Source organism: Lagopus leucura, unplaced genomic scaffold (genome assembly GCF_019238085.1).
Source record: "Lagopus leucura isolate 7727_CA_CO unplaced genomic scaffold, USGS_WTPT01 Super-Scaffold_100021, whole genome shotgun sequence".
Lineage (NCBI taxonomy): Eukaryota > Metazoa > Chordata > Aves > Galliformes > Phasianidae > Lagopus > Lagopus leucura.
In genome coordinates this window covers 5,179,120-5,250,275 of record NW_024962274.1, presented here as the reverse complement: position 1 = coordinate 5,250,275, position 71,156 = coordinate 5,179,120, and the positions used below count along the sequence as shown (strand labels likewise).

The 71,156-nt window shown below is 40.3% G+C and overlaps 3 protein-coding genes across 4 annotated transcripts in view; 1 reads left to right on the top strand and 2 right to left on the bottom strand.

The window, feature by feature from the left end:
* Positions 1-11,332, bottom strand: part of PCOLCE2 (procollagen C-endopeptidase enhancer 2) — a 49,241-nt gene extending 37,909 nt beyond the window's left edge. Inside the window, exon 1 of the mRNA XM_042878076.1 lies at positions 11,256-11,332. Within this exon, the coding sequence (XP_042734010.1) occupies positions 11,256-11,320 (65 nt within the window). The 5' untranslated portion in view covers positions 11,321-11,332. The remainder of the gene's footprint in view (positions 1-11,255) is intronic.
* Positions 5,162-12,791, bottom strand: PAQR9 (progestin and adipoQ receptor family member 9). Its single transcript, XM_042878077.1, is given in 2 exon segments — positions 5,162-12,538; positions 12,540-12,791. Coding segments are annotated over 2 exon segments (1,248 nt in total). The 5' UTR covers positions 12,729-12,791; the 3' UTR covers positions 5,162-11,479.
* Positions 12,792-22,615: 9,824 nt separating this feature from the next.
* On the top strand, positions 22,616-64,514 carry LOC122183777 (U2 snRNP associated SURP domain containing). 2 transcript variants are annotated; one of them, XM_042878073.1, is made up of 27 exons: positions 22,616-22,710; positions 29,083-29,130; positions 31,527-31,625; positions 32,695-32,809; positions 33,114-33,247; positions 35,327-35,394; positions 36,716-36,810; positions 36,894-36,929; positions 37,021-37,103; positions 37,550-37,715; positions 38,529-38,740; positions 39,695-39,738; positions 43,019-43,123; positions 44,111-44,177; positions 44,271-44,434; positions 45,515-45,677; positions 46,167-46,246; positions 47,302-47,389; positions 48,399-48,521; positions 50,160-50,316; positions 50,673-50,768; positions 51,354-51,420; positions 52,564-52,726; positions 59,265-59,375; positions 61,727-61,845; positions 62,500-62,676; positions 63,944-64,514. In XM_042878073.1, the coding sequence occupies exons 1-27, from the start codon at positions 22,666-22,668 to the stop codon at positions 64,080-64,082; spliced, it is 2,964 nt and encodes a 987-aa protein (XP_042734007.1). In that variant the 5' UTR covers positions 22,616-22,665; the 3' UTR covers positions 64,083-64,514. The 2 variants fall into 2 exon arrangements, with proteins under 2 accessions (XP_042734007.1, XP_042734008.1); XM_042878074.1 differs by lacking the exons at positions 22,616-22,710; positions 29,083-29,130; positions 31,527-31,625; ... (6 more) ...; positions 37,550-37,715; positions 39,695-39,738 and having other exon boundaries at positions 38,597-38,740.
* Positions 64,515-71,156: the final 6,642 nt, after the last annotated feature.

Sequence of the window (71,156 nt, the reverse complement as noted above, 5' to 3'; positions counted from 1 at the left end):
TCCCATGGAAAAAATGCGTCCTTGCTGGAGCCCTAGAGTTTCCCTCCTGCTGGCCTGGCTGGAGGGCATCCCTGCACCCAGGGAGCGGTCTGCGCGCTCCTCCTGGCGGCTCTGCTGCCGAGCCTCTGTCCTGCTACACCCACCACCGTGCCGGCCAGCTTCCAAAAGTCTGCAGCCTGTTCTGTTTAAAATAGACGCTGTGCTACGCTGCACTTCACTTCATTTTTACACACACCACCGTGCTCTTGTTTGGGTCTGTGCGTTGACTGGAGCAGATAAAGGAAGTCTGGATTAGCTGACCTTTTGCACTGTATGTGTATAATATCTTTCATCTCTTTTAAATTTCAGGATTGTGAAATACGAAGATTCAATCAAACACTGAGATTTCATAGTGCCAGCGGCTGACTTTGAAAATTTAGGTTTGTTTTCTTAAAACTGGATAATATTAACCCAGGTTAGGAAACTCCTGCTGGTTGACCTCAGTGCGCCCCAAAGGTTTACTGCGCACACAGACTGATGTTGCAAAACTCTGTTCTGAACAGCAGGTGTGGATCTTGCTGTTTGGAGTTCACTTGTCTCTGAAAGCAGACAAGCCCTGAAAGCAGGGCTGTAATTGCCTGGCTCTCAGGCTGCTTTGCACTGTGCTGGGGTGCAACCCCTGTGGGATCACTGGGGGTAGTGCCACATGTGGACCAGCGCAGCGTAGAGGAGATGTGCTGTTCCACTCTGTATTCCTTTTGCATCCTCTGTGCCAGTGCTGGAACAATGTAATTAGGGAATAAGTATGCTTTTTACCAGTCAGAATTATTTTCCTGCCTGTTCATTCCTTCCAGGCAGTGTGCAAAAGGGAAGATAATTGAATTTGGCAGTTGTGTGTGAATTTAGTTCACGAAACTTTCAAGAAGGGAACTGCTCTACTGCTAATCTATACACAGAAGAAGTCCCCCTGGAGACTTCTTTTGCTGCCCTATTTCGTGTGGATTGTTTCATTCATGAGATACTGAGTTTCCAGAATGGCTTTTAAAACAAAGACTGCTTAATGTTGCATAATAAGCTGGAATTCACTCATGCCTAGAGCATAGCTGGAAGTTCTTCACTGACATTGAAGCCAGAAATCATGACACTTCTAGTACCTGAAAATCATAAAGATTTCCTAGCCATATATGTGCATTTGGCTAATTAGTAACATTCCTTTGGATTATTTAAAAGCATTGAACTGTGTTTGATAGCTGAGCATCCAGTACTTTCCAAAGAGGCCTTGCACCCTGTGCCACCGGTGTAAAGGGCAGATGGACAGATTCACTGAGCGTCTTCAATCGGTCTGCTTGCAAAAAGTCACTGTGGCTTTCTGAAGTGTAAGCAATGATTACATGCTAATATTTGTAAGTCCACTAGTTCACTTGTCTTGTGTAAATTTGTGTGCCAACAAAGTCAAAGTCAGCAAGTCTTGTCAACTCTATGAGATTATTTTTCACCTTTTTTCCTTTAGTAAGGGAGTCTTTTAAAATGTATTGTTGGTAACAGCTGGAGATAGAGTTAGTTATAAACAGTTAGTGTTCAAACTCATTTACATGTAAATTGTTCAGCCTAATGTCTACGTATGGGAATATTCATCACAGCTTAATGGAGGTCTATACTATTTCACATTCACAATGTATATTCGCTATATCCTCTTATTACTGATCATGTTAGGAGAAGATAATCCTCACACGTGCTGGCTGTATACTCCTTCTGAGGTGTTATGCTGAACGGTGAAATTGGCCATGATTTGATGTGATCTTAATCACATCAAACTTCCATATTCCATTTCCATATTCCATTCTCAGATACCCTGAATTCCTTGTGCTTCATTGCAATCAGTTATGCCCAATTATTTTTTGTTATCCAAAGTACAACTCATTTTTAAAACAAAGGATACGGCACATTTATGTTGGAGTGGAATACTTTGTTTGAAGAAATGAGCTGTATTGCTGAGAACGAAAGTATTCTACACAGTGCATTTGACTTCTGTCAAATCTTTGAGTCTGTCTAATGCAGAAAAAAAAAACCCAAAAACCAACACATTCTTTTAAACTAAGTTAGCTAGTGAATGTATTTTGTAGTGTTCAGTAAATGGGATTACTGTTCCAATCTCCAAGCTATGTTTTTTCTACCAGACTACAAGAGGCAGTGTTTTGTTCCTGTATTTGCTGTTCTATTTAATGACTAAATTGGTGCATTTCTAGCTATTACATATGTATTTTGCCCTTTTTTCCTATTAAAATCTTCCAGACAATGGTCTGAAACAAAAATATTGTGAAGAACTAAAGCAGAGGAGGGAACGTGAACCTTGTGTGAGGTGCTTGGCCAGCCCTCAGTGTCAGAGGACGGATATTGCCTTGGGCTAAATGGCACAATGTGCTGTGCCAGACTCTTGCTGGCAGCATTTCCCTGGCACTGTCTGCTTGTTAGGGCTCTGCTTCTATAGCATGCTTAAATATCAGGAAAGATTTGCCCCTATGAATGAACAAAGATAAACATATGTGTATAGTAAAGCTTAGCTTAATGCGCTTAGGAGCTTTGCTGAATTTGGGGCAGTAAGAAAGAGAATGCACGTGTGTACAAAGGTATCAAAGAAGCTATTCCAGGAGCTTTTCTCTAATTATTTATCTTATTGCTGAGTGCTTCAGATATTGCTGCTTGCTATCCACCCTGATGACAACTCAGAGTTGTTTTTTCCAAGTGTTGCTGAAAAGGAAAGCTAAGATCTTGGGACACTGCTGTGTGCCAGTGTCTGAATTCCGTAGCCCGGGGGACTGGGGATGCAGGGAGCCCTGCTTATCAGCATTTTCCTTCCTGTACGAGTGGCATAGATCACTTCCTCTCAGAGGAGAGAGGCAAAGAGTAGATCATTCCTAGCAAAGAAAGAATAATACACAAGAAGTGCTTTAAATGCTAAAAATGAAGGATGACTGTATTTTCAGTTTAGTCCAGTTGAGAGGAACATGAAATGACTACATGTGGGGAGCTAGAGAGACAGAAATTAGAGAATTAACTCTATAAAAACGTTTCATCAGAAGGACTCTGCAATATTCTTGTTGCTATTCTTCTACAAAACATATATAAAATACCCAAAGGCTGTGCTCCCTGGCAAGATAAATATTTTCAGCTCCCCACTAATGTCAGTGTACTGACCCTCTTGATAATAAACCTGCCTTGTAATAGAGATTTCTGATGCAAAGGAGTACATCTGTAGTGTCTGCCCCAGAGGCTCTCATCACTGAAACCAAGTGTTAGCCTGTGTAGTAGTACTGGTTTGCTTTTCATTTTCTTCAGCTTTTTCATTTTCTAATGAATCATAGGAACATATAATGATTTCAGTTGGAAAAGACCTTAAAGATCATTTAGTTATGATGCCCATGCCATAGGCAGGGACAACTTCACTAAACCAAGTTGCCCAATGCCCCATCCAACCTGCTCTTGAATGCCTCCAGGGATGGGGCATTCTCAGCTTCTCTAGGCAGCCTGTTCCAGTGTCCTGCCTTGTTCATAGTAAACAATATCATCCTAATATCTAATGGAAATCTACCTTCTATAAGTTTAAAGCCACCATCCCCCTTTTCTGTCACAACAGTCCCTGTTAAACTGTTCTTCCCCATCTCTCCTGCAGGTCCACTTTAAATATTGGAAGGCCACTGTACATTCTCCTTGGAGCCTTCCCTTTTTCTAGGCTAACTAACCCCATCTCTCTCAGCCTTTCTTCATCGGAGAGGTGCTCCAGTCACTTTGTGGCCCCCACCTGAATCTGCTTTACCAAGTCTATGTCTTTGAGCCTTGTCTCCATTTACAGATTCTATTAACAATACACTATCCTGCAGCTGTTCTGAGAAGTTTAAGGCTGTCTATCAGATTTCTTTTTGTTTCTGTACAAATACCCCAGACTTTTAGGGCCATTTGTCAGAGAAGTGATTTTATGGTAATAATATATATATATCTTCAGATTTCCATTTTGGAATCAGAACAGCTACGGAGCAATCTCAGCTGAAGAATGAGGTCCTAACCTACATGAGTTCCTTGTCCTATCAGTGACTTTGGTGCTTTCTGTTCTGCTCATTATTTTGAGATTCTCATTGGCTCCACACATTTTGTGAAGTTTTCCTCCAGCATATCCATGTCCAGCAGTCAGATTCAGAGCCTACTGTTAACATTATGAAGGGTCTTAAATGATAACAGCAGTAGGATGCAGTCTTTTGAAGCATTTGCTTATTTGTAAGCTGGAAATGGATATTTTTGCTGGGCTCATCAAATACTTGAAGTCATTACCTTTTCATAAGAAGAACTCTCAACAATTACACATCTTTTGAAGGAATTCATAAGCCTCCACTCTAAGATCCTACAGTTTGCCTCTGTATGTATACCCTATATAAGTCGTACTCAGAATGATCTGTACTTGGATGACCAGTGTCCATATCCCAAACTCTCTGAACTTCAGTTTGCGAAGGATTTTGCATCAGTTATTCAGTGTTTTAACAGTATCAGCAGGTGCCTGCGATTATGTTGGGCTGCCTCACATCCTGCTAAATACTGAGACAGAAGGCTTACAGCAGATCCGCTATGTAATTGCAGTTCACTGAGTGCTTTTTGGTGCCTGACTGCGACTGGAAAAGATACTCTGCCACTTGGATCATTCCTAGTCTGCCAAATGGGAGACTTTTATTTGATGCCAAATAGAACTCTTTGTTTCACAGTCAATATTTCATTGTGATTCTTCACATAGTTGTTGCTACCGACCTCACGATGCTTCAGTGAGCACAGTTTGGCAGAACTCCTTACACATTTAATATGTTTATGTTTTGATATATACTTTAATAGTAATGAATTTTAACATAACAGAGATTCTTATTATGGATTGGTTAGCATAGATTTTGGAATACAAAAAAACCCCAAAACATTGTGCCATTTTGTTACTTGATAATGTGAAAGGCAATAAAATGGGAGTGATACTCATGCCGTGATACAGTTTTCAATAGTACCAAAATCACCATACAGGAGCTGGAAGTTCCTGTAGTTAAGCTAGCAACATCTATGTTTGAAGATAACTATATTCAGTACATTTCTGGATCCTACAGATGTCACACTAACATATATTAAGAAATGAAAAAAGCTTTATTTCTACAAAAAATGTACTCAGAATCAACTTTATTTATAGCTCACACCTTTTTTTTTTTTTTTGCTAAAAATGCATAGTCATTACATATACGGTTGTCAGCATCCAAAAGTGTACAAAGAGTAAATTTTTAACCCCTCCCAGCAGAATCAAATAAAACTCACACTTTTTGTTCATTGCATGCACAGACCCTTAAATGTGATACCTCTTTCTAAAGCGTGCTTGAATCTCTAGCAGACAGAAAAAATTGACTTGCTATAAACTGTTTCTTCACACTATTACCCCTCCAGCTACAAACACAAATCCTTAGGCATTCACACAAAACAGTGAAGCACTACTTCAGAATCCTCCATCTTGCGAGTACGGTCAGCCAGGAAGCAATTGCCCTGAAAGCAGCAGTCTGCTGGTGTTTCCTTACAGGCAACTTTGAGCAAAAGCTTACTTCCTTTGCCTCAGTCATTAATTCGTTACTGAATTCAGTGGAATGAAACAGCATCTGTCTAATCAGGTTGTGAAAATAACTGATTCCACATCCAGCTCCAGAACATTAAACATCTTGAATAGAGATCTGTATCTTTCAGCGCAGGTGATGCTTTCTCAGCACCTTGCATCCCACCTGAGGAGAACAGGGTACAGTCTCAGGTGTTACTTGGGTGTTGGTTGTGTAGCCCTGACTTACAGGCATGTAACAGATGCAAGGAATTTATTTGGATAGAGTGAATTCCTTATGATTAGAGGCTTTGACGTGATGAATCACTCGAATCTGTTGATATTTTTGTTGTAGTTGGTTTTTTGTTGTTTTTTGTTGTTTTTTTTTGTTGTTGTTGTTCACTACCACTGCCAGTTAGAGAAGCTCTTAAAAACATTGCCCTCTACTCAATGGTGCTCCAAGAGAAGGGCAGTGTGGGTTAGTGGGATGAGTAGTCAGGGCTCCATGGTAGAGTACTCATAAGTAATAAGAAGGCCTAAATTCAGTTCTGCTAAAGAATAGGATTGGTTCCATGTTGTTAAGTTTGGGAGATGAGAGGGGAAAAAAAGTTGTCTGTATGATCAAGGTAAGTTTGCATTCCCAAACGATTATACAATTCTTTACAAGCTTTATTTACTAAAGGTCTTTTTGCTCTGATAAGGGGTAGCTTAAAGTTGATTGAAATTGCCAGTGGTAGTTGAGCCATAAGCCTGCTTTTACAGACACTGATAGGAAATCTTGCTCTGTTGTTTCACAGTAACTGCAATACAACCCATGGCTAAATGAACAAGGCTTTCATACAAACAAGTCACCAATGAGAATTTCGGAAAACTACTTAGCTCACATATATTTTCTCTTTACTCCAGACAATTATGTATTTAATCAGCCTGTTTACTACTGCTTTAGACTGCAACTGCCCCCCTGCCTGAAGCCAGAGGAAATTTTGCCATTGACTCCAAAGGATGTGGGATATGAACTTCCTAGGAGTATGATGACAATGAGGGTTTGTCCCAAGAGTTCATGGTCTAGTAACGCTCATGTTCCTCGCTGAGTGAGATGAGGAACAATTGAATATATGACATTCTTTCTGCTGGAGTTCAGCAATATTTCTTCTTAGCACCTAGGAGGGTCTTTGCATTTTTAAGTGCTTTACAAACATTAGCTAGTCTTCAGAGCAACCCTGTGAGGTAGGTAAGGTATATTCTCCCCATCTTACAGAAGAGGAAACTGAGACACAGAGGGTCACATTCAACCCTGGTACAATTCCAGTGATTTACATGAATTAAATTCATTTAAAATGAACACAGTTCAAATAACTTGCCCAAGATTACAGAACAGTAGTGGCAAAGCAAGGATGAGAAAGCAGGAGTGCCTGACTCCTCAGCTTGTTACAGGCCACTTGGTCATCATTACACTCCCAGGCAAAGAAAAACAGTATAACCTGGACAACTAATACAGATATGGTTTGTTTCTGTAAGGCATGTGGATGGTAATCAACTAAGTGCAATAACATTTTATGAATGTGCTGCCTCAGAAAGTTTACTTAAATATAAAGTAAAGCTTTCAGACTATCATTTTCTGCCAGGGTACTGTTGACAGAAACAGGGTATCTGGATTCAGTGTATAAATAATGACACTCGAACAATTAAGCAAAACTATAGTTTTAGTAAAAACCAATGTGTTTCTACTTCTAACTGCTAAATTTCTATAAGCACAGCATGCAGATGAAAACTTCCCCTTTGTTTCCAGAATGCAGGCTCCAGTCTTGCTAATGAAGCTGCTCATAGCTGTGCAGACATTCAAATGAATACACTGCAGAAGAAGAAATAGCATTCCACCACAGAACATGGGATAATAACTGCAGACCAGGTATATGGATCTTACACAGAGATGAGCTTGAAGCTTACAGGTACCTCCGATGTGCCCAGAAGCCAGGCTTCATCTGCCAGTATATTGACTGCAATTCCAAGCACATGCTAATTGCAAAGCGAAGTGACTGTGTCACCAGCATAACCAACACTCTGGAAACTGACCCCACTGACAGTCAGTTCATATTGCACAGGTATGTCAGCCTGAAGGTCAGTGTTGGCCAGAGAAGGACAAACACATGCGCATTTCCAGGCCGTCCCCTTGTACTCAGCCTGTCCTTCATTCTACCACAAAAAGCCTGAAAAGTCTTTTTGGTTTTACAGATGAGCTATGGAGTCCTTTGCTCCCTAACCACAGTGTAGACCTTCAGTTAAGTACCCAGACAATAAAAATATTATGACAGGTACTTAAGCAAAAAAAATTGTGTTTAGGATGTCCTTGTGCATCTGGCCTGCAGGTCAGACCTCCTGACTGAGCTCTGGATGTGCCGATAGACATTCAGCCATGTGTGCTTTCAAATCAGAGATCTTGCCTCCTCACAAGCCACACAAATGCAGACATTGACTTATAAGAGCAAATTCAAGCAGTATAAATATAGATGTCTTGTTCCACTTTTAATCTCTTTAACTCAGTTTTGTTTCTCCTTATTCATGGACACTTGCTATTGAACATGGCAAACGGAGCAATTATCTGCACAGAATTGTCCTTGCTGAATAAATACACACTCAAGAAGTGTTTCCCTAGATATTCTGCGCACTCATTGGAACTTTTTAGTTTACTGACATATAAGCAAACAGACAAATGAACAAACAAATGTTCATTAGAATTCCATAAAATGAATCATGTCTCCCTCCACACATTGGCTCCTGATACACATGGTCTGCTTACAGAGGCTCAGAGAACAGTACCTGCAACCAGTATTTGCAAATAACTCCACAAAGTGCTCGGCCTCATGCATGTGCCTCAACATTTTGCCAATAGAAATGTTTCAAATGAATCAATATTCTCAATATCAGGTCCTGGTACCAAATCTGCAGCGCAACTGGGCCTCACAGGCAACTGTTATGACGCTCCAAGATTCCAGTAAAATTGCAGTTGGTTGCAATCCAACCTTTATACTGTTATCTGTAGTTGAGATATATATAGACGACCCTGTGTGGCCTAACTGCAAATATCAAATGTATTTTTACAAGTTAGCAACAGCCTTTTTTGACATTGCCTCTTGAGATGTCCTCTACATTGTGAGTGACAAGCACAACTATAATTCATTATGCAGTATGCTTTAACAGCCTTTTTTTACATTTGGCTTTAATTGTCACTTGTTTCTAAGCTGTCTGCTGGTGCTGAGATTTAACTGTCCCCAGCCTTTTTGATTTTTTTCCTAGTTTTTAATTGCTGGTTGTACATGCCAGTGGCATCTCCCAGGCAAGCAATTTCTAAATAATTAGTTTTGAAACTTGGATGAGTCATTTGGGCTCTAACCATTATGCATCTATTATTTTAACTTGAATACAGTACATCTCAGGGATACCGACTTCCTTCTGAAGCTGTGGAAATTCGTAGCACAGCATGGTTGCAGGTCTTGATCCATTTGCTTTCTGGTGTGAGCTTCCAGTTCTTTCTTTTCTTGTTCTGTTTTGGTTTGGTTTGGTTTGGTTTTCTTTTTTTTCTCTTCTCCATGGTATGAAAGACACATCAGAGCATGACAGTGCCATAAACCAACCTCTCCTATGGTGCAAATTGTTTTCTGCTTTACTGGCAGCTCAATAAAGCAATGCCATAATTACAATAAGTCACTGAAAATATTCAACCTTAACAATACTTTGTGTATTTTTAATTTCCTTTCAATGCAGGTTGACAAATGAAAACAAAACACAGACAGCCACATAGAGAATGCTGTTTTTTATGGACCATCAGTGGTAACACAGGAGGTCACAGACTGGGAGCCAGTGTTTTTGAAAATTCTAACCAGTCCCTCTGAGAGACCGTATGTGACCTCACCACAAATTACAGAATTGCTGCTGGCAAAGAACACTTATTTTTGTTAGGCCATTCTCATTATTTATAAAAATCTAAAAGATCCAATCTACTGTTGTTAAAATGGGCTAAGATAAAAGGCAAAATGAAGCAGACCTGTATTTTCCTTTAGCTTGTATACTTTCACAGGGAAATTTTCACAAGTCTGACATTGGTACAGGACATATCAATTATTGGTTTCTGTGATGATTCTGACCCATATTAAGGACATGACCTCATAATCACTAGCTAGAGCCCCTCCTATACTCTTGTTACAAACAAAGGGGACTTTGTCTTGCAGAAAACCATGGGACTGGACTCAAAACATACACTTGGAGTTTGGATGCCAAGTCCATGAAAATGGGAAAGATGCAAGCAGAAGTATTTCCACAATAGAAGCAAAGAGGTTGAGTTAAAGAAGCACTGTGCTATTGTGCGGTATGACATCAGTGGAAGGAAGTACCACCCTTCTTTTTGAAAATGGGTATACAGCAGTTTCACACCTGAACTTCAAGTTGTAACCCTTTGAGAAATATTATTGCACGCCTGTTACTTGTTCTGACAAAATCAAAATGCATGTTTAAAATCTGCATGTAGTTTAAAAAATTTCTCTTTATATGAAGAGTAAATTAAATCTATGGTTAGTTGTTAGGTGTGAGAAGGATATTACCTGGGTTGCTGAGAAAAGACACTGCTTTGGAAAATAACTTGTTATTGTTCTCTTTGAACCCCCCTGAAGGTAATAGATGAGGACTTCAAAGCACCCAGCTGTAGCCCAAACTGATCAGCATAGGAAAAAGCAGGGAATTACATGAAAATGTCAATATCCAGTGCTCATAGGTCTTGAACTCATACTCAGCACCTAATTTTTGGATGGTAAATTTGTCAAAGCGCTCTAATTAAGGAGCACAAGACACCAGTTCCACGTAATTATTTAAAAGACCCAGAATAAGATCTCATGCATCACTTATTCTCTTTACATCCACAGAACTTCCACCGAGCTTGGCAGGAGCTTATAGAAAGTCTGGCATTTGACCTTGACTCTGAAGGGCTGATTTTGGGGTGATTTACTGGGGAAGATAAAGGGGCCCCCTAGCAACCCCCTGAAAGTGACAGATGTTCCTGACGTGCCGGGGAAGAGCTGTGCCATTATGCAGTGCCCTTCTTCCCCCCCACCCCCACTTTAAAACCATCTGATCCCTTTCTGGTTCAATTATTTTACATATCCCTGTATTATATTGTAGAATCCGAGCGGCTACGCCAACCACTCAAGCTTCACTGCCCGTCTAATTAAAGTCTCTCCGTCAACTGGTAATTCTGTAATAATTCACAGCTGGTTTTGCTCTCTATTAAATCTATTATGTTCCCTGGCTGAAAAAGGCTGTGAGGCCTTAAAAAGTATCAACAGCTATTAATTTGTTTGCATTTAAAATCCAGTATGTGGCTGCAAAGGCCTGTTACAGTATTACAGAGGAAGATAAATGTCAGTGCATAATCTGCTAGGAAATTTCACACAGGAATTGATTAAAAGTCTATCAGCAATCATTGCACGAGTGTGTCTTCAGGTGTATATATATATATACATATATATATGTAGCTAAGAAATAAATAGCTCTCTATATAAATATGTATATATAAACACACAGCCAGTTTAAACCTAATTGTTATGAACTAGTAAGTGGCATTCACAGTTCATGCATTCTTCCTAGTAGCAGAGCTTAATTATTTCAGCTTATACTTTAAGCAGCAACATACCAGTAAGCGTTTGCTTGCTTCCCCTGGTAACCTAGTAGTTTAAAGAGTACGAGCAGTTTCACCATTGCCGTTTTCTCTGGAAACCTTCTTCCATAGGCGTCTTTCTGCCAGGTTCACAGCATCTTCAGGACACGGCTGGGCCAGTCTGAGGGTCACCAGCGTGAAGGTCATCAGCTCAACCATCTCCAGCCCAAGGACCAATGGTACGGTGGCCACCGGCACGGTCAGTCCTGCTTGCAGAGGTCTGCAACATTGAGGAACCTCCTGACGACCACAGCCAGGCAGACTGTCAGCAGCAGCATGTACCCCACAGTGCCCAGGTAGGTGGGAGCGGCTGGGGCTGCCTTGAGGAACTCGGCCAGCCCGTCTTCCACGTAGTGCACCTGGTCGTAGATGCTGAGGAAGGTGAAGATGTGGAAGAGCTGGTGGCTGTGCCCCACGATGTCAAACAGCCCTGGCTGGATCCGCTCGGGGATTTTGCTGACGTTGAAGAAGGCAGCCACCAGCAGCCAGAAGTAGCGGCGGTAGAAGTAGACGAAAAGTGTGGGGTTGCGCGTGCGGAGGTCAAAGATGAGGCTCTCCAACATGATGGGGCAGGCCATGCTCAGCGGCATGGCGAAGACGAAGGTGCGCACGGCGAAGGGGTAGGCGCAGCAGGCGGCGCGGCTGCGGCAGCAGGCGGCCGTGCATCCCACGGCCAGCGCCAGGGCCACGGGCAGCACCAGGGCACGGTAGGCCGCGATGGGCAGGCTGCAGTCCAGCTGCCAGCCCAGCTGCTGCTGCACGTAGCGGCTCAAGACGCCGGCATCCAGCAGGCTCAGCCCCGGCAGCAGGTAGTAGGAGTAGGCCACGGTGCTGGCAAAGCCGTAGTAGCTGATGGAGGCGTAGTCCAGGTAGAAGAAGGCGGCGCGGAGGCGCGGGGAGAGGCAGCTGAAAAGATGGGCCGTGCAGCTCATGGCGAAGGTGAGCAGCACCCCCGAGGCGTAGCACCAGAGGGGCAGCAGAGCCGGGTGGTGGAAGGGCACGTCCCCGGCCCCCCGCAGCAGCAGCAACCGCCCGAAGCGGCTGAGGAAGAGCAGCAGAGGGATGAAATGGGTCCAGAAGTTGAGCGTCTCGTTGGTGGGCTGCAGCACCGAGGCCAGGCACTCCTGCGCCGAGCAGTGCAGCCGTCGGTAGCCCGAGAGGATGAAGCACTCCACGAAGTCCTCGGGCACCTCGTCCCAGCGCAGCAGGGCGGTGGGGCGGGCGGGCGGCGCCGCCTCCTCCTTGTCCCCCTCGCCCCCCCGGCATGCTGCCCCCGCCGGCCCCCGGACCCCCGGCAGCCCCCGGCCCGCCGCCCTCCGCCAGCCGCCGCCGCCGCCGCCGCCGCCGCCCGGGCGAGGTGGAGCCGCCGCTCCCGCAGCCGCCGGCGGAGGAGCCGCGGTGGCTCTGCGCTTTTCCTCCTCCGCCGCCGCCCCCGGCAGCATCACTCATTGCAGCACGGGCAGCGGCGGCACCGCCGCGCCTCCTCCCGCCCCGCCGCCCGGCATCGCGGTAACTGGAAACCGGCGGCGCATCCAGCGCGCCCGGGGGGCCGGGAGAGACGCCCCCGCCGCCCCGGGTACGGTTTCCCGGGGAGGGAGGCGCCGGACACCCGAGCCGCAGTTAATGATTGATGCGGCCGCGGCGCGCGTTTCCCGGCGGGGGGCGGCGGCTGCGGGCCGAGCCCGGGGGAGATCCCCGGGAGAGCCGCCACGGCGGTGCCCGGCGGAGCTCAGCCCCGGCCGCGGCCCCGGGACGGCCCTCGGCGGCCCCCTCTCGGCCGGAGCTCCGCCGGGTGCCGCGGGGGGCGGGCGGGGACAGCGGCGCGGGGACACGCGAGCCGCCGGGCACGGGGCTCTGCCGCGAGCAGCTCCCGGTGCGCGGAGCGGGCGGCGGGCGCGGCACCGCCTTCCTTACCCGCGCGGCTGCCGAGGTGGCACTGCCGAGCGCGGCTCATCGGCTGCGGCGGTGCCGGTGACAAAGGCGGGGCGGAAGGCGCCACAAAGAGGACGGTGACCCCGGCGGGTCGCGCCGTGCCCCGGCGGTGCCCCCGGGCGGGGGACATCGGCGGATGCGATTTCTGCCGCGTGCGCTACAACGAGGCCGCGATCTTCGGTGACGTTCTGTCATGCGGCGAACACAGAAGCTGGTTTAGGCTGAACGTTCGGGGCCCGGGCTGCAAAGGGTGTGTGTATGTCACACTGACACACTGGGCCCCCATCTACTCCCTGCTGTGCGAGCGGCGCGCTGCAGACCGCAGGGGCGCAGTGATGGATCGCCGGGGCTGCGCGGGGCTGCGCGGGGCCGAGCCTTACACAAATCCCACACTTAGCAATGCGGTTATGCAAGCGGCACGGTTCACGGTTACATAATGAGAATATATAAATCCAGGGAAAGCAGTGGCAGTGTGTTGGTGTGCGGTAAGAAGTTTGGGGTAAAAGGAAGAAAGCGCAGAAAGTGAAGTGACCTGCAGTCTCAGGCGGCAGCTGGAGTGCGGGGCTGTCCTCTGCTGCTTCCACGTGTTTCCTTTCTGTTTGCTTTCAGCACATATGAATGGTCTTAAACATCTTGTGCATTTTCATGTGTCTTTACTGCACTATAATATTCTGATATATATGTAAACTCATGCAGTATAATCTCAGTACAGCATAATTAGGGCGCCATACCCTATGAGTTTTATTAAAATCTTCTGTTCAGTAGTGAGTAGTGACAACGTGCAAGGTACTGTGAACATAAAGGTGACCAGAAAAGTGTTTTTAAAAACTGGCACAAAAGAAGCAGTAAAAATGTGTTGCTAAAAGTGATGTTCAGTGCATTTTTCATTACAGGAAAACATTGATTTTACGGAACTGTCCAAAGTAGGGCACGCTGATGGCACTGCTTGTAATCTTTACAAAAATAAAGCCCTGCTAGGAAAATAAACACAGCTGAAACAGTACTGGGAAGTTAATGAGTAGAGTAAAATATTAAACAAATGGGCTTATTTTTTAGATAACGGGCCTAACGTGTTCTGATGTTCATGCATGTTAGAGGGTGGGAGGTGGAAGCCTGGTTGCCTGCAGGGACAACAGTCCTTGGGGTGAGCAGAGTGCTCTGTGGGCTCTGCAATGTATGCTTTAGGGAGAAGAAAGGCTCTTCGGGGTTAAACTGCTCAGCCTAGGGCAGAGGTCCATCTTCTGATGGGCTGCTCTGTGCTGAAGAAGCCCCAGGAGCAGACAGGATAGATGCTGCCCATGGGCTGTGTCACTGTGGTTGTCCCTACTGGTGAGGTGGTTGGCAGCCAGATGTCTCCTCCCTGCCCTGCTCCCACCCTACTGCGTGGTTCCTAAGTGATGCTTTCATCTCTGGTAGTGAATGCCACCGCAGGCCTTAGGCATCAGGCCAAAGTGAATGTGGTCTTCAGCCTCCCTCCTCAAGGTTAGGTACAGAGAGGTGGCTGGGAGCCACGTGGTTCAGACCTGTGCTGAAGAGCCTGCTGGAAAAGCACCAGCAGCTGTTGTGACAGATGGTCTAAACAACAGCAGCATCCGCTGCTGATGGAAGCGCTGGGCTGCAGCAGCAGCAGGACTTGTTCGGCACTTCTGTCTTTCCCACAGGCAGGAGGCATTTAGTCCTCTTGCCTTGAGAATATTGCCTATCTCCTGGCTTCCTGCGAGAAACACCCACTGGGTCTGTGGCTCTGTGGGAAGTAGCCCTGCTGGGAATCAGCACGTGGAATTTGCTGATGGTTCCGGATCCACAGTGGCACCTGAATGTCTGGGCGCTGGTGAAGATATGCATTGCTGTCACTGCAGTGAAGATAAATGTCTGGAAACTTTTCCCCATTGTTCTTGTCTTCCTGTAGGATTTTAAAATGCGCTAAGATAACATTCTGTGGGATGGAAGCTTTTGGTTTTCCAGCGCTGGGGTCAGATAGGAATATGCTGCACAGTCCCTGTGCTCCTTGGCAATAGGTAAAAAGATGCTGTGAACTCAACCAGTTCTGTCCTGCCGTGTGTCTCTAGGCTGTGTCCCCGTGCAGCTGGCACTGTGGGCTAAATGCAAATACTTCTCTGGAAGAAGGACAGGGTTATGGTTGCTGTCTGGTTCTGTTTGCTTTGTCCCTCTGGGTTTACCTGTCAATGTTGTCAATATAAATACAAGCAGTACTACAGATAGATTGCAAGTTCCTTTTCTCTATCTCTGTATGGGCACAAGCTTGGGCTTTTGCCAAGTGCTTAGGTAATGTCACACATGTAGGATTTGGGTCTCCTTGTCTGGACAGAAAACACCATGGTGATCTCAGAGCTTCTAAAGATCACTGTTCATATCATCTCCAAGTGAGTCCAACACAGCTGTAGGAGCTACAGTAATGAAATTAATCACCAGCAGTCTGGTTCCTTTTTTTTCCAGGGCTGCTGTCTCACGGGAGAGAATGATCTCCAAGGACAGACTGGCTTTCATAAAGACAGCCGTATACACCTTATGTAGGGTTAGTTATTCTGTTTGCAAGCCAGCTGGAGTAGTGTACTGGGAACCTTACAGTTTAAAGCTCTTACAACCTTAAAATAGCTTCTTATTTGTGTAGTCCATCAAGGTTAGTATTACTTGACTATTATGTGGTTGGGAAGGGAAAGTCAGGGCATTTGGAGGTCACAGAGAGGAGTCCACAGGCTGTAGTGTGTGAAGAAGCCTCAGTGCATTGCTCTAAACCAGAGGGTTTATATTTAGAAGGGCATGATCAGCATATAGCTGGGTTTCTTCTAGCATGTGTAGAATGTTCTGCAGGCTTTGTCTCAAAATAACCTTTGAGAAGACTCTTAAAACTCTGGTGAAGGCATTGTCTAATGAGGTAAATAATGGGAGGTAGTGTTCATCAGTGCTGGCATGAAGAATCAAAGAAAAAGTTTTCCCAAAATACCAGATGTGGATTTGTTTCTATAGCATGCTTTCATTTTATTCACATTTGAAGTCCTTTCACAATGTATCATTTTGTCTAAAATATCACAAGCTCTGTAAAATACTGTGAATTACTTCAGTCATCCACAATGAAATTATGCCTTTCAGGTAGAAAAAAAAAGCTGATTTCATCTTTTGCGCTCTGATTTATACAGCATGCTTGGGAGGAGGTCCTGCTTAGCCCTCCTGTTATCCACTGTCTTTCTGCGTGAGTAAAGAAATTAGATCTACAGCTAGAGGAAGTCTGTGTGTTAGCAAACGCTGTGGTGGTTGGCAGATTTACAGTGCTTTTGCAGATACAGCTTCAGCCTCATCCAACTCAGCCCACTCAGAGTGGGGCGAACATTAATCAGAAGGAATCTCTTTAATGGTAACACTTTGCCATAAAATGCTCTTTTTCACTTCTTTTGCCTTTTCTATATTTCAACCTTCAAGACAGATTTTACGAATCTCTTTCTTAATAAGAAATTTTCTCTGAGTAGAAACATCTAACCTGTGTGCCCTGGATTTTATCCTTCTTCACTAATACCTCTCCAGTATGTCTGACTGTTCCGACATCCATCATGGAACCCCACGGACCAGGAGTGAGGGCAGAATTTGGCCGTATTTATTTAAAAGAGTAGGGAAAAGGAAAAGGAAAAGGAAAGAGAGGCTCTAGCCTCATCTCACTTTGTCTAATGTAGCTCATGCTTGCAGTTTCTCTGGTGGAACGTACAGAATCACACAAACATTTTCCTCTCTGTGATTTTTTATCCCTTCTCAACTTCATATCAGTCTCTTGAAAATAATGTCTTGATGGGTAACTTTGTACTGTAGCGAATGTGATCGTTTGTAATAATTGAGTAGGCATAGTGCTTTGATCTACTATTGAAGAGGTTAACTTGCCCTTAGCCATCTACCCCATGATCATGTGCAGACTGGATAAACAGGAATCCTTGCATCATTTTCTCCTTCTTAAGTAACTAATTAGGGCCAATTATACTTTATAAATATAACTCCTTAATAGATAAGCAAAGTGGAAGTGATGTTTGGATTTTAAAGCCTCAGCTATAGTTCGAGGTTAGAAAAGATAGGTATGGTAAAGGAAATAGCAAAGCAATTGCTAAATACTGCACAAGCTGGAAGAATAAATCCCAACACATTTTAAGAAAATTTATCTGAATGCCTTTTTTAAGTTCTTTTTTTTTTTTAAAGATTGGGGGTAGATTTTGTCTTCTTCTGGCAAACCTGAACATAAGTACTGCAGTGAAATTAGTTTGACTGTGATGAGGAATAGCATACTGGGTGCATGCATATTTCACAAATGTTCCCTGTGATCAGAATCCATCACTGTCCTCCCTACAGGGTACCTACAGCAAGAGCAAAGTAAGCTTAAAGTAAGCTTGTCCTTTGTGAGTGATTGTAGGGCTGAACCCTCACTTGCAAAATGCATGGCCAAGGAAAACTTGCTTGTTTGCATGTGCACAGCTAACTCAAATACCAAGTGAGGGAGTTTTCCAGAGCACAAATTGATATCACTGTTGGTAAACTCAGAGAAGGAACTCTTGGTATGGAGAAAGGAAAGGCTGCACTCAGAATTTCCATGCTTTTAAACAGATGATAAATTTTCACATCTGGACTCTATCCACATAGGTTAATTCTCTGTAACAAGAAGTTGCAGAAGAACTTTTGGAATTAAGCCACACTGCAAATTACTGACCTTTCTCTGCTAAATAGCAGAAGTCTGATGTTGCCCCCATAATCAGTCTGGGGAGTCCCAGAGAGAGAAGAAACTCTCAAGACAATAAAGCACATCTCCTAGAAGAGCAACGGGGATCTGGGGAGGGAAAGCAGCTGCAGAGCAGGAGGACTAGAGCGGGATGTGGAGTTGAGAGAAGTGCAGCAGGGCTGGGAGATAAAGCAACGCGGAGGAGACTCAGCCAGGTGACAGAGAGGAGGCACAACAGGCACTGGGAATCTAGGATCAAACTGCTCTCACTCAGCCACCTTCTATAGCTTTTTCTTCTTTTTACTATTCAGGGGGTCCCAGTTGCAGTCCAGTGTCTCCAAGCAGCCCAGGCTGCAGCTGCTCTGGCCGTGGGCACTGATGCATCTCCTCTCTACCTTGCTCTCCTTCCATGCTGCACACTCAGCTTCCAACAGCAAGTGAGTATGCAGGGGAGGATCTTTCTGCCTGTTTTGGGAACTCTTACCTATGGCTTTTAGTCTCAGAGGTGGGAGGACACAAAAGGTAGAATAAAGAAAGAGAAGCTGGGAAACTGCTGCCTATGTGATGGGAAAACAGCACACAGTGACAGTGGCTTTAGGGATCTGTGAGCCAATACTGAGAGTGCAAAAGCATAGGGTTACAAACCTGTCCACCCTGTAGCTACATTTCTGTCCTACTCCTGATCTGCTTTCTTATGCCCTCAGGTGTGCTTTCATTGCTACAGGGCAAGGAGCATCCATGGCACATAAAATCTTCCCTGTCCTCTCATACCCAGCTTTGCAAAAGGAGCTGTGATTTTGTCCTGAAGTGAGAGGAATGGGCAAAAATGGTGAGAGAGCACCTGTGGAAGTGGGGATAAAACAGGCAGAAAGACAAATGTAGTGCACTGCAGCGTGATTTACTGAGTGTAGTTTAGTGTTCATTATTTAAGATAATTCATGATTTTCCCTATCATTGCCTAATTATATCTGTCATTATAAAAACAGTTAATAACTCCCACGTTTGCATACAACCAGATCTACTTCATTATAATGAAAAATCTCTGGTATTTCCTTTTTACTACGATCATCTACCCTTTCCAGCATGAATCCTCCACGGAGTTATGCATCTCACTGCATTCTTCCCTTCCCTTCCCATCCCATCCAGCCCAGGGCATAATGCCATTCACTAACTGTATGTGATTGCTACCGTACTATTGTGATGTGTTATAAATAGCACAGTTTCAGTATAGTTCACTCTGAAAAAGTATCTGTAGAGATGACCTTTGGAATACCAACTGTGCATTTCTTGTTTTTCCCTTTCACAGCATGCAGTGGATCATGATGCTCTTAATTGGTGCAGTTTATTAATTACAAAGGAGCATAGAAGCTGAGTGGTAAGCAGAGGATTTCTACAATGAAGTGGATAATTAAAAAGGATTAATGAGGTGGATTAAATAAAGGGATTGAGGCCAAATGGAGCACAAATTTTTGAAACATTAGTGGCCCCAAACTGCTACATGCAAGGGCACGTTCCTTTCCAGTTTGATGTTTGTTTTTACCCAGAAGTGTCAGTCTTTCTTTCAAACCAGGTTTATCAGCATATTCCCAGGAGAGCTGAGCAGATTTTGTCCCTCCTCCTGTGGCCCAAAGTGCTCCTTCTGTCCAGTACAAGTTCCCATCTGGTTTGCTTTCAGCTCTGTGCTGCACCTGTTTCCACTACCACATTAAAGACAAAACTCAAAGGATGTAATGGATGACACTAATCCTGTGCTTCCTCAATCTGCTGAAGTGCTTCTTAATAACCTCTTTCTCTTTAAGAAAGATGGAGGAAAAAGACTTTGCTGGGATTCTGAAACAACAGAAGCCCGCCTAATCCACCCCTAAAGCTTCTTGGCTAACAGCATTCCTTCCTGCGGAAAGGCTTCTCTGTGGGCAAGTTTGGAGCACAACAAAGCCTATAGAAGGACTGATGCAATTGTCCCCAAATTCTGCTGTCAACAGCTGGGTTTTTCTTCTCCCTCCTGCTCCCAAATCAGAAGTGGTTCCACTGCAGATCTGAGCAGAGCTTGGAGGGACTCAGCAGGCAGTGGAGGTGGCTGCAGAGATGGAGAGGAATCCCCCAGGGTGGGTGGTGGGAGGGAGCTGGTACAGTGCTGTGGGAGCGGCAGGTAAACACTCACTGTGATATTTAAATCAAGTTCCCTTCTGAAGAGAGCTCATTAAACATCTGATATCTCTTGATCCTTACTCCCAATCCATTACCGGATCATTTTTGCATAGTTATTTTGCAAATGGTAGAGAGAGACATACATATTTCTGCCACGTGACCCCCATCTGTCTGCCTTGTGGATTTCTCAGTTGCAGTAGTGCTATCTGGCCAAGCACTTACTTGGCTGGAATAGGAAAGCAATTAGTATGTAGGTAGTTATTTGTGTCAGTTTCCTTTTTTTTGGTGTGACTCATGAAGCAGAAATCACAGGATATGGTCACTGTAATATCACTGCCCATTCTGAGCAATGGGGAGCTCATCTGTGGAGCACACAGGATTCCTCACACGTGATTTCTGCTTATCTCCCCACGCCAGTTACTAGTGGAAGCAGCACTTCGGAGCTGGGCCCACGCTGCCAGATCCGCTGCCCCTCCCAGCAGCAATATTGCCCCATTTATAATTGCTCAGTGTAGGCAGTAGGTAGCACACAACGGGGAGAGCCCGCCCCTTGAGCAACGCCGCCCGGGCCGGCTGAACGCCCCCAGCCACCGCAGCCCCGCCTGACCCCGCGCTGCCGCCGGGCAGCTCTGAGCTGCGGCCCCGCGCGGCCCCTGCTGGAGCCCGGGCGCTGCCGCTGTGCACCGCACGCAGGAGGGCTGCAGGTAATTCTATTTCTGTCTGCGTTTCTATTCGAACATACTGATGAGAATTTTCAGGTTTTTTTGGATGAGATGTTTCTCCTTTTCTTGAGCTCCGAAGTGATCGATGCCACCCATCAGCGCAGGCTGCTGAGGGCCCCATCCAGCCTGGCCTTGTGCACCTCCAGGGCTGGAGCACCCACAGCTCTGCGGGCAGCATTGCCAGCGCCTCACTGCCCTCTGAGTAAGGACTTTCCTCGTAATATCTCATCTAATCTAAACATATCATCCTGGTTTTATCTGCACTGTCAAATGTAGTTATTAGCGTAAGCTGCTCTCTACTGTGGCTCACGTGACCGTAGGCGTTAGGAGTTGGTGGATTTAAAGCTTTCATTCATTTCCGTGCCTTTTCCTTAAGTATTACCACAACCCCACCATCTTTTGCATTATGATGAGAACTCATAGGAACAAGGGAACACAAGAGTCATGTAAAATGTAATGTGACCTCTGGGCACAATATCCACTTAGCAGTGTTCAGTAATAAGAAAGTTGCCACGGTGTTGTAATATCAAGACCAAAAATCAGAGGATCTGCTCTGCCATCCTGTTTGTGCCACATGCAGAGAGCAGGTTGGCTGTGCGTAGGTGAGCCGGTCCCTGCTGCTGTCTCTGAAGCTCTTGTGGGAAAACGCCCAGCGATTGGAAAGACCCTGCACGATCAGCCTTTGTCTCTCCTCCCAGGGGCTCAGGCAGTGCAGACCAGTATTTTTTATGTTAATAGAGACCCCTCCCATCGTGTGTGACCGTGTGTCCTTCACAGCAGCTGTAAGGATTGCTGGTGCCTCCCGAAAACGCAGCAGTGTGCCCAGGAATAGCTGCCTAGGGACAGGAGGGCATCAGGTGGGTGCTGCCTGTGAATGACTGCCTCTCAGGCTGGTTGCTAAGGAGGTTGGGGTTGCCTAGCGACTTCATTTGGGTTTTTCTCTGCTAATGTGAAAGCAGGAGCCCCAGATGGGACACAGACAGCACTTAGACCAAAGAGCTGCAAGCAGAGTGGGACGCAGGCATGTCCGTGCAGTCTGGGCTGCTCCTGGCTCTCCATGGAGGAGGTGGCATGGGGACAGGCCCAGCTCACGGCTTTCACTCAAGATGCTCTTCACCTTGCTGGCATGGCGAGGCCCGAGGAACCATGGGTTCCCTGTTCTGGGGTGCTGCTGTGGGTGCAGCAGGTGAAGGACGCAGCTGGGCCCATCCCACACAGCCCTGCCGCTGCCGCCCTGTGAGGGGCTCAGGTTCTGACAGCTCTTGCAATGCTTCTGCTGTTTGTAAAATACTCACGCTGGGCCCGTCAGGCTGTCCTGCACCAGGTGTGAGGTGCTGCTCACCGGCATCTCTGGGTGACTGCGCCCCGCCACTGCACCGACTCGATGAAAAAACGGAGCGGGGTTTTGGACAGGACCGATGCCGGAGCCGTGTGCCGGCCGCTGTACCTGCAGGAAGATGGCATTTACCACAGCCCCGCCCCGGCAGAGACTGAAGCCCACCAGCTTTCGTCCCCCCGCGGGACGGGAAGAAATTTGTTTTTCCAGAGTTTAACACGCTCAGACCGGCACCGTGCCCGTCTGCAGCAAGGTCCCGCCTCGGCACGCGGCTGCCGGGCCGACAGCGGCACGGTGACTCAGCGCTCCGCGGGCAGGGGCGGCGGACGGGACGCGGCGGCCACTCCGCGGGCGCGGGCACGCGCACGGCGGACGGGGGGCGGCGCGGGGGCGCGCGAGCCGGACGCCCGACGCAGGCCGCCCCGTCGGCGTCTCGGCGCTCGGCTGCCCGCCCTGAGCGGGCGGGGCCTTTCCGCTGCCATCCGCGGTTCGGCGCTCGCTTCCTCGCCGCCGGGGCTGAGCGAAGGAAGAGGCAAGATGGCGGACAAGGCGCCCGGCGGCTCGCAGAAAGGCAGTGGGAAGGTGAGGCCGTTCCGCGGGGCGGCCCGAGGCCCGGCAGCCCGTTCCGCCGGCGGGGGGTGTAACGGCCGCGACCCGCCGGCGGGGCGGCGGGGACCAGGAGCGGCGGGGCGGGCGGCGCGGCCTGCCGAGTCCCCGTGTCCCCGCCCCGGCTCCGCTCCTGCGCGGCGGGACCGCGGCCCGGCCGGGGAGAGGCGGGAAGCGGGCGGTGCGGCGCGGTCGGAGTCCGAGCCATCGCGGGGCGTCCGCAAGGCGCCGGGCAGCGGGCTTCTAACGGGCCTCTAACGGGCTGGCGGTCCACGTTCCTCAGCCGCGGGAGGCGGCAGCGCCGCGTCGTTCCTCGCGCCTTTCGCCGCGCGTTCCGTGTGCCGTAATGGCCGCGTTGGGTGCGAGGGCCGCGAGCCCCGGCGGCGCTGCCTCGCGCACGGCGTGTCCGCGGCCGCGCTCCGCCAGCCCGGAGCCGGGCCTTCCTCGAATTCCGTCCCGTCTGCGGCGTGGAGCGGCCGGGCTGCGGGCGGCCCGCGGGTTGGGGCTGCAGTGCTGTCTGCTTCCCTCGGTCTGGCAGATCTTAGACCAGAAGGACAAAACTTCTCCTGACCGTTCTTCTTCTTCCTTTGATTTTTTTTTTTTTTTTTTCTTTCTTCCTCCCGTAATGAGTGTGGAAACCGGTCAAGGGAGAATTTTGGCACAGGAATTTTGGCACAGGAATTTCTGGTGCTGTAGAGATAAATGTTCTTTTGCTCATTTTTTTGTTATTCAGCTAAAGCAGGATTTCTTTATTATTATTATTATTATTATTATTATTATTATTTTGCTTGGAAACCAACTGAAATTTCGTTACTGAGAGTGTTTGCATTAGAGAGGGAGTTTTATTTTTGCTTGCCTTTCATGGCCTATTCCAAATATTGTCAGGAAGCATTTCTTACATCTTCCCTTTGGCTTGGAACTGTGAGCAGGATCTGGATAGAGAATTTGTGTGGAAAGGCTTCCAAGGGGCCGGGGGTGGTGGGGTTACAAGTATAATTAGGCACTGAATTTTAGTTTATAGAGCACTGCAACCAATCGCATGGTGTACAAAGCAGCTTGTGTACAATCCTCTCCTTTTTACAGTTATGCTTTTTTAATTTACTATTTTATCAGTGTATTATTTCTGTATTGATGCCCTTTTTCAAGTTTATAATAATAATTAAAAAAAAAACCCCACTTTCCTTAGTTCTGCAGTGTTGTGTGCAGACTGTCCTTCATACTAAGTCATGCCATTGAAATCAGTGGCAGACTGCAACGTTGAACAAATATGTGTTAATTTCTCAAGACCTGGAGTTCTCAGAAGGCCCTAAGCCTTGCCACCTCCCTGCAGTTCCACCTCAATTCAGTTTCTTATTACTTCAGAGGCATGTGCTGTGTTCCCAGTGGCCTTTTTCTCATGCTAAATATTGTAGACCTTGTTTCATCAATGTTATTGTATGTAGCAAAGAAAAGAATGGTTCATGGAATGTTTGTATTACTGTTTTGATTGCTTTCTACAAGTAATTACGCAACATTTTGACGTTTTAAAAAATTTATTTACTTAAGAATAAATAAATCAGAGTTTTAGGTTCCATTTCCTTTGGTGCCTTGTGTTTGCAAGTTATAAGATATGTTTTGTAAACTCCATAGGATGTGTTTTACTGGCAATTTTGGGATGTTCCCTTGCTGGCTTCCACCCTGTCTTCTGGGAAGAGCACTGTGATGTGTTTCCTGTGCTCTAAGTCTGGTGACCTGGCAAGCGGAGGCTTTAAAACTTGCAGTTCCTCCCATTCACAGCATGTGATGTTTGTTCTTTGGTGTTTGTGTCCAAGCACAGATTTGCAGTATATGAATTCACTTTTAGAGACTATCATCAAGTTTATTTCAGTCCAGTATTGTCTGTTTGCTTCACTGTTTGGTGGCCATCCATTGAGATGGTTGGGGCTAGGAGCATCCATTGTCTGTGCTGCCATGGTGGTAGCTGCTTTTCATAACCTAAATAAATTTGAGAGTGTCTTATATGAAATGTGTTGTAAGAGCATCATCTATTCACCTGTCATGTTAAGGTTAGGATAACAAGGTGTGCCTAAGGTTTCTAGAAAAATAACTGGTAACGGAGGACAAAATGAAGGAAGAGGAAATGAAGGTTGCCAAAGACTACGTGTGAGCTCGTTGTAAGATGTAGTTCTAAAATGGCAGATTCTAATTCTGTTTTCTAATGTCAATATAATGAAATGTTACCCGCTTGGATGACTCTGCCAGTTTCTTAATACATCTTCTAAGAGCAGTAACTGTATTGCATGTCTGCTGCTCTTGCATGTGATCTGGTACCACCACTTGGGTGCCACATGGCAAAGGAGGTTATTATTCACTGGGATCAAATTGTAAGTTTCCCATTTTTCATTTGAAAAGAGTACTAGGGACATTACCTAATCTTAAATGCATTTCTTAGGCTTTTGTGCAATGTTATGCATCAATAAAACATTGAAGAACCAAGATTCTTGTGTCTGGGCAGCCTTCATTGGTAAGTTGAAGTGTATGAGGGGCAGCAATGAAAAATCTGTGCAAGTGTGAGTTCCAGTTAGGTGTAGCATTCTGCAGGATGGTGGTACCTGTGGTCTTTAGCTTCTCCTGCGTTGTTATTCAGCTTGTGAAGAAGAGCAGGAGAGGCGTGAATGCATTCCTGTGTTGATGGATATGTAGCTGGAGGTTACTTTCAATTTCCTCTTGAACAGTAGAAGATGGAATATTGTCTGCTCATCTCTGTTTAAGGTTCAGAAAAACAAGACTGTCCACATACCAAGTGAAGTAAGAGCTAACACACTTTATTTCCTTTTGCTAAACTAATGGATGGGTCCTTAAGTTAATATATTGATCCCTGTTGCTAAGCCAACCTTTATCAATTCTAAAGGGAAAGCATCCCTTGCAATTTTCTATTGGCTTTTGTGCATGCAAGTGATGTCTGTTTAAACAGTGAATAATGCTAGTATGTACTGTTCTAGTAAATGTGATGAGTAAGTAGATTAGCTGTAAAATTTAATTCATGGGTGTTTGCATGCATTTGTTTCCTAGATTGTTTGATAGAGAAAGGAAGTATAAAAAGAGGCAAGTTGGTTTGAGAAACCTCCCTGCCCTTGCTGGGTGTTAACCTCTGAATTGGAGATGTGATTCTGTTGGCATTTCCTTGGTGGTAGTGCTGACACCGGCTGTTCTCAGCCTTAGCAATGCTTTCCTTCCCATACGCTGTCCTCTCCAGGTGATTTGGCATAATTTTGGGGGGATGGTATTAGAGAGGCAGCCTGTAATGATTAAGAAATTGGTTTGGCTGACCTTCCCCAGCCATCTCGTTCCCAGGTGAGCAGCTAGAGTGGGAGAAGCCATCTAGTTCTGTGTTGCAGATCAGTTGTCTGGTGTGGGAGCAGAATGAAGGGAGGGTGTTGAAGCAGAGCAGGAGTGAGAGGTAACCAGAGTTGTGTATAACAGCTTTACCCTTGGGCTGTGAGTTTTGCAGGAGCAGGACTTTGATTTATGTTCAGGCTTGCAGCCATTATCGTTCTAAAGATAGCATCCAGAGTCTGATGGCTGTGGGATCGTATGCTGTGTTTTATGGGCAGCTTTTGTTCTTTGATGTTTTACAAAATGGCACCAATATTAGCTTAAACGTTTATGTAGTACAGCATATTTTAAACATTTGTGAAATAGTGTCATCATGCCAGCTTTACCCAGAGGTTGCTAAATCTGGGGAAAATGTGAAGAACTGGATTTGTGGGCACATAGCTTGCTGACAGGAAAGATCTGGAAGAACAGTCATCTCTTTTGTGTTTCCTTTGGAAGCTGCCATGAATCTGGAATAAAACTTAAGCATCAAAATCTGAGAGATGGGTCTCAGTGTTGACTTCCTGGTAGGAATTTATGGCAAATTCCCCTTCTGTGCTCCTTTTACTATATATATTTGTGCCATTTTGAAGGTTGATCAAAGTTGGGTAGATTCAGGGTTAAAGATCTGAGCAACCTGACTTCCAGAGCTGCGTTTTCTCTGGAATGGCATTGAAGCAGCCTGCATTGCTGCTTCGGTTATGATGGCAAAAGTCTTTGAGGGACCCATGCAGAGAAAGAAATGGAGGCTGATCCAACTGGAAAAGAATCTGCTTGTGTTTTTGTTATTGTGCTGTTTTTGAAGAAAAACAGTTTCATGTGGAGTGTTGGTGGCGGTGAACTGGGAATGAGGACTTGTGTAAGCTGCTTATGCTGGCAGCTACTGGAAAGGAAGACCCAGCACAGCCTTTCTATCAGCATGGTGAGCACAGAAGAGCTGTCCTCATCTCTCAGATCAGCAGCTGCTGGAGCGGGTTGCAGGGTGGCTCTGTCTGCGGTTGAGTTGCGCTGTTGAACCTGATTAGAAGAGGGAAAAAGAATCTTGTAGGGCTCAGTTATTCTATTGAATCAACCCAGCTGATGTCACTCCTGGAGGGAAACATTGCCCCTCACATCGAGGCAATGCAGCTGGTGTGCAGTGCTGCAAGTATTAAATTAGTCTTCTTTAATTGCTGTTATTTAGAAACTGACAGATAGGGATGTGTAATTCTGTCAGGAGTTACTTCAGTTTTCCATGTGAGTACAGTTGCTTGGATGGTCAAAGACGTGAGCTAAATTTATAGACCTTAAAAACAACAACAAAAAAAGAACGCTGTCAGGAGGAGAATACTGTGGCTCTGTGTTTTCTGGAGCAAGCTAGAATTGCTTCTGGAAGCTGTTGGGGTTCTCCTTGGCAGAAGCTCAGCCGGTGCAGAAGTGGTGCTGTGAGGCAGGGCCCTGGGGCAGGCTAGGAGCTGTCGTGCCTCTCTGTGGGCACCCCTGGGTGGCCTGCTGGTCACCTGGCCCGCGTCAGAGGCCTTCCAGAGCTGTCCTGCTGGGACATGGAGGTAGTGCCTGGAGAGTTCTGTGCATCCTTCCTCAGGATGTCATCTATTGTGTCTTAAACATCACTGTGTTGGGCCTGGGTGCTGCCTGTTATGGCATACTCTGACTTGCTTGTTGTCCTCCGTGGAAGTACCCCAGCACCCACCCTCATTGGATGCTGTTGCTTTCCAAAACTCCTCTGTGATACAAAGAGAATGGAGAAATGTTACTTTCGTTCTTCTGATGCCATAAAATCCCAGCCAACCTCCCTCATGCTTTGTCATGCCTTGACTTCTGGTCAAGAAGGCTGAGCATGGGCATGGTGTGCTAGTTCTGATAGAAGCTGTAAATACCTGGTAACAAATGCTGGTGTTTTGTAACTAATGAATAAGCTTTGGCTAAGGAAAATCTTTTATTTTGACTTTAAATTCCAATTTACATATGAGCTGTGCATCAAGCAGTTCTGTCTTAACAGCAGAAGTTCCATTAGTGAGGCTTTCTGGAATTCAGGCATTACATAACTTCAGAACTTGCTCAGTTCTGTTTGCTGGAGTTTGTATCACTTAAATGAATTTCAAATCTGATTTTAAAAAGGCCCAACACCACCTCTGCACGGATTTTATAGACATGTTCCATAGCCTAGAATTGATTTTAAAAAAAGGGGAGTGAGTTTAAATACAGAACAGCAACAGAAGGAAAGTACATGTCTCGTAAACTATATATAGTAGTGCAGAACATTTAGTATGTGTGAGATGTGCGGTTTAAAACTTGTTAGGGATCATCCAGCTTGAGTGCTGTCTCTCTGGGCCTTGGCAACTCATTTATCACTTGTTTTAGGTCACAGACGGAATACTGCATAATTGTCTGAAAAGATAGGGAAGTGTTCAAAGAAAGCTGTAGAGCTGTGGATCAGTGAATTCTTGTTCATAGTTTTAACACTGCATTGAAATTGACAGCTGGGCATGCATTACTACTGTGTGTTTTTTCAACTTAAGTTACTGTTTAGTTTAGGGTAATAGAGTTAATTGATGAATATTCACAAATTGGACTTAATGATCTTTAGCTGGCTTGCATCTACGTGCACCACACTGAGCGGGTTTGGGAATGATTTTGTAGTAGTAAGGCATGTGTATTTAAGCACAGTGTAATCTTTAGCAGTCTAGTGACAACTTTGGCAGATTCCTTGTAGCAGACTGCATTTTTTTTTTTCTCTTTGAAATGATGTTAATGGCAAGTTTAAAAATTGAGCTGTGAAAATTTAGGCATTTTTATTGGTAGTCCCTTGTTTGACTTCTGTGGGTGCTGTGACAGTATTCAAATATGTCACCGAAATACTTTGTGCCTGTTGTCCTTCTTGAGTATGTGAACCTTGAACCTGGAATCACTTGCAGAGGACTGAATCAGAAGGAAGCAGTTTGTTGGCCTGGTTTTCTCCTTCTGTGTCTCACCTCCTCTTCATTTTCTCTCCAGGTCAGAGCTCCGGATGCGGCACATAACACTGGGTCTGCTGATACACATGTAAGGCCAAATGTTTTTTTTTTAAATGAAAGAGGGCTGCTCTCCAAAGAAAGCTGATTATTGCAGGCAAACTCTGTTGCACAGTCTGTAGGTGTTTGTAAATGGAATATGGATGTTTGTATTTAAAAAAAAAAAAAAAAAAAAGTAATAATAAAATGTTCCTTGAAAGTTTTTAACAGCCAGGAGTGTAGGAAGGTCTACTGAAGGATGTTGCATTGTAACAGATGCATACAGTTTTCACTGCTTCTTCGTGTTTAAATATGTTTCTTTTATACTCGAGTGTAGTTCAAAATGCTAGCTGGTTAATTTTAAGTCAGTGTATGTTAAAGTGGACATTTTTATTGTATGCGGTTGGTTTCTCAGAAAAATGAGGGAAGAGGTGGCCCTGTTTCAGTCCTCTGTTTTTCTTTCTAATCAAAAATGCTTAACAGGTATGTAGTTGTCTGTCTTTGTTTCAATGTTACTTTGCTTCTGCACTGAAGATACCTTCTCCCAGTCCTGTGGTTGGCACATTGCAGGAGGGCTTACCTGTTCCTGACCCAAAATGAAATACGCAGCAAGAGCCAAATAGCATAAGTGCCAGACAATTCATCTCTCATTTAGATATCTTCCTATATATATACATAAATATATATATATTTGCCATATGAAGAAGTCAAGTTTACTTGCTTGTATGAAAGCATTATTCAAGTTACGACAGCAGAAACTTCTGATGAAAAAATAGGATATTTTTCATGACTTGCTTTCCTTCATGCAATTTAGAAAATCATTCCTAAAACTCTTTTGAAAATGTTTTTACTGTCTCTGAAACTGGGATTTCAGTACTTCATGCCATCTTATGCAGTGTTATGTTCAGTGGGAATCTACTTTCATGCAGTGATTTGGCTAGTTAACTTGAAGTTTTTGCTTTGCTTCCATCATTTGCTTTACTCCTCTCGTTGTGTCATTTCCATTCAGTAAAGGAAGAAGGTCTTCAAGCTTTATGCTATTGTGCTGTTAGTAATTTTGTGAAGCTGCATATGGTTAATGCTATAACTGCCTCCTGGAATGTGAATCGCAGGAGTAAATGAGTTCACTCCTGTTAATTTGATGTTGCTCCTGCCACATGGAGCACTGTTTTTCTCTGAGATCATTTCTGAAGAGAGGAGGTCTTAGTGCCAGATCTCTGGTTGTCCTACAGCTGCTTTCATTATGTGACTAGAACACAGGCTCTGTGGCTGATCTGTGTGTATCTGCTGTGAGACATAACTGGTGGATGGCAGGATAAGCCTTGAGTAGGAGTGCAGCATTTGTTTTTGTGGGCATTGCTGTGCCACAGCAGCGTGCCAAGGTTCTGTATTGCTTGTCATACTGAAATATGAGCTGTCATTCAGACAGCAGGAAAATGTGATTTTATTCACTTAGAAGACATGTAGATGGGTGAAAACCTGCTGATGAACAAATCACAGGGGCTCATGTTGACAAACACAGCGTCATAAAGCAGATGACTCCACAGACAACACTGCATTAATTTGTAATGGGTCATTTCCCATTTAATTAGGAACTAGGAAATGTTTTTAAAAGAAATAAAAAAACCTTTTTGGTGGAATGCTCAGTACAAATCTAAGAAGCTTCTGAGTTACTAAAGAAGGATTATAAGCTGATTGTATCTCTAACAGTTGTTCAGCTTTTTGTTCTTGTATTAGGTAAAGAGATGTTGAACAGCAAGCTGATACTAGAAATGAACGTTCTTATACAGGAAATTATTCCTAGAGGAAATCTTGTTGGCATTTGATTTTTTTTTTATAATAATATCATAGAGAAGTTGCACACCTTATTTGTCTTGATCTTTTATTGAACTTTATTTTTTTTTTTAAACAGTTAATCACTGTCAGCTATGTCAGAGCATGAAAAAAGTCTTTTCAAGACAAAGGCTAATGGATTACCTTCTAGACTTTGGATGGATTACCTTCTTACCTTTTAGAATATTATTCTTGTTCTTAGGCTGGTTCTGTATGAGCTACTGTGTTAAACTAGGAATTTTCAGGACTTTCTTTTCTTTTTCTCTCCTTCCCATTTCTCATGTCTTCTGAACATGGTCGTTGTCCTGTTGTCCTTGCTCTCTCGGTGCTTTACAGGAAGCACCCATCAAATTGAGATGTCTTTGAACGATGTTTTAGGAGTTTCCTAATTAATACATTGGCCATTCATTTTTCTGAAACACAGATTTAACTTGTTTTATTGTATTAGATAGTTCAGAGAGAAGTGCAGGAAGCCTTTTGTTTTATTTTCTGAACATATAAACCAGTTGCCACCTGTAATTCACTTAGAAACTTTCTGGTCTTGGCCAAATTGAAGAGTAGTATTATTTTAATTGTTTTGCAAACATTCTATTATTTTTCATACTCCTTTTGCAGCCTTTAATGGAAAGTAAACTTAAAGCATTCAGCATTGGCAAAATGAGTGCTGCCAAACGGACTTTGAGCAAGAAGGAACAAGAAGAATTAAAAAAGAAGGTAATTACATACAACAAAATGTTGGGATGTATGCAGGGCTGGAATTAGTTTGTTACATTATAAATAGCTTCATCAAGACCTTTGTTTTGATTTATAAAACTGTAGCTTTATAGGAATGAAATTGAATTATATTTTACATGTTTAATTTGTTCTTGCTGTATGTGGTGTTTGGAGGCTTGCTTCTCTGCTTATCTAAGTGAGAACTCAAGTTCTTTGGCATCCTGAAATGCTGAATTACAGCAATCCATTGGTTATTGTGCTTTTTAAAATGAAGACAGATATCACCTTAGGTTATTTTCTGTTTGCTCTCTAACCTTAGATTTCAGTAGAGTATTTGTTGTCTCTGAAATTGTTCCAATATACATCCTTGTTACTCTCCAAAGTGTATTTTTGTCTGATGAGTTAGTATCTAACTTTAATCATTTTGATCATTAATAAACTGAATTTTGGGATGTTCAGGAGCATCTGAATGTTGGGAAATATGTAGCATATAGTTGCTGAAGTGGAAGTTTAGAACTTTTGGACTTTGAACATTACAAACTCAACTCCTACTGTACTGCAGTGGGATTTTTCTTGCTAGATTCCTGAAAATGCTAGCATAGAGAAGCATATAATGGTGTTTCATTTAGCTTATCGTACTCAACTTTATTGAAGAGTTGAAATAACTTTTCTGGGGAATGTATACAGGTGATCCTGGTGTTTGTCTCCTTCAGTTAGATGAATCGGTGATAACGGATAAGTGTCAGAGAGCAGTACATATTCTTGTGTTAACAAAGCTTCAGTCTCACTGTTGGTTTTTCGTACAGTCTCTTCGATTTAACCTTTCAAATGTTAAATTGCCAAATGAACCCAAACCAAACTTATTTGCTTTGAGTACTGCTTGCTGTGTTCTTCCCATGTATCTCAGCAATTTGATTTTTTTTTTTTGGTCTGAAATTGAAGTGCATTTGATAGAGTTCATAGTATGAACTCTAGGAAATAAAAAGGGATGTAATATAGCTAATTTAAGAATAGCTATCTAGTGGGGGTTGTTCTGTGGTGATAGTAATGATTAACATTTGCTTTGTAGGAGGATGAGAAGGCTGCTGCAGAAATTTATGAAGAATTCCTTGCTGCCTTTGAGGGGAGCGATGGCAATAAAGTGAAAACGTTTGTAAGAGGAGGAATTGTTAATGCATCTAAAGGTATAACTAATCTTTTTTTGGGTGGTAGTGGTAGATTGTTCATCTTAGACTAAAGATGAAGATTGGCTTTGAATTGCATTTTAAAATGGATACGTTGCGTTATAAACAGTCATGGAAATTTGATGCTAAAATTTACTTTTTACTTTAACTCACAAAATAGTTAAGACAGATGATTTGTCCTTTCAAGTTTCAGGGAAATTTTCTGATCTTTGCTCTTCTTATTAAAAGACGATTTTAATCACCAAAAGTGTTCGTCCTGGTGCAGTGCTAACATAGTTTGTTTTTCATTTGCTTTTGGTTTCAGAGGAACATGAAACCGATGAAAAACGGGGTAAAATCTATAAACCTTCATCACGATTTTCAGATCAAAAAAACCAACCAAGTCAACCATCTAATGAGAAGCCTCCATCCCTCTTAATGATAGAAACCAAAAAGCCTGTAAGTTTCTTATTTGAATGCTAACTCTTTGTTCAAGGGTTTGTTTTGAAGTGCTTAGAAAAAGTCTGTGTGGTCTTGCAGTGTAGTGTTTCCATTTATCACACAGTAAAAGAAGGTGGGAACATGTTTGATTTGCTTAATTCTTAGAAAATAACAAGAAGATAAAATGCAGATATCTGATAGACCTGTATCCAGTGCCACGTACTTGATGCTGCACTTTGTCTCCAGCATTTTTCACTTTTTCTCCAGCATTAAAAACATATCCAGTATGTTTTTACTGTATTCCTGTTGGTTACGAATACAGATCTGGTGATTGTTTTAAAGTAACAATCTCCAGTCTGGGGGATTTGTGAAGTTTTAGAAGCAATTCTTCTTGTTACCATTGTTGTAACTCTTTTGTACCTTTAAAGACGACAACAACAACAAAAAACCCACCAAACAAAAAAATCCCCAAACTAACAAACAAAAAAAAAACCACCCCAAAAACAAGAGATGGAACCCACACAAACCAATCAAATGAGACGACACCTTTGCATTGATCCAAATTCTTCTTGAGTCATTTTTTTAAAAACAATTGTTTGTCTTGGGTGGTAATATTAGAGCAGTTCCCTTCAGCTCTTTAAGTTCTACCAAATGAGTAAGTTTTAGAACTTGAGAGTTTCTGAAACTGAACAGCATGGTTTTCATTTAATTTAGTTTGACCATTGCATGGTTGGGTGCATTTTCTGGTTCTGAAACTCAGGTTTTTGATATAAAAATTACTGGAATTTTTGTGAACAGGCTTAGTTATCAAGTCAGGTGATAGTTACATATGACTACTGTGTATGTGTAATGTGTAATTGATGTCTTGGAAGTCTTTAAAAGTGCTACTACAATTCTTAAACTTAGATTAAAACAATGTGATACTGCCTACTAGGATGGGAAATGAGACAGAATGTGGTAATTGTGAATAATCCCATCCTAGCTTTCCTCCAGCTTTAAGCAAACCTCAAATCTCAAATAGTGGGGTGATGCTGGATGGCAGGTTCTGATTTTTATCATATGTAAAGCTCTACAGTACCTGGATTTAATTGTTTTTTTTAATCACTCTGAGCTCTGTTGTCGTATGCAAGTATTTGTACTGTAAGAATATTGCTGCTTTTCAAATTTGTCATAAATACTTAGCAGATAATGCAATCAGTTTACTCACTTGCCCTGTCCAATGGTGATTGAAGATAATGAGGTAAAAATGATTTTATTTATTTGGCAGACACTCCCCAAAAACAAACAAAAACAAACAACTTTGCCTGGGGTGAGTAGGAAGTCCAGTTTTTCCAAAGCTGTAGTGTGTAACACCAATATTTTGTATGTCTGCCTATTGGAAACGTTTTCATTTAAATTCGGTTATAAAAGCAATGTTGTAGAAGGATTCACAGGAGTTAGTTAAGGTGCATATAGTGCAGTTAAGAAGAAAATCCATTTTCTTTGTCGTTCAGTTGTTTTTCTGAAGATCTTTGACTATTTACAATAACTCTTCAGACTTGCATTTATATCTGAAAGGAAGTACAGATGGAAATTCTTTTCATGTAGAATGTTTGCCTGTGGATAAAATATTTGGATATACATATATACACATGTAAATTATTACTGTATATTTGTGTGTATATATGTGTGTGTATTCTTAAAAAGAAAAAGTACATGTATCAATTTAATTGGAGCATGAAGGTTTGCTAAGGGAGTTATCAGTTTTGTCATAAGCTTTAAAGTGGACCAAACTGACAAAACACACCACAGGTATTTTAAATTTGTGTGTTGTAGAGAAAGTGTTGGATCACATATGCTGTACTGTAGTAGTCAGAAGTAGTAAAGTTTAGTTCAAGCTATCCTTAATTTTACATTTGGTAGCTGTGTTTGGTAGCAGTCATTTTTAATGTTTTCAAGTCTGTTTTCTTTTATTTTCTTCTGTAGTTTACTTGGTTTGAAAGCTGAGGGTAAAAATGCATGGAAATTATCTAAAATGTTTTACATAAATACCATTTCCATTTTTTTTTTTTGTCATTGTACCTGCTCAAATGTTGGCTGATATATCTTTAATTTTAGCCTTTGAAGAAAGGAGAGAAGGAAAAGAAAAAGAGCAATCTGGAACTTTTTAAAGAAGAACTAAAGCAGTAAGTTTCCTTGGTTGTTTCTGTGAACAACACACGCAGAGTATGTCTACTTTGTTTCTACAGACACTGTTTTTGATCTTTCTTGTTAAGCTTTTCCCTAAAGTCTCTCTCCACTCCAAGCCTTTCCTGTTAGCGTTGGCAGTCACACTTCTAAATGGAGCGTGAAGTTTTGCTGGTAGATGGTTGGTACAAGCCCATGTGATCTGTGTGGGTAATCCCATCTGATTAGTATTCTGGTGTCCTTGATGCTTCTGCCTTTCTCTGTGCTGATTGGTACTAAGAAGAGTTTACCAGTACTGCTGAAGAGTATTTCTGTTCTGGAATCACAGACTTTAAAAACGATCGATGAGCAAGCACTGAAGTATGCTGGTCAAAATGAGTGGATTTCCTTCCATGCCAGCAGTGTTTGTCTGACCTTTGAGGTTTTGTACTGCCTTCCTAAGCAGAAAAATATCCAGAGCAGTTAAAGATTAAAAACAAAAACAAAAAACAAACAAAAAACAAAAAAACCCCCAACAAAACAAACAAATAAAAAAAACAAAAAACAAAAACCAAAAAAACAACATATATCTGAGATCAGAATAAATGAATTACTGTTATGTTTCTAGAGCTACTTTAAGATGATTTTTGGTTTAGTTAATGTGAATGTCAGTTTCAAGAGTTAATTGCATGACACCCCTCCCTCCTCTTGGGAGAAGAGTTGAGAAGGAAGAGGAAGAAACCTGACATAGATGGGAGAAAATAATTTATTAAAAGGAATGTGAGCTAATACAGAATAATTAAGAATAATGAAGAAAATGAACCAAAAATTAAATCAGAAGACAGAGAAATACCAAATAGTTACTTGTGTGAGGGCTTTCATCAGAGATATAAACAGAGAGAGGGTCTTGTATGTACTGGGAATGTTCGGATGTCACCCTTAACAGCTCATGTGAGTAATGACTGCAAAAAGTAGGAGAAGAAAGATGCTCAGAAGTTGTGTGCATCTTGAAAAGATAATGGATCTTTGTCCAATGTGGAATTCAGGTCAATCTGTCAGAGCACAGCTTTTATTTCTACTCTTGCAAACAGCTTCTCAAGCCTTTTTTTTTGAGCTAAAAATACCTTGACAGTATGAATGAGGAAGCATGCAGCTGGAATTATTCTGGTGGCTACATTCCACCTGATTCAGCAAAAAAATGAAAGCATACTGGCAATTTCAAATTTTTAACAAGTCCATTGTTCAGTAAACATTAAACATTCTCCTATTTCAAAAAATGATCTTTTAAAATAAAAACATTGAACTGTTGAAGTTGTTACTTACATTCAACTTGTTCTGTAGGATACAAGAAGAGCGTGATGAAAGACACAAAACAAAAGGTAGATTGAGTCGTTTCGAACCTCCCCAGTCGGATTCAGATGGTCAGCGTCGTTCAAGTGAGTAGTCCATGTTGCCTTTGTGTTTGCTGGGTGTACAAAACTTCTTGACTAAAATACGTGTTTCTTGTTTATTTATTCAGTGGATGCTCCTTCAAGAAGAAACAGATCATCTGGTGGTAATACAGATTCTTTTCTCATTCAATGTAATGTCGCTTAAATGCATAGTAAGGGTTGTGACTTTTGTTATTTTCTTCTCCATTACTGTAGTACTGGATGATTATGCACCAGGGTCACATGATGTTGGGGATCCAAGCACAACAAATTTGTACCTGGGAAACATTAATCCTCAAGTAAGTTTGGAGCCATCCTATGAAGTGCAGCATTAGCATGTTTGTGTCTAGCTGAAATTGTGACAGTAGCTTTTTTCAGTGGCATATTTTAAAATACATTTTAAAAAATGTAAGGTACAGTTAGCAATTGTAGAGGCAGTATTTGTTTGAATATAGATGTGCTGTATATGTGTATGTTAAAATATCAGTTACTAGATTTAAAAATGCTGAACAGAAATGATTTTTCTGTGAATATTTTCTTCTGAGAAGAATTATCTGAGAAATTTGATTGTGCTTAATTTAGAATTCAGTCTCCTTATTATTAATGTTTTATAGCAGATTTAATTGGTGAGGAAAGGATTAAGTGTTCTCCATGAAATCAAAATATCCGCATTTGCACAGAAATATGAACAAATATCTTAGCCTCTCGCAGCGGTATTTCTAATTTTTACTTTTATTTCATTTAGATGAATGAAGAGATGTTATGTCAAGAATTTGGACGCTTTGGACCACTAGCAAGTGTTAAAATTATGTGGCCAAGAACTGATGAAGAAAGAGCAAGAGAAAGAAATTGTGGCTTTGTTGCATTTATGAACAGGAGAGATGCTGAAAGAGCTTTAAAGAACTTAAATGGTAAACAGGTTTTTCAGTTAGGGGTCATAATTATTTTTTAGGAACACTTTGTGGTACATTTTGTGAATAAATGTGACCAGTGTGCAGGAAATAATTCTTAGTAACTGATGATAATTAGGTCCTTTTCTTTTGAGTAGTATCTGGATTTCTAATACTTAAGAGGTAACTAGTACAACAAACGTGCTTTTTGTATGGACTATTTTGTCTATCTTCAGTGGGGTGAGAGGGGAAGAGGAAAAAGTATCTTAAGTGTTAAGGAAAGCTATGCCTTCATAGGTCAGGAAGAGCCAAAAATCAGAAACCTACATCCTGGACAAAAATAATAGAAAATGAAAGGATGTTGTTCTCTGCTTATGCAAAATGGTATTCTTCTATGACCATTGCTAAGTAAATTACAGTGTGTAGGAGTTGTTATGGCTTATTAAATTTGTTTTTGAATAACATCATTTTAAATTTGTTACTATGAGAGAAAAAAGAAAAACATTTTGAACAATTGCAGTGCAACAATGATATAACTTAAAAATTGCTCTGTTCGTTCTGATGTGTTGAATCAAGTTTTTTTTCAATATTTTTGCACAGCAGTTCAATTAATTGTATACTGTGGTCTCCTAAACATGTACATAAGGGAGGATTAATAAAATGTTTTATGTAATGGGCTTTCAATTGTGTAAGATACAGCTTGGTAAATATGGTAAGTTAACAACTTAAGCGGAAATTAAACCGTGGCAGGGAAACCTAACTGTTGCACTTACACAGGAGAATCTGGTCCAGTGCAGAATCAATTTGTGACAACTGTGTTCTTACCTTTTTCAGGCAAGATGATTATGTCCTTTGAAATGAAGCTAGGCTGGGGCAAAGCTGTGCCTATCCCACCACACCCAATATACATTCCACCTTCAATGATGGAGCATACCCTCCCACCTCCTCCGTCAGGTCTGCCTTTTAATGCCCAGCCTAGGGAGAGGTTGAAGAATCCCAATGCTCCAATGTTACCCCCACCAAAAAACAAGGAAGATTTTGAGAAGGTAACTTATAGAACCCTGGGCCATATCTCATTGTTAAACACTACATCTATGAGAGTATTTCAGTGGCTTCATAGATTTGTATTGTTCAGGCTGACTTTGGCAGCCCTCAGTGTACAAACTCGTTGGCTCCCTGCTGTAGCCCAAGGGAACCTAACTAATTCCTGAAGTGATGTCTCCTGTCTTAGGGTACAATGTATTGGGTGGTCTTGACTTAATTTTAGCACTGCTTTAAATCTAGCTATCATTTTCCCCCTCCAGGCTCCCTGGATATTTTTCTCCTACGTCCCCCTTTCCCCCCCTTTTGTTGGCTGCCAAATTGCAGTATCCAAATTATTTTCTTTAGACAAAATACTATGTTTTAATTTGAGTAGCGTTATTTTTACTCTAGAGGAATTGATATATTGTGTGTAGAAGGTAATTTATCTGGACATTGAGTAAGTATTTAATGCTACTTATGGAGTCAGCTTTCAAACTTTTTTTTTCTGGAATATTAGCTGATAAAAATGAGGGGTAAGTATCGTGTAATCACAAACTGATTTACATTTGTAAGAATTTGTTGATTCTTTGAATGACACTTAAATGTTAGGGTTGTTTTTTCTAAGACTTGGAAATAAAGTAATACCAACCTGAACCAAGTCAAATCGTTTAGAATCGTTTCATAAACTTAAGAACTCTTCTCTTAATTATTATATTCAGTGTAGAAGCTATTCAGTGCATCAATGTACATTCTGACAGGAATGTTCTGATACTTTGCAATTAGTGAACCTTTATGGTTCACTGTCACAACCATTTGCATTTTGTGTAATTGCTTATCTATAACTTCACAGCAGTGATTGCCTGCAAAACTTGTGATAGATGTGTAGTATTTTCATTGCATATGTATATTTTTGCTTGTTACTTGTTAACAATACTCACATATTCTATGTTTATTATCTGATGTGACTTCATATACAGACTCTGTCGCAAGCCATAGTCAAAGTGGTTATCCCAACAGAAAGGTACATGTTTTTCTTTATTATTACTGATCTAAATATAGAAAATTTCCCCTTCGGAATTTAAAGAAAAATTGTGATGTTGAGAAAAGGGTAACAGCTTGACTGAGCAATGGTTCTTTCATAACACTTCAGAGAGATGAATGTGTTTTATGATCTTATTATCCTTATCTCAATGACTTTTTTTTTAGTGAGGTTAGATTGAAGTAATTATCTTTTGCATTGTATTTGAGCAATTTCAGTTAGAAATTGTTGGAGGATAATTTTGTGAGTGAACACTAGGGAGAACTAGGTTATTTTAGTGATGCTTTGTGAGTCCCAAAATAACCTCTAAAGTACTTGATGGCTAGGATGCAGCTGTCTTCAACGTGGTGCTGTCATTTTTCCCCTTTTTTTGCTGTCATTTTTCCCCTTTTTTTTTTTTCTTTAAGTTGTACAATTTGTAACTAATTCAGTTAGCAATAGGTTTTAATTTCTACTGTTTTTAAAATGTACAGCAGCCAATAATTATGGTTAGTTCCATAGTGCAAGCGTATTTTTGCATTTTGTTCTCTGTCAGTTCCTCTACATTCACTCCAGTCTAGGTATACTCTTGCTCAGTTAAGCTAAAACCTTTTCCCAAACATAGGAACACAACACTGTTTTAAAAGTAAATAAGCACGAAAGATTACCAAATTCTCTTTGACATTGGCCTTGGTGAGCAACACCAGCTGAACTGTCTGCGGCAGCGGGGGACCAGGAAAACATCATGGGATGGATTGGGAAAGTATACAGTTTTTGACCAGACATTGGTACGATCGGCTCCAATAAATGTGGTTTTATTATAACTGAAAAACTTTTTTTTGTTGGCCAACTTAAGCTAAATGACATCTTAAATGCACTTAAAACTATCATCTTTTTGTACAACACTGTTTTAATTGTCACCAAGTCCCTTTTTTTTTTTTTGCGTGTGCGTGGGGGGAAGAAAGATCTGTAAAGCTAGTTACAAGTAGCTTATGAACATATCACTAAATGCTCAAGTGCATTTTGACTAGAAAATTTTCTATTTAACTTCAGGATGGTATGATTTTTGTTAGGTGGAGGCATGAATAATTAGAGTGACCAGGAGGAATCTTAATTTGAAAAATGTACTGAAGAATAAGTACTCATGTAACTGTTCAGTTCTTCATAATAATTAGCTTTCTGAGAGAAGTATGGATCCGTGTTATTTATTGTAGCGTTCTGAAGGCTCGTTGGTTAGAAAAGCTCATGTTAATTGAATTGCGTTTGAAAACACATTGCATTCATTTTCCTTGGTTTGATATCTGAAGGTGATAATGACGAATGTTACAAAGACTATTGCATGGTGTATTGCATTATGTATACATTCTGACAAACTTCAGTGGGATACTGCGCTCAATTTCTCCTTGGCAGATTTTCAACACCGATTTTTAACATCTGTTATGTCTTGACAGTTACTAAAAGGCAAACATTACATATGTACAGCCATTTTTTTTCTTCTGAGAAATGCCTTATATGCCAGAATGCACATTAACACTTGCTGTTCAGCTGTGGGATGCGTTGAGTCTTTTCATACATTGGAGGACTTTCTGAACCAGATGTACTTGTCCGACCATAAGCTGCTGTTAAGCAATTTTATTGTGCTTGATAAATGAACAATTAGATGAAATCCGGTGGCGCAGTTCTGTAGCAAGCCAGAATTGATCATGTTGAACTTGCCTTACAATAAACAAATGCTGCAATAGTTCAGAGATGTAAAAGAGCGTTGTAATTTTTTTCCTATTTGTGTTTTCAAATACAGTTCATATAACAAGAACAGTTTTGCTGTTTACACTTTCAGAACACTGCTTTAAATAAAATGGCCAAATAACTGCTGATACTGTCCTCTTTGCAGTGTTTAGGATATTGTAAAAAGAAAAAGTATAGGAAGTTGAGCTATATGTATCAGTTTGGTTTTTGTGTCTGATATGAGAGGAAGAGAGAGATTAATGCTAAGTGGCGTAAAACATTTGCCAAGGTTGCAGATGGATGGACAGGTTTTTTGTTATCATATTTTAGTATATTTTTTATTTTTTATCTAATGCATTGTATCTGTGACAGATTTTTAATTAGACATGGTGGAAAATAATCACCTAATTACCAGGAACTGATATAAAATTATTCAGCTTTTCAATGTAGCTGTTTTGAATTTGGATAATGAAAATTTGCTATAGGAAGTTTTAGTTTAAAAGACCCATATCAGTTTGTTACACTTGAGAAAACTAATTTAAAAATGTAAAAATCTGTATTTTTTTTTTGTTTGCATCACATTCAGAAGGCACGTGCTGTGAAGTTTTTGATATATATATAGGTAATCTGTATTTGAAAAATTAGGAACTAGTTTCTGGGAAAAAAAAATCCACAGAACCAGAGGGTAGGAAACTGAAATAACTACTATCTATAAAGCTTATATAACACTACATATATACATTATATAAGCCATTAGCACATTTATAAGTGAATTCACATTTTCAAATGCTACTTCAAAAACATGCAGTTAATTCAGATATGCTTCTTGCTTGTCTCAGGAAGTAGTGCTGAATAAAATGAATACAGATTTTTATGTTTTTTTAAATTGTGATTTGATTCGCTTGAGCATGTTAGGAAGGAAGCACTGAGTGGTATGACATGGAATGATGAACAGTTTTGTTCAGCATCTCATCCTTGAGTCTTGACCAAAAGGAGGTTACCCAAATTGAATGGGAGCACTGCTCTGTTTGGCATCAAGAAGGCTATTTGCTTTTCCATTTGTTCTTGAATAGTTTGCAAGCTGAATGCAGTTTCTATTGAATATTCAAAATCATTTGCATTTAGTTTTGAACACAGTATTCAGCCATTTGTACGTTTGTAGAACTGCAGTTAACACTTGGGTCTTAGTACTAGAGATAGTAGGTGAGGGCTAAAATTTTAAGAGTTAGTTGCTCTTTGGTGCTCAGTTGCCTGTTTTATACATAAGGACTATTGAGCTTCTCCTAAGCAGGAGATGGTTGTAGGCTGAGCTGTGGAAATTCAGCGATGAGGTTTCCTTCTAAGTTGTTACTCGAGTGTTCTTAGGCATGTTTTTATTTTAAAGTGCCAGTGTCTGTGATGCAAGACTATTATTCGTTCAATGTTAACTTATTTTCTGTACAGTCCATAACAACACAGCAAAATAATCTTCTGCACAGTTATAGTATCTTAGATGGAGTGTAGCTTTATATAGTGTTAGGTCTGAATCAATTTTTCTTTAACTGTGTTGTTGTTGTAGGAATTTGCTCGCACTGATACATCGAATGATAGAGTTTGTGGTACGGGAAGGGCCCATGTTTGAAGCCATGATCATGAACCGAGAAATCAACAACCCAATGTTCAGGTGCTTACTACATTGCTTTGGTTTGAAATTGTGTTAACTATTTTTGCTGTAGCTGGTTGTTTTGCATTTCTGCACTGCTAATAGGAGTTGGTTTGACCATGTCTACTTTTGTGTGCAGTTGTTAAATTTCAAAAAACTGTACTTCTCGAGCTAATGCTTATGCTGTTATTTTATGAAGCATATAGATTTAATTCTAATGTATAAAAATATTCTGTATATACAGTATGAGTTATTTGCACAAATATTAAAAAATTAATTTTGAATTATCTGAGAAATTCAGCATCGTCTGTGGAAGCAGTAGAATACATTTATAAAAGCAGTAGAATACATTTAAAAAAGAAGCAAACTAAATAAAATAAAATCTCTTCAAAAGCAAACAGAATAACTCATTGGAAACACATCTTCCCTGATTTCTAGAGTCTAATTTCTAACCTGTAGAAAGAATTGGGAATCAAACCATTTCATTTGATGTCAGTACAGTTAGGATTAAACTTGATCTGGCATAGTGAAGTTGTGAGAACTTCCTGCTGTTGTTAATGAAATTTAAGGTATATTTCTGAAATTCTTTTGAAATGCAATCAGAAAAATTTAATTTGTGGAAATACTAAGAGGCCTATTGAAAATGGTTTATTTGTGGTAATTTTGAAGTGTTTGTTTTGAATTAATGTACAAATGGAGGAAAATATGCAGGCCAAAGTAAAAGATCTGGCCATTTAAAAACACTGTGGATTTTTGCCTGATCTTGTCAGAGTGTTCTGACAGCTTAAGGGTGGAAGACTTCAAGTCATTTAGTATGCAGTGTGAGCAGCTTGACTGTATGGCTGTGAGTTCCTCAGCTTGTGCCAAGGCTGCAGTAGCTCCAGCAGTGATTGTGCGGTTGAGTGGGATTGTGAACAGGGATTGGATATGTTTGTGATGGCTTCCTTCAAGTTATCTTCAGATAATTAACCTCCAGTGTGTTTTGTGTCTCTCTCTTCTCTGGTTTAGGTTTCTGTTTGAAAACCAGACTCCAGCCCATGTGTATTATAGATGGAAGCTTTATTCAATTCTTCAGGTAAGTAAAGTTTTTAGTGTCAGTTTGTAACCTTAAGAATTACGAAGTAAACTTAAACAAATCAAAGCCAAATCAAAAACTTGTTCTTTACAGGGAGATGCTCCAACCAAGTGGAGGACAGAAGATTTCCGTATGTTCAAAAATGGATCGTTTTGGAGGCCACCACCACTAAATCCATATTTACATGGGATGTCAGAAGAGCAAGAAACAGAGGCATTTGTGGAGGAACCAAACAAGAAGGGTGCACTTAAGGAGGAGTATGAACTCTCATTCACTATTTTTTATATTAGTGCCTTTTTGATGATACTTAGTGCTAAGTACAGTCTGGATTTTGTTAGGTTTGTCTTCAATGAACCACGAGTTCTTTCAGTGGAGTGGATGTTAAGCCTTTGCATGAAGGGGATGGGAAGTATGAGAAGAGTTTTTCCATGTTTTCTGGAAAACTTGGAAACATTCATCTCTAAATGAAATTACAGAACACTGATCTCAGCATTTTAGGAACTGAATGAACTTAACAGTTATTATAATCTTAAATGTATTGATGTTGTTATTCTGAAATTAAAATAGAGAGCAGTTACTAATTAGCAGAAAGGGAGAGACTGTCAGAGTTCTTTGCGGTGAATTTTAAGTCTGATGGGGATGGCTGTAGTACTGGAAATACTTACATGATTTCTTAAATTTTGCTGTCATCCATAGCCTCATTTTGTCCTTTTCATCATAACTATGATGCAAGTTGTGGTTCTGAAGTCTTAAGTAATACTTAAGTAATAATTAAAACTTCAGAACCACAACTTGTATCGTAATGCACATTCCTACGTATGTATTACATATTAAGTAATTCACATTCCCTTTTTGAAAGGTTAAAAGGATGTTCTTTCAAAAGTTATTTCTTTGTATTGTATTGACTTCTTCCAGGAAAACCTGGAAGAATTGCTTTCTGCTAGCTTTCTGTATCTGATGATTCCAATTCCATGTTAGAAATTGCTTACGTGGCTTCCATTTATCTGTTTTTCATTCAGGCTTAAATGTTCAAATTGATTATAACATGTTTGGATATATTGATATTCTGCATTAGCTGTTTGGCAGCTATTTTTTCTTCATTTCTATTCATAGTCAATACTCAAGTAGTGAATTTTTTGTGTATTATTCATTTATGTGATGAACTTGGACTTAGTGATGCATGTTATGAGTCATTGAAAAAAAGCTCAGGAGTAGAATTGGAAAGTATTTTGAATTTCTTTAGTCCTGAAGATGGCAGAAGCAAAGACATTATGAAATAGAAATTCCCCAAACAGTGCTAACTTTACATTGAAAGTATTATAATCCTCCTATTTCAGACAGAGAGACAAGCTAGAGGAGATTTTGCGTGGATTAACGCCTCGAAAAAATGATATTGGCGATGCTATGGTTTTCTGTCTAAATAATGCAGAAGCTGCTGAAGAAATTGTAGACTGCATTACAGAGTCGCTGTCGATTCTGAAGACTCCTCTTCCCAAGAAGGTGTGGAGATTTTCTGTAATCATACTTCTGTTTTTTGGGGAAGAGCTCAATTAACAAACAGTGTGCGTGTGTAATTTTCGAGCACTGTTTTGTAAGTCTTAGTGTTAAGACTTCATATTAAGACCAGACCTTGAATTCAAGTATTTGTTGTATTTTTGTAACACACTATACTCCTTGCTGAAATTGCTTATGAATAATGTTTTGCCTTGCTCTGAAATTGAAAACTGCAGAGCAATCCATTCAAAAATAAGAAATAGTAACTGGAATGCTGCAGTCTGGCTTTACAACGTGGCTAGCAGCCTATGGCGTAACAGGGGGCTAATAGCATCTTAGTATGTATATTAGCAACATGTCTGCATTATTAATTATTAATTCTAATTTCATACTTCTAGATGGTTTAGACCATCTTGTATCATATCTGGAAAATGCATATATTTTCAGGATAATTAAGCTCTAATGTTATCTTAATTTGAGCATTCTTTTTTGTAGATAGCAAGATTATATCTGGTGTCAGATGTGTTGTACAACTCTTCAGCTAAAGTTGCCAATGCTTCCTACTATAGAAAATTGTAAGTACAATATTTTAGATGATTGCTGATTAAAAAGGAGTTGAGTTCAGTTTTGTGCATCTCTGGATAAATGTGGTAGTAGAGGAATTCACAAGTGTCTCTGACGATCCCATTGCGACACTGGTAGTTCTTGCATGTTTTTACCTGAAACTGTGTAAGGTGCAGCACATTAATGCAGAGGATGTTTTGTAAAACAAATGAAAAAACCCAAAAGGTCTTGTATGTGCTCTATGCAAGCAGTGGCTTGCTTGGAACCTTGAGGATGAGGATATGTGCATATTTTTCTATATAGAGGCTATACATAATATTCCAGGTATGGGATAGCAAGACATGCAAAGGAATGAGTTTTTGAAATAGAGTTTATAATTTAAGAAGTAATTTTTTAATTTGTTTTTTCTTCCCCACTTCTTCACCAAGTTTTGAGACCTTACAAGGGACTTATGCACTTTGTTTCTATGATGCTGAGCAGAATTTACCAAAAATGTACAAGGGAAAGAAGCTTTGCTCTATACAGATAAATGATTGCATTTGTTGCCTGGAGTATCATTAATGTGTTATTATAGCATGATGGGGAATATTCAACATGTTGTGAAAGTGTAGTGATTGCAAATCACGTTTCTTGTCTTTGCTTTGCTAGTTTATTTTTTTGCATGTTAAGGGAAACTCAAAGAGAAGCAAAGCAGCTGTTACTCATTGCTTTCATTGAGGGCCTTTCATTGAGAGAAGAGAAACAACTAAGAATTTTTAAAAAATGATTTTTGAGAATACTTTGATTCTGTGTAGGATTGTAAAACACCTTTTATTCTCATTCAGTTTTTCAGGCTATATAAAAAGACTGCAGCAGATGTGAAGATCTCCCTTCATAGATCTGTTGTTGTCAAAGCTGATTTAATATGTAGTAACCATATTTACCTTGTAATTCAGTTTAAACCAAATATAGGGATTGGAATCTTGTGCTTTTGAATCCTGTGTCCCAGGTACTTTCAAGACTTATGTATGTCCAGAAAAGATATATTACAAAGTTTAACTAAAGAAATGTATATGTTTAATTCTAGTTTTGAAACAAAATTATGTCAGATATTCTCTGATCTCAATGCTACTTACCGTACAATACAAGGCCATTTACAGTCTGAAAATTTCAAGGTATGTATTTAATTGTTATTTATATGACATAGAAGTCAAATACACAGATGTTCCTGCACAAGCCATTGAATACTAGGATGGGTGGCTTAAACTTCAAGCTTCGTAATTAAGCTTTACTGAAAGAAAAATGTTTCCTTTCTTGCAGAAATAGCCTTGAAATTAACTTTGGTCTTTCTGAAATTACTGGAGAAGCAGCAGCTTTTCTATTTCACGCTTCTTGCCTTCTCTTCTGAAGAGAAATATAAATGAAATGTTAGGAAGACAGCTAGTGTGTGAGAGATTATATACCTAGTGGTACGTTTAGTAGTGGAGTGTAGAGTATGTCTTGTACTTAAGTAGTGTCAGCGAGGTTTCTTAGATTCTTAGTTACTTTAGGACCACCCATATTTCACTTCCAAAAATAAATTTTTGCTGCTTGTTGTAAGAAACTTCTGGACTTAGAAGCATAAATTAGTTTTTAAATATTTTAGATAATAATCCTATTTTTTTTGAGGTGTGATAAGCAATCTGACCATATGTAATTAAGAACAATTTTTTCAGGTAGTGTTCAGCTTCTCCATTCCATATGCTTAGCCCTGCTCTTTCCTTCTAATCCTTCTACTGTTTTAGTGATGCAGGTTTTTTTCTTTTTTGGTTGTTTTTTTTTTTTTTTTTTAAATTTGAAGCTTAAATGTGAAGTTTACAGTGTAGCTGGTTTTTCTGTGTTAAGGTTTAAATCTTTGTTCTTCTACCTTCATTCCCAGTTGCACTAGATTGATAATTAGTTATCTGCTATTTTAAAACCATTGTATACTTCCCATTCAAGTGAGATTTCAAAGAAAGAAAAAAATCCTAATGTATTTATATAACTTTTTGTTACTTGCCTTGCCAGTATAGTATCATTGTTGTATGTTCCAATAGGGAACTTGTTAGGACTATCTCTATAGAGGTAGCTTTCTGTGATGTATTTTCAGTCACTTACAATTTCTTAATGCAAACTTATTAGCTTTTTTTTTCCTATTGCTTCTAGCAACGGGTAATGACATGCTTCCGAGCATGGGAAGACTGGGCAATCTATCCAGAACCGTTTTTGATCAAACTACAGAACATTTTCTTGGGGCTTGTAAATATCATGGAAGACAAAGAAACAGAGGTAAGTGTCCTTAGTAGTGATGCGAGCAGATGATGAGAGAATGTTTAAGTATAGAATAGAACTGACAAGGGATAATTGGATATTTATTTGGTAAATAAAGCTGTTATTTGTAAAAGTAATTTATGGATTTTGGTTAATCTTTGTGGTATGAACATGCTTATGTAGCACCACAACCTTTTTTATTAATGTCAAATCCTTTGTCTTAAAGACAGGCGTAACATATACTCAGATGCAAATACTGTTTAATCTGTTAGTGTGTTTGCAGCTTGTAGATAATATACTGCACCAGATAGCTTTCTGCAACCGTTTCAGTGCAAAGGCTAGTGCAGATTGATGTACATTTTCTGTGTGTTGGCAATACTCTGCAGTGTCTGTGAATTCAGAGTTTGATTTTTCAACCGTTAGTTTTAGTTTTTGAGAATTCTGAATAATGTGGTGTAGGGGAACTTTTAGGTCGTGGCTTGAACTGGTGATTGAGCACCTGCTGAAGGGGTGAGGCTGGTCCAGGGAACACGGGCAAATTGTTTGCCTCTGTGTTCCATACATGACAGAAGGGGTGTAGCCAGGGTGGAGCCACCCTGGACTCATGTAAGGGCCAGCCACTGAAGGGAGAGCATTTCTTGGGCCTAGGCTGCTTTCTGAGAAGGAGTGCTGCATAGCCAGGGAGCCCCTTCACTAGGTGGGCGAGTTTTGTTCTTCCTTCTCTGTATGACTATTGGCCTACTTGTGAATACTTTGCCTGGTATTGCCAAGAATCTGTCAGAAACACACTTGCTTCTTTGTAAGTGGAATGCTTGGAATTAGTTAAATGAGCCATCGGTTTTCTTTCTGCATGAGTTTCATGGTTAGTTTAAAAGAGCCATTTCATCTTTCTTAATTTGGAAGGAAAGACTTGCAATAGATGATTTGCACTGGTGGTATTCTGCGTTGGTCTTTGTGTTATGTTAGAGCAAAAAGTTGCTAACTTTTTAGTTACGTTACAGCATGTATCTGTCTTTTTATTTCCCTGCCCCTGGTTAGTGGTTATTTTAAACAGGCTCTATAGTGAGTTCTGTTGACTGCCTAAAATAGTGATGCGTTCACTGTTCTTCAGTATTTTAAAGCTCAGTGCTTAAAAATTCTGGGGTACCATTAGCACTGAATGAATGTGTACTGACTTGTTTAAAGTTTTGTTTCCGCTGTCTTGATTCTCTTCAAATAATATTACTTATTCTTGCTAAATAGTTAATTTCTGACAGTGGTACAAATGACTGGTTCTTAGGAGACCTTTCATATGTAATAAGTGCAGTCTGTCTGACTGATTGGCGCATTTTGAGTTAACCCTCAGCTTAATGTTTTTATTTGGATCACAAGATTCTTTGGATTGATACTACAAATTTTCCAGTATGTTATGGACAAATTCAGGTTCTTGCTTATTTTGTATAGGATGACACTGTCATACTTTTACTCAGCAATAAGCAAATGTAGTTGGTAGCGGAAAATTATGTTAAATTTGAGGGGTTTTTGGGGGTGTTCCAAGTCTTTTAAAGCAATTCTCTTTAAAAAGAAGAAATTGGAGAAATAAAGAAAAACAACTTAGATTTATTCTTTGATTTACTCAATCTTTATCTAGATTTATTTAATATTATCTTCTTTCAGGAAGTACCAGATGATCTTGATGGTGCTCCCATTGAGGAAGAGCTTGATGGTGCTCCATTAGAAGATGTGGATGGAATTCCTATTGATGCTGCTCCTATTGATGATCTGGATGGAGTTCCTATTAAATCGTTGGATGATGATCTTGATGGAGTACCTTGTATGAAATATTTCAACTTCACTTGCAATTTAAACCTTCAGTTTTTGATTATGGATGTTGACAATCTTTGTGGCCGCCTCTAGTCCCCTCGAACAACCTGGACTCATGTAGTTTAGTAACTGCTTAATTTCAATTAATCATAGGAGGAATTAATTTAAAATTTACTTTAGATTGTAATTTTTCGAGATACATGATAATAGATGCATCTCAGCTTCCAAATACTTACTTACTTTCTTTGCAATTGATAAAGTGATATAATAAACTTCAGCATTAGCATCAGACTGTTTAGTAAGAATTTTTAAGTTAGAATTTTCGTAGAGCTTAGGAAATGATTTTTCTGGGTCTTTCTCCAACAGTGGATACAGCTGAAGACTCAAAAAAGAATGAGCCTATATTTAAAGTTGCTCCTTCAAAGTGGGAAGCAGTGGATGAATCAGAATTGGAAGCTCAAGGTTAGTTTTCGAAGTATCTGTTGGAAGGCTGTTTTCCTAAGTAAGCTGGCAGCTTAAATTCACTTACTGATTTAGTGATTATTTTCAGCTGCTCTGTTTGAAAATGCTGATATGATTTCTGTAATAATGCTGCAGTTTTCAGTTGTGATTTTTTTTTTTCTTGGTTGTCTTCTGTGAAGGAATTGGTTTATTTTGTTTTTATTTATGTACTTTGGCAGCCTCCCAGCCTTTAAAACTAATTTCTGATTCATTAAGAGTAATTATTAGAAAAATCAGAGTATTTTTCTGTATATAGAAATCTTTTTCCAAATATGTTTGTGACAGTTAAGATTTTATAAGCTAACAAATACTTCATTGCTTCTGAAAGGTTTACTGACACAGTAGATGACATAAGTGGATATCTGTAAGCAAAATATATTCTGATGAGTTGTAATTTGTAATATTTGTGAATTAAGAAGTCTATATTAAGTGTTAGATGCTGTAAGGTTTTGCCATAATGTGATTTTTATTGTACCTACAAATAGGAATTTTCAGATAAAGTGATAACTTTTTCTGTTGTTAAAATTATCTTATTGTGTTTTCTAGCTGTTACCACTTCTAAATGGGAGCTTTTTGATCAACATGAAGAATCTGAGGAGGAAGAAATACCAAAGTAAATGTTTGATTTTTTTCTTATCTTTGTCTAGCATTTCCCTTTATTAAGAAGTATTTTTTTCTGAAAGCTAAGGTGCCACCAAAGTTATAGAAACATTTTAAACACATCTGCATTGGCATTTTAACTTGTTCACATGTTACTTTTCAGATTGCTTTTGCTTAAAATCTTAAAAATTGAGGGCACTTGAATACATTTTCATCAGTATGAAAAATGATTTATTTTCTACCTTTGAGATTGAATGTCTTGGTAATCTGTTTATGTTAGATGTTTATTACAAGAGCAGAACAAAAGAAATATTCAAGGTAAAAATATAAGAAAATAGAAAGCCGGAATTTTATTACAGCATGCTTTTGGCCCCTGTGAACATGGAAAAATGCACTTTGTGGTAGAGTTGTTAACTGTTATCTTTAAAACGATAATGATTTGTTAACTTATTTAATGTTAAATAGTTAGAACTGGGGTAGTATTTACAGTTTGGTGATCTTGAATGTCAAATTTATTTGAAGGGGTCTAAAACTCTGCCTTCTCTCTGTACACGGAAGAATGAATGATATTCTGATGTGTATGTTTAGATGCTTATAGACTTCCTACCATCTGTTGTTTTTCAGCAGTCTTCTTCATTCTTCAGGCAAATAGAGAGCGTCTGTTAGTAGCGCTTTAAACATTTTACTGCCTTCTATGTTGTGCTGAAGCACTCTAGCGGCCAATCTGGGAATATCATTTTGAATATTTGCCATGGTTGAGGCTTGTTTTCAAAAATAGAGTGTAGGTAGTTTCGTTCTTTAATAGCACTAATTATGTCTGAAAAACATGATTACAGTACTTACAGATTTGACTGAAGTAATAACTTGTCTTGTAACTGAGTTCTATCTCGGTTTGCTGACTGGAAATTTCAAGAATTCTTGTTATGTTTACACGAAAAATGTAAATTATCTGAGGAATAAAAGTTAGTGATACAATTAAATGGAAATATAGAAGTATCTGCCTCACAGACTGAGACATTTTTGTAACTGCAGTTTGTTACATTTAGCAGATTTCTAAACTAGTAACTAAATGCAAACTGAGTAGTAGAGATGGTAAATTTTATAGCAGATTGTCTTTGGTATGTACAAACCAGTTGATTCTTTGTTTTCTGTAAAGTCAAGAAGAGGAAAGTGAAGATGAGGAAGACACTCAGAGTTCAAAGTCTGAAGAGCAACACGTGTATTCCAATCCTATTAAAGAAGAGATGCCTGAGTCCAAGTCATCAGTCAAATATTCGGAAATGAGTGAAGAGAAACGTGCCAAACTCCGGGAGATTGAGGTGGGTGTGTGGTATTTTGTGCCAATCTTCTGTATCTTTACAATTCCCCCTGTCCATAACTCTCTACTTACTGTTGGAAATTATTTTGAAATATTATTTAAATATATTGAAATATGGTTCTGATATACAGGTTTATTTAGTCTGGTGTATTTTTTATAAAGGTTGGTTTACTATTGCCTTGCTTTTTTGTTGGCTTAAGATAACACAGGAAAAAATTAGTGGTTAAGTCTCATACATTGCCATGCAAATCAGGTTTAAAACTACATGCTAATTTTCAGCCTTTATTTGGTATTGAAACCTGTAATGCATTGATACTGCTGGTTTTTGTACCTTCTATTCAGCGATTTAAAATGGTACTAACAGGCTGCTAAGCTGCTGTTGCAGTTACAGCATCTCCATGTGATAGATTATAATTCTGAAGGTGGCATTGAACTACCTACCTGTTTGTGCTACAGTGTATTGCTTAGCAAATGAGACATTAGCAAACTCCCGTAATATTCCTTAAGGGTTTGCAAGCATTAACGTTATAAAATATCACACCCTTTGATTCTTACAAACACGCTTCCAATTAAAAACTCATTTTATGAAAATTAATGGATGGTAACTAAGAACTTAAGTGCCTCTTGCTTATCACAGTAATGTGAAAGCTCATAGCACGTGGCCGTTTGAAGTAAGTTGTGAATTACTTGAGAAAAGACAAATGGAAGCTAAACCTCTCTTAATTCAAGGTGGCAGTAGTTTTGTAGAAATTCCATGTTAGGCAAATCGAAGTACAAGCAAAACAAGTTTTCATTTTACTATAATTATTATAGCAGGTATGGGAAGGGCTCATTCCAAGTAAGGGTATCTTCTTGTAAATGTTAACCTTTATGAACATGTATAAATAATTTTACCTTAGCAATTGTTGAGGTAGATAATGAAGTGATTTACATCGAAAGTTAGCAATTTTATACTAAGTGTTCATAAATGCATCCTCTGCCTGCAACAGATTAGGCAGTAAACTTTTCAGTTGTTGGGATTTCTTGCCTTCTATATTACCACAAAACACCAGAAGAGGAGTGTAATTTTTTTCACTTTTGAAACACTTCAGGCACTATGCTGATGTGCTTAAATTCTCAGATTTCTATGTAAATTTATCATTGATAGATGTGCACTTCCTGTGTTGCTTTAAACTGTTCACGCTGAAAGCTTTCTGCTATGTACTCAATTCCTGCCAAAGAACACATCCATTGCCTGCTTCAAAGACAGGAATTATATTTAAAAAATGAAAATGAAAAGTTCCCCAAACAAACCACAATTGCTGACTTGAACAGATATGCCATCTAATATACTGTCAAAAATGTCATCTAATATCTCTGGTGAAGGCTAATTCTCTAGATGTTTACATGATAATTACCATGGAAGCTGAAACTATTTTTTGATGCATAGTTTTGAAATTTTTGCTATACAAGTAACAGTTTCTCTTGGCACAGTTATTTACGCTTGTTGGCTGGAGAGGAAGGTGGAGTAACAAAGAAGCTTAAGGAACCTTGGCCCTGTCAGCACAGGCTATATATAGCTGAGATTTCAGGTTATTAACCCTTTGCCTGCATCTATCCTTGTGAAAATAGGCTTCAAGAATTGTTTCAAGTTAAGCCTGCATCCTCTCATTGTTTAGATGTGTACCAGACATTTCTGGCAGACTTAGCCAGAGCAAATCTCCTTAGTTTCAGAAGCTGAAATCACTTTGATACCAGTCTTCAAACCTTCAGAACAGCAGCTGCTTATGTAGTGGCTTTTTTTTTTCTTTTTTTTGATACTGTAGATTGTGACTTTCTGTGGTAACTTGTGATCTCAACCTCTCAGAACAGGAGTGCACATTTTGGAAGGTGCAGAAACTTATTTGTGAACAAAATGACAAGGTGATTAATTCCTTTGAAGTTTACAGATCAAGTCTGTGCTGAAGAAGCACAGTACAGGCTTCATCTGCAGTAAGAAGCAGATTTTTCATAAATCCAGCCATATCAATCCTTATCAGGTCAGAACTGGAGGAGGTTCTTTAAGCACTAAGTTCTTTAGTATGAGAGTGGTGAGGTTCTGGAACAGGCTGCCCAGAGAGGTTGTGGATGCCCCATCGCTAGAGGTGTTCAAGGCCAGATTGGATGGGGTTCTGGGCAGCCTGGTTTAGTATTTAATGGGGAGGTTGGTGGCCCTGTGTGAGGCAGGGGGGTTGGAGATTCATGATCCTTGAGGTCCCTTCCAAACCTGACCATTCTGTGATTCTGTGAAGGTTCTCCTTTTCAGTAGCCACTGAGACCTCAAAGCAATGTCTGATTTTTTTAAGCAGAGGTAGAAGACAAATGGCTTTCAGTCTTCCTGTTCAGACTCTCCACTACAGGAGATGTGGGTAGGATTCTGTCACAGAGTTCTGTGTGCTCTGTCAGTAGCACCCTGCCCAGTGCATACAGAGATACTTTTTTCACTAACAAAAGTTGTCATATTGTTGTACGACTTATTTTTCTAACAAGAGGCAAAGAGGTTTTTCCTGTGTGTCATAAAGGAAAACAGTAATTGTCTTTACTTTCTTGAACATAGGAGATTAAAGTTCTTTTATGTAGAATTTGGTCTCCAGTGGAGAAGGCAGAGGGCAAGAGATGAGATAAGAATAGATTAAACATAATCCACAAGAGAAGATTGCATCTGAGGCCTATTCTGGATTTAAAGGCTCTCTTTCTTTGTTAAGAAACTGAATTTCCATATGGTTTCCATTATTTCTTTCAGTGGATTATGGTACTTCATGTGCAGAATATTCATTTTCTGTATATTTGTTGATCAAGACATAGGATCTATTTGAGGCTTGTTATCATCTCTATAACAATATAACTTCTTAATCTCTGCAGTCTGAGAAGATTTGTGTATATAGCTCATTTGAGGCCACTGCAAAATGTTGGAGATAACATAATAAACATATGAACTCTTTCCAACTTAGTAATAACAGATGAGATAAATTGGCCTTTGCTTGACCAGTAGTTTTGCTATTTGTAGCAGTTTTTCCTTTGATGATGATGACTATCATAACGCTGCAGAGATGCTGGTCTATTTGAAATCTTTGAATCTACTTCTTTTTTTACAGAAGAAAAAAGGGAAGAATTGCTTAGCTCTAAGACATGTGGCATCCTGTGCATGAGACTGAGTATGTCAGGGTTCTGTTAGAGTTGAAAAGGTATTTCAGATCTGCACATCAGTACAGCTGTCATCTGTTGTTAATGATAGGATAGCTTCAGAAATCATAGTAGCCACAGCTTGTTGGAAAGCACAGGCTTCCAAAGCAATATTTTGCTCTGCATCCTGTGAAGGCTAGGGCTTCTTGCATCCTTATCAGTGAGTCTCTTTTAAGGAAGAGCAAGTCAGTTTATGCTGCTCAGAAGTCTGCCCTATAAGTAATACCTCTAGACTGCAATGCAGTTATACATCAAGAAGGAAGTTCTGTCTTTAATCAATTATCTGGTGATTAGCTTATTGTTAATTGAAGTGGCGTATACTAGTATTAAGTTCTTTGAACCTAAGCATTTAAGTTCTAAGGCTTGGTAGAGGCTTGGTATTGTGTGTGCAATAGCATCTTGTTGAAAAGCATTTTTCCCTGGAAATCACTGTATACGAATTCAGTATCAGCGAAAGGTTAAACAGCCAGGAACAGTTGGGGAAATGTATTTAAGGGAGGGAGCCGCACCTGTTTGTCAGAATAAAGAAAGCTGTAGGCTGGTATCAGCCTGCATTTTGCATGAATGGTGGTAGTAAGATGTTACCCTTCCTGTGACTTGGTTATTGGTTATCCAGTGATTAAAACCATACTTGATAGGAAAAGCAGAATCTTTTTAAAACAAGTCTTCCATGCAATTTGAGGAGTGGGAAAAAAATATCAAAGTTAGAACAGATAGGGAAAAAAAAAAGACTTGTTGTGGAGCTGTTTCTCTTGAACTTGTGTGATGTACTGCCTTAGGTTTAGTGAGAAATGTGATCCCTACACTGGAGGATATGGTAGAGGTAACTCACAAGAACTCCAGTGGCTTTTGTGGGTAAAATGCAAGTAGATAGCAAAGGAAAAGTTTTCCTTTTCCATGTTACTGTGTGTACTACTGACTATAGAGATGGCCTAGATAAAGTTGGCATCTCTGCTCCTAAAATTAAAGGAATTTATAAGTTTTACTTCTGTTGCCCAGGAGTAGTTAAGTAAATAATTAAAAAACAAAACATGAGAACATTTCAGTGATAATAACATGTTAGTTAGTTCTTTCTGAATGCAGGTTAAAGGAAGTGAAACGTTTACAACAATCTCGATTAGATACTTAAGCAGATTTAAGCCTGAGTTTTAAGGATCTCTCTCCTGAAGGGATATCTGCAGTTCTATGAGAGGAATGTAAGTACCACACACATTGCATGAAGTGATCAGAAAGAAGAGTATTGGTTTGCCAAATACCAGCCAGAATGCCGGGAGTGGTGAAGGCCGCAAGCAAGCAGCACAAGCTGCTATGCAGCTGCTTACCTCCACTGAAAGGGAATAGCCTATGCCTACCTGTACCCTGGTTGATCTTTCTGTGAGCCCACACAACTTAATAATGCTGGAAAAAAATGGGATTGTGAGGTGGGATCCTGCTGGATTAATGAATTTACATGGTTCATGGAAGGTTTGGCCGACCACTACAGCTGCTGTAAGGAAAGGATGGAGAAGGAACCCTTTGGCTGGAGCACAGGAATGTATAGGGCAGGATGGAAAGAATAACCTTCCTGTAGTGAGCCATTGTGATCACCTCAGTGTTTTGTAACACGTAGTTTATTGTTTGCCAGGAGTTGTAGTAGGCCCAACTGACTTGATTATTTTAGGAAGATGCTGTGGTTAGAGGAAATGTATGTGCATTCATAGGGAGATAAGATGATGTGGAAGAGAGCACTGTTTATGACCCTTAAAATCTAAACACTAAGGTTTCATGAGACAGTTGTGATCTTTTGCAGAACAAAGTGAGAATTTGACAAAGAGTTGGGTCAGTGATTATTGTATAGGTTTTTCTACCTTTTTCCCCTCCTTTTTTCCTCTGTAGTCACTTGTTAAGATCTATTTATTTTTCTTTTCTTGTGTTCCTTTTTCACCCACATTCTTAGGGAAAACATTCAAATAGTTCCTCTTGGCACTTCAGATGTCTTGCTGGCAGTGAGTTCCATGACTTGCATTCAAGACAAATTCCTGGAAGTTCATTATTTTTGTGTCCAAGTTACTTAATGACCTGTTTGGTGGCAGAGACTTCAGAGATGCATAGTTACCCTTGCTGTCTTTTATCTTCCTTTTGGAGATCTCACAGGTGTGCTTTGTCAGATGGGTAATGTGCCCAGCAGTCATCTTTCAGTTTCCTGTTGTGATGGTGACGCTTTCCTTGCAGGCTTGTTTGTGCAAGGTTGTAGTCCTCACTAATTACGATTAGAACAAATTTTAGCACGTTTCATTTGCATATGTTCACTGTGCTCTTGTTAGTAGCCTAGAACGCTGGGCTTTGTAAACCCTTATGTGGTGCATTCTAATGCTATCCTGTGATGCATGAGGTAGAAGCCTTTCTAAATCCTTTTTTTTCCTCAAAATGAAGCCACAAATGCTGGAAAAAATGTTCTCTTGTGTATATTGCTATGCAGGATCAGCAATAAAGCAGGAAATACTTGGAAGTCAGCGTAAGCATTTGGAAAAGGGTTGAGAAGTACAAAGTGACTTATTGCCAAGTTCCTCCCCACACCTCAAATGACACCTCCCCTGTCCAAAAGAATTGGAAGATTGTGATAGGCCATGTCAGCTGTGAAATCAAAGTTAGAATCAAGAATGGACAAATGATAAGGAATGTGAGCAAAGTTTTAGGTTGTGAACCAAGTTGGAGAAAAGGTTAGTTTATGTAGACCAAAAAATCCCCCTGGAATTCTGGCAGTTGGTTAACTTTGTGACTGAGGTGGGGATGTTACGGAAATAAATGTAGAGTTACACTTCACAGCACTGAGCTTTGATACTGAACTTGGTAGCACGTGGAAGAGTATTATGTCAGTAAAACCATCTCTCTCCAAATCAGCTGCTCAGTGCAGACAGCCCTGAAGAGGAGATTCAATTAATGTCCTGTGTCATTCATCTGATTTTAATTGAGCGTTAAATGGAGGAAAGGCAGTTTCTGAAGAAAAATGTCTAGTAGACAGATGTTGAAACAGTATATTAAAGAATGCAGTAAATGGTCTCATTTTGAAAGAAAAAGACAAGAAATACGAAGGTGCAATGTTCTAATGAAAAACAGAATTAATGAATGACAAAAAATTCCCTTTAGTTCCTGATGTGTCTGTAAACAACTGCAGGTGTCTGCAGACAAGTATGTGGTTTTGTTGCTTTGTTCTAACTAAAGTTAGCATTTTGTGCGCAAACTTGTATGGAAAGTATGAGCAATGCGTTATAAAGGACAGGAATTTCATTTTCAGTGACACGCATAACTGGATGACAATAATAAGCCCCGTCACCTAATGGTCAGTATTATTTTCACAGCTTAAGGTGATGAAGTTTCAGGATGAGTTAGAATCTGGGAAGCGACCTAAGAAACCAGGCCAGAGTTTTCAGGAACAGGTTGAACACTACAGAGACAAGCTGCTCCAGAGGGTAAGAACTGTTCTTTGTTTGGCTCTGATTCTGTGATAGGCGTTTATTGAATTTTATCAAATGTAAGGTGACAGTAAGTATAATGACAAATGGTTCTTGTGGAAATTGTGCTGTAATGTTGAACTGCACACTGAAATCCAAGTGCTGTTTCTGCACATATCACAGCAGATATCATCTCTTTTTTAAAATCAAAATAAATGTAGTATTTCACACTGTGTAGATAAGTGTGGTGGGAATTTATTGTGACCTTGAAGAGGTTGCTTCTGAATCGGCTCCGTAAAGTGAACTGTTAGGTGAGGGAGGAGGTAGGGAGAGCAGCCCACTGAAGATGTTCATCACTTCAGTTTTGCTTTTTTTGTAATTGACCAATTGTGCTAGAGGCTTCTGAAGGAAGAGAAGGAACAGTATAAAGCAGGAAATGCACTTCTGATTCTCCACTAAGACTCTTCTGGATGATTCCAGCTAATGCTGTCACCCAAAAGTGAATATTTCTGTTCCATTACTATTTTTAATAGTCGTGTCTGGACTATGAAGTCAGATCAGCTTTAAAAGCTAGCATTGTCTGTGTGAATAAAGAAAATAACCTGTTTGGACATTGTGTTTAGCGAGAGAGAGTAAGTGGTGGTTGCTTCTGTAATGTTCCTTCAGTCTGACAGAGCAGTGATGACATTAGAGATGCACGTGCATCTCTTGGAAGCTAAATACAAATGCTGCACTTCACAGCAAGTGTTTGTCATGTATTCTTTGGGTTATTCAGTGCTCAATATCTGCCTAATTCACTAAAGTAATTTTTTGCAGTATCTTGAAAAAAGACTTACAGAAAACAGAGCTGATCCTGGAACAGATTTACGTGTTTGGAAGTTGATGATAGCAATTAAGAGTTTGTTGTAAATAACTTCTTATTTCCGTGCAGTTGCATCCTAAAACTTTCTGCTTTCTCAGTGTTTTCTGTAGTTGAAGAAAGAAGTGATATGGATGTACATCAAACATGGAGTGTTTAGAGTTACAGTTGTCTAAAAGAAAACCCCCCACAATTTGTAATTATAATAATAATCATAACTTTATTATACTTTTGTGTTGGATTAGGTTATTTAGTAATTATTTCACTTTACTGTTTTTGCCTTCAGTGATGATACTTAGTTAAAAAGTACTTCATGATATTGTAACAGATATTCTTTAAATTATTAACCCCACTGTTAAGGGGGAATAAATCCCTCTTTTGCTTTTTTGCTTTAGCTCTATTATAAAATGAGTTTTTCTAGTAAAATAATAGTGGTTTTGGTTGTATTTCCCACAGACTTGGTAGTTCTCCTGTCTAACTTGCTATAGAATGAGCTTTTGATGAGTGAAATTTCTAGTAGTGTTTTATATTTTTTAACAGAGTAGGTAATTAGGACTGTTTAAAATACTGTTTATGCATATTTATTAAGGTAATTGGTTATGCTACCAAATGCGCATCTCGAGCCCACTGAATTTTAGTCAAAGAATAGCTTGTAATGGTCAGTATGATATGGGCATTTAAAAGTGTTAATAATAGCGTAAAGAAAGCATGAGATGAGATGAAGTGTGGTTGTTCAGCAATTTCCTGCAGTTGTATTATCCAACTTCCTCCCCTCTGCTTTTTTCCTTCCTTTCTCTTGAGCAAAATGACTTTTTTGGTGTTCCATTCCATTCAGGGTATGCAGTGAATATCTGCCTGTTATCTGTCAAGGAAGGATTTTTTTTCTATGTTAGACTGAGAGAAGTACACTTCTTCGCCTCTCTGTTCAGACTTGCTGACGTTCTAGCTTTATTTTTGTATAACTAGTTTTCTAACATTCTGATAGATGCACGAGCTGTGCCTAGAGAGTAAGTTGCCTTTCAACTCATCAATTATCAAATCAAATATTGACTGTAGTTTTTTTACTGTGATTAAGAGTGGAAGTTACAGAAGAACTGAACTGCTGTTTTTGTAGTTGTCTCAGTTTTCTGTTTGGAATCACGAAGCTCGATAAGTAAGCTTGAGTAGAAAGAGGTTCCTCGTATTCATTGCATGTTTATTTTGACTTAAAAAACATATTATAGCCATATTTTTTCCCTGAAACTTGTAAAATTGGAGAGTATTTGTTTCTAACGATATAGTCAGATATACTCCCTCACATTGGGTGCCATCATCTTTTGTGTCTTTTGCAGTGCTTGTGTTACAGTAAATATTTCTGTCAGAAGCAATAGTAAAGGTGTGGAGTGTGGGTACAATGTGACTGAGTTTCTTCCCAGATTCAGTGCTTTTATGGTGTTTAGGATTAATTCTTTATTATCCCTACTTCAAAGTTGTACCTCATCTGAAATAATGAATTCTTCTAATCATTCAGGAAAAAGAGAAGGAGTTGGAAAGAGAACGAGAAAGGGACAAGAAGGACAAAGAAAAATCTGATTCTAGGTCTAAAGATAAGAAGGAAAAGGAGGAATGTACACCAACAAGAAAAGAGAGGTATGACTTCCCTTGGATTGAGTTTGCTGGGAGGAAAATCCAGTCCTCACAGTTAGTATCTTTGCTTACAACAGCAACCCTGAAATTGTTGCATCACAAAACATGCTTTTTTTCACTTGGGATATGAAGTTTTCAGCCACGTTTTAAAGGAATTGGTATTTTTCCCATCTCCCAAGTGACTTGCCCTTTTGAGTAGAGCCCTCTTTCTGATTATTTAAGCACTGAGGAAGCATGATAACAAAATGACCAACTGAAAGCGATGTATATTTAACTCTGCTTTCTATCAGTAAATTGGCTGCTTCGGAAAACTGTAATGAATAAATTTGTGAATGTTTAATTATTATTTCTCTTGTGAAATTTCTTCAAAGTAGCAAGGCTAGAGTATTTGGTTATATAGTGTTCTAAGATTTGTATAGCCAGATCTTCTGTAATATTACACGTTGTGGTGAAGTGCCTTGCTTTTCAAGAATATGCAGCAGAATGTTTTTATGCTGTGTAAAAGAAGATGAGTCATGGGTCTTAATTTTTTTCCAACCAGTTACTTTAGAGTGTCTAATGTTACGTGGGCCAAAGAAAGGGAATCTATTTTCTTCATGCACATTTTTACTTCTGTGTATGTGTGTAACATGTAACAAACGTGCTTTCTTTCCAAAGGAAAAGACGGCACAGTGCTTCCCCCAGCCCGTCTCGCAGCAGTGGCAGTAGAAGAGCAAAATCCCCATCCCCAAAATCGGAGCGCTCAGAGCGCTCTGAACGGTCCCACAAAGAGAGTTCCCGTTCTCGGTCATCACACAAAGACTCTCCAAGAGATGTCAGTAAAAAAGGCAAAAGGTAAGCTGGCTTTTGTTCTGTTTCAGTTTGTATGAAAGCTAGATACGTAGCTCTTAGGATTTTTATCTAAGCACACTGGAAACACACACAGCTTTTTTTCTCCTAATGGAATAAATAAACTGCTTGTTGCTGGTTAATGTCTTTGGATGCTTTGTGTCCGAAATGTGTGTGTCCCTCAACCTTGATATCTCAAGATTATTCACTTCTGTGTTCTTGTTTACCTGCTTACTGATAAATGTTACCTAAATTAACCTGCTCTTTCATCAGCTTTTCCTTTTCGTAGTGAAGTCTTGTGTAGCCCATAGAATTGTAGTTCTTACAATGTGCATGCTATGCTTCACTGATGATTCTGTATGTGAAGCTCCTCTCTCACATTTTTTCTATAAATAAAATTGTGATTAGATGTGTGTTATGGGTTATTGTTCATAAGAGTACATATTTCCTGATTTCCAGACTGGTGCAAATATTAGCCACTAGCTAATGTTAAGGCTACAGTGAGATCTTATTATTGGTGCTTTTGCTGCTTTAAGTATTTTGGTTGTTGTTTCTGTCTTAATTCAGCCACATTTTTTAGAGCTCTAGAGTATCTTATTGCACAAACATGCTGAGGAGAAATTCCTGTGATGCTCTTGAGAAAAATCACAGAGCATTTTTACACTAATCAGATTCTTTTATTAGAAGTAAGCAATTCAATTAGAATTAGGTATTTGAGATTTGTTTTTCATTAGAGTTGATATGATGGCAGTTCAGTTTAGATTATAGGAGATTAATATATGAGGTTATATGAAATGTATTACTGAGGTGTGGATTACATGATGGTGTCCATTCTGCTTCTCTCGGGTTACAACATGAGCTGAACAGAAATCAGAAGGATTTCAGCATAACACAGTTCAAGATAATCTTTCACTTCTGAGATCATCTGTGTGGATATTGACTGCTAGAAACACAAGAGCCAGGTTTACTAAGGCAGTTGTGGAAGGCTGTAAATTGCATATTTTGATTTAAGAAGGACATGATTTGATGTAATTTATTCTTTTGGTTTCTGAGTAGTGAAAGGCAAAATACGTCTAAAACATTAAAATGCATAAATTACCTTTTCCTTTAAAAACAAGGTACGGTTCCGTTGCTTCCCTTCAACATAGGAAAAAGATGGTAGTTAGATTATCTCAAAACAGAAATGGCAAGTAACCATAAAGTTGATGTTGCCAGTTAGCATTTAACATAAAAACTTCATCTTTGTAAGATTTTTATTTTTATTTTTTTGCAGGTCACCATCTGGTTCCAGGACACCCAAAAGATCAAGAAGATCACGGTCGAGGTCCCCTAAAAAGTCAGGGAAAAAATCCAGGTCTCAGTCCCGTTCTCCTCACAGATCTCACAAGAAGTCAAAGAAAAGCAAACACTGACAATGTTGATATTTTTTATGATGCTGTCACTTACTGGAAATGCAGTTTTGTTTTTGTGCCTGAACAGTCTGTTTAAAAAAAAAAAAAGGAAAAAAAAAAAAAAAAAAAAAAGAAAAAAAAGGAAAAAAAAAAACAACAAAAAAGCATTCCTGATTTTTTTTTTTGTGAATGCACGTGTATACTCATGAGTATCTGCATCTGTAGACCCGTCATTGTTTTATATTGTACAAAATATCTTCCTTGTGACTATTTCCCAAATGAAACATTTTTGTGTTTAGAAGTTTCATCAGATGTGTGTAACTGATCTGCTGGCAGTAGTGATATTTTGTTTTAGAATGTTGTGACATAGCAGAAATAACTCCAATGTTTCCCCTCTTTTGTAGCTTTGACAATTTGAATTAGATTTCAAATAAAATCTGAACAGAAAATGAAGATGTTGTTTTCTTGCCCCACTGGGGATGCAGATTTATAATGAAATTCGTAGTTTGTTTGGAAGTACTGTGCATTTCAGGCATACTATGGTGCATAGGTTTTTGGTACAGTAATAGCTGTTCCTGTTTCCTCTAGCTTGACTATCCAGATAAAAGCACCTTTTGAATCCAGTGGTTGGATTCTCCGTTCTGCCATGATATTTTACTGTAAGAGCAGTTGAGCAGTCTGGTCCCAAACATGAGCAGCTTTGCAAGTAGATCTTTTGCTTGGTATTTTGCTGTTTTCATCCCAGGCAGTATTTTTTCAAGCAGAGCAATGTGGTTGTTCATTTTTTTTTATTAAAAAAAAAAAAAAATACTGCAGAGATGCATTGTGTGTATGTATATCATATAATATGATATATCAGCAAGTTATATTTTCGCATTAATGGGGATCAGTGGAAGGATAGCAAGCCTGAGGCTCTGACTTGTTCCTGTAGTATAGGTACAGTAATATCAGCTTGCAGTTAAAAATGAAAAATGATTTTTACTCTGAATGTACAACTTTTTTTTTTACATTGTTTTTGTGGAATTTATTCTTTTTCCAGAAATTCTACAAAATAAGAAAAAAGTCCAAGCAAGTATTTTTAATTACGTAGTTTTTTATTTTATTTGGAATCGAGAGGCTGTCTAACTTTTGAGTTTCCCCTCTCCAAACCTGTTCAGCATTAGGCCGTTTGGCTTCAGACCGCTTCACCTTGGTCTCTTTCATGCAGCCTTTGGGGGGGGAGGAAGGGATGTGGGAATGGGACGGGCACGAGAAAGGGGGGAGGGGTCCATGTTCATACTTGAAGGTATGGGCAGATTGTAATAAAAACATAATGCTAAAGGGATGTGGCCTCCTGTGAACTGTTTCTAAAAGTAAACAGCTGCACTTAAAATAGGCACAGAGTGTTGATGATGCCTGCTATTGTATCTCTGGATTTGGAGGTTTTATGTTTATTAGAACTTTGTAAATGTGATGGGGAAAATATTTGTTGTGTATGTATGTAGCCTTGGAGGCAGCACTTCCAGAAACAGGATATAAAAAATCTTCTGAAAAATGTACAAATTGCATTTGGAACGAATATGTATTTTTCTCCATTTTTTTCCTTTGTTACAGGGTTATATAAATTCTTTTAAATGTAAGAACCAAGTGAAAAATAACTGAAAACTTTGCTAATGAGAACTGAGAGATGATCTGTAATACTGGAAGCATGGAGAATACATGTGTACTGTAAAGGGTTTCTTACAAGAAGTGTTGGACAGATGCCTAAATAATGAGAAGAATGCAGCTTTTTGTATTACATTATAAGAATTTGTTTTAGAAATAGGCAGCTTATTTTTCTTGCATTTTTCTTTCTATAACATAACATTTCAGATGTACAGGTTCTGGCAGCCAAACTATTGTCAACTAAGGTTTTTTTTTTTTTCCTCTAAAATACATTTTCTTCAGACCTAGCACAGAGTGGAACAAATTTTCTAGAGCAAAAAAATAAGTACTAAAGTCAGGTTAATTTCAGATCTGATTGACTTCTTTAAAGCTATTGTTTTCATCTTGGAGCTGCTTGTAAATGGAGAAGTGATAAATGGCAGCGTGCTGAGGGTAGAAAATCACTCAGTGTATAGGCTTCAAAATTAGTTTTGATTTCAGCTTTTGCAGCATTTTCATCAGTGATTATAAAAGGTTGAAACCGAGGCACTGCAGAGATACAGGAGCACACCTGTTAGACTGTTTTGTAGCAGCTTTATTATACCTTTCATCAGTATCTTTGTTGTCTAAATGCTGTCTATCATTTATTACCTCTTGCTCTTTGCTTCATATCCCTGACTTCAGAAAAGCTGTTTTCTTACTCAGAGGAATTAAGAATCTGAATGTGTGGTGGTTGGGTTTTTTTTTGCTGGCTTTTAGTTTAGTTCCTACCCCTGCACTCAACAAAAGGTTGAACACCTTTTGGTCCTGTCTACTCTTCCTTTTCTTCCATGTTCTTGTAAGTAGTTTTGTTCATACCCTGGCTTTTCTGCAGAGAAGGGGGATGCAGCACACCATGCTGTGTCTGGGCCGGTGGCTGTGTGCTGCTACTGCGGACTTGTTTGACTGACTGATGTTCTGCGCTGCTTTGGAGTGAAGTGGTGAAAAAGCCTCTGCTTTACATAGGGTGGGCATCTTTTAGTTTTGATCTGGGATTCAGAAAGTAGGGTTGGCATGAAGCCTTGTGGAAAAGCTCCAACCAAGGGTGATGTGATCCAGTGTTTTCAAATGTTATTTCTGATTCTACATGGGGACAGCCCATTATCTTTGAACACTCCATATTCAGTGAGTATCCAACCCTTTGCTTCGGGAGGGAGAGGAGCCATGAGTGGATAAGGGATTTCTTGTCTCCTCCCACCTCTGGTATCAAAGAGAAATGTTCATGTTTGTGTGATGAGGTTTCTCCAAAGCACAGAAACCAATGCAGCTTGCTGCCGCTGCGTTGTGGTGTGGCTGAGCAGTGCTCTGCAGCCTGAAATACCAGCTCTTGGGGCTCGGCTCAGCATGGGGCTGGGGTTCTGGGGGAGGTGGGCTCACCTTATAAACTGAGTGTGTGTTAGTCCCAGGTAGGGACTAGCGGCTGTCCTGCTGACAGACTTAGATGAAGCCTACCTTGAGATGACATTGAATATTATGGAGCATTTTGGTATTTGTGCAAACATCTTCTAGGCACAGAGCTTCAATTCATCTTTTTTTTGTATTTTTTTAAATTTAATTCTGAACCATTCTTCTCTTGTGTGAACCTTTGTACGAATTGCACCCGCACTTGGAGTGAGGGAGCCCCACCTCTGGAGAAAAACTGCTTGGCTGTGTACAGTCTCCCGGTTCACATGTTTTCCGTATCGTTATACAGAAGCGTTCACAATTAGCTTCTTTTGAAACCCTGTGACTTCTTTTGACTCCCCTGCACAGCAGCTGCATTTACCCTTTGCAGTATAGTTCTTGAGGAAGAGCTGATATCTGAAAGTTGAGGTTCATATGTAGGCACTGGATGCTGTGCAAGTATTTTGTTTCCCCCTTGGAGGCTCTGAATTGTGAGAATAAAGCGTTTGTCACCAAGGCTGACAAGTAATGTTTTCCAGTGCGTGCGCTTAGAGCTGCGACTACCCAAATTCTTTATTAGTGCATCAGTCCCAGTGAAAAAAAAAAGCAGCAATTTGAAGAGGTTACACCCAAACTCGATCCTGATTGATTTTATTATTCTTCAGTTTTTGGAACAAACCAGACCCTCAAAATGCTCTTCTCTCCCCATGCCTTAAGCTGTGAGGATACATATTGGCATGCATATCCTTTTCTCCATTGCATGTACTTTTTAAAAAATAGTTTGTTTCTATGAAGAAAGACTTGAGCTGCCTTAAAGGCATGTACTGTAGTTGACTCCAGGCCCCAGCACTGAGATACTTTTCAATTTGTACAGGTTTTATTCAAAGTGTTTTCAAGGCAGAAGCTAGAACTGTGAAAATTGTACTGGAACTCTAATTCAGCATGAATAATACTTGAGATTTCTGAGCATGGAGTGCTCAAAGCTTCTTGGGAAGTCAACCACTGCTTGAGGTGTGTTTGCATATTGAAAACTTCTCATGTCTCTGAACTGTATCAATAAAAGGAAAAAAAAAAAAAATACAAATACAAAAAGCAAGATCAACCAAAAATGGCAAATACATTTTGATAATCTTTCATCTTAGTTTTTTTTTTTTTTACCACATTCATTTACAGTCCTTTGGAATTTGTGCTTCTAACAGATAAGAATTTGAAGAACTTGTACTTCTGCATATGGAGTGAGGTCTGAATTTTGTGTCTAGGTTTAGATTGCTAGGTTGCTGGCTTGCTGACCTTGGGCCTCTTGAGGGATTTGGGGCAAGGTTTTGCTCAACTATTTTGTGTCTGTGCTGCACAATTACACAAGAGCTCAAATACTCGGGTGCATTAAGGTAAAAGCTTTTGATGAATATTTGAATCACTGCCTTCTTAACCTAACCTGATCTGCTTTCCATATATTCCTTCTTGAAAGACTTCTAGATTTTGGGTTTAGTTACAGAGGTCCAACAAGAGAAGTGAATTCTCTACAGCTGAAGACAGTGACTGTGGAGTAGGCTGTAAGAGCATTTCATGGTTCACTTTTTCTAAAATCAACTGTTTAGTAATGTGAGACTTGATGGTTACAAATCTGACACCTGCACTCAAACCCAGGAAATAGTTCAATAAGGATGTTAAGTTCCTAAAACTGTTTTATTCAAGCAGAGTAATACTTGGAAATGTCATCTTGTCGTCACTGCGTGAGATACTGCAAGACATTCAGTGTGCCACCCGTTCACGCTGCTGTAACTGCTGCTATCCAGTATTAAAGCCACTCTTGTGAGAATCGTAACTCAAATATTAATTTTGTCCATCTGTATTTTCCTTGCGTAGAATGCAGAAATCTTAACTAATTGGATATATTTTTTCCTTCACTCGCTTCTGTCAGCACAGTCAGTTTTCACGGGTAAGCTGGTTCCATTTGTCACTCTTCTGATGTCTGATCTTGTGCAGGGATGTCTTACTGTGTGGCTGTCATAAGCTGGAAAGTTTTCTGTTCGTGGTTACCTAAAGAGGAAATGGTAGTTTCACATGAACTTTTTTGTCTTATTTTGTTTGTATTCTATGCAGAAAATTTCCCAAACGACACGGTGACAATAAAATTGTCAGTTTGCCAATATCCAGTAATGGTTTTATTTTTAACCTGCTAAAATGCACTGTGCACTTGTGTTCTGCAAACAACGGTTTCTTACTTCTGCCAGCTCATCCGGTGGCTGACTCTGATCGTGCCCACGTTGTCCAGCTGTGATGCTCTGCTGTGCTCCTGCTGTTTGTTAGCAGTGACCTTGTTTCTTAGAAGCCCACTAACAAGGCGTGGGCTGTTCACTGGAGTTGCTCCTATAATCCTCTCTTGAACAAAGAATCTCCCGCTTGGAGGAACTGCTTAGGTATTAAGGTGATGAGCAGCTCTTCAACCCCTGAAATTGCTTGCAGAAACTTCACGTGAAGGAAGCGAGGCCTGTGTAGTGCTGTATGAGGGTGTGAGTTACAGCCGAGCCATGTCACAGCCTTTTGCTGCTGTGTGCTGCAGGTCCTGTTTCTGATGCCACCTGCTCTGATGCTTATCTGTCTTTTCTGGTGCCTTTAATGCCCTGTAAGTAACCAATTCATTAAGAGAAAAAGCTTTTTCTTAAGTTTTTCATGCGAATGACTTCCTGCTGGCTTGGTGGGTTAAAGTGACTCAGAGGTGGGCAGGTTACTCCTCATTCTTGATAATGGGTCCCTTGTTAACAATCAACTTAGACGATGATCTGGATTATTCGTGTTGAAAAGATGGTCTGAGTGAATGCTGTACTCTGCATCCCACTTGTTCAGCTACTTGGAGACCTGCAGGATCCTGCTGCACCTGGAGAGAGGTAGCCTGGCAAAGCAAGCCGAATGGGTGCATGCATTGCTTCAGTAGGCTGAGCGTCTTTGTGGAAAGACAGTGTGAGCACAGGGGTGGGCAGTGTATGTGCCGTGAAGCACCCAGGAGGGGGAAATGAGGAAGCAGGGCCATCTCGGCAGCAGTGAGCTGTGGGCTCTGCCTCTCTCTACTCCCTTCTTTTGCTGTAAGTCTGAGCCCATCATCTCTGAGAAGTGCAAACAGCTCTGAGTCCATTTAGTTCCTGCAACATATGCCAAAGACAGAAAAGGAGGAAGAGAGTTCATGTGGCCCCACATGATGGGAAAGGCTGAATATGAATGATCTCTTGTTGATGTTAGAGCCCAGAGTAATCATCTGGGAGGGATCATATGAATGTTCCAGTTATTAAGTCTTCACTTAAAGCTTACAGGCAAGAAACACGGTATGTTGCAACACTGCTGGAACTACTTCCTCAGTCATTGCTGTTGTGTGGCCTGGAAAACTTCCATTAGCTGCTTGCCTAAAGACAGACTGTCAGCTGTACTCTTCAAGCCCTTGTGTGTAAGAGGTTAGCTGAGAGCAAGTGTGGAACCTCCATGTAGCCTGGGGACAGCCCCTAGTATGGGGCTGCCAACCAGAGGGAGAGGTGTGCTGACCAGAGATAGAGGGGTGCCTGGGCAATGCACCCATGGGGTTGGAGAGTGTGAGGATGCTAATTAACCATTAACTCTGGTTAACGAATTTGGTTGTGAAAGGGTTGGGGGTACCCTAATGTGGGTTTGGGAGAGAGCAGAGCATTGGTGCAATGCAGCTAAATTGGCTCTTGGATGCGCCATGCCAAAGGGTTTGAGGTTTCTGATGTGAAACTGTGCAGTGATGTTGTGTAAGGTATTCGGTTATAAGACTAGAATCTCTTAATTTCCTTTGTAACATAGAACAGTTACAGAACAGCTGAGAAAGGGTTTTTAATTTTAATAAAAGTCAAGTGAAGACTTACCTCTGCTGTAATGTCCTCAGGACACTCATAAAATTCTAGGATTCCTTCAGCTGCACAAACAGGAATTTATAAATATTTATTGAAATTAACTTTATTGAAAATGTCACCTGTGTAAGTGGAGGTAAATATAGCGGAGAAATGTGGGGGCAGGGCACAGCTTGCTCCAGATGGGCTC

Coding starts and splice junctions, on each gene's coding strand:
- LOC122183777 (XM_042878073.1), top strand. CDS start 22,666: ATGGCGGACAAGGCGCCCGGCGGCTCGCAGAAAGGCAGTGGGAAG. Junction 45,678..46,166: donor AGACTCCTCTTCCCAAGAAG/GTGTGGAGATTT, acceptor TCTTTTTTGTAG/ATAGCAAGATTATATCTGGT. Junction 48,522..50,159: donor TGGAAGACAAAGAAACAGAG/GTAAGTGTCCTT, acceptor ATCTTCTTTCAG/GAAGTACCAGATGATCTTGA.